This window comes from Platalea leucorodia (genome assembly GCF_965183815.1).
Source record: "Platalea leucorodia genome assembly, chromosome: 4".
In the NCBI taxonomy this organism is placed as follows: domain Eukaryota; kingdom Metazoa; phylum Chordata; class Aves; order Pelecaniformes; family Threskiornithidae; genus Platalea; species Platalea leucorodia.
In genome coordinates, this window is record NC_138826.1 from 69,202,841 (window position 1) to 69,274,929 (window position 72,089).

The following is a 72,089-nucleotide window of genomic DNA, read 5'->3' on the forward strand; positions in this document are numbered from 1 at the left end:
GGAAGCTCTTAATGGGCCCCTGTGGGACATCGCAGGGAAGTCCAGGAGTAAGGAAGAACATCAGGCACATAATTCATGACCTACCTCAGGCAGAAGGGGGCAAATAACAACAGCAGCAGCAACAACAACAAAAAAGCTCTTGTCTCTAGAGTGGATTAATAGGAGCTCCCACTGGAGCCCATTAAACAAAACAAAATGCTGAAAGCCTAGGAATATTGTACACTTCATCATTTTCTCAGGATCCCCAGGGAGAGGACAGGGAAAGTTGCAATGCTACTAAAGTGGAGGGAAGGAGCCTGGGAGAGGGCTGGCTTAGGAGGGGAGAGCACTGCGAGGCAAGAGGGGCTCATATCTCCTCAGTACGTGGATGAATGTCTCCTTTGTGTGCCTACAGGCGATATTTTTCCTTCTCTAGTCTGTACACAGATATCTTGTGCTCTCCTAAGATTTTGTAGGGCCTCAGTGGACTGTTTGCTTGTTTTGCCATTCTGCCATCTGGCCAGCCCGACACGACTGTCCCTGGCACAGGTTGAAATTTTGATGTATTGTCTAAATTTGGAAATGACATTATCCCCAGGTTTTGTAAGCAGAACGAATGAATCACTACAGTGCAATCTCTTTTACTCTCTCTTCATGGAGTTTGACCTGGATTTTAGCACTGATGAAGATGATGTGTTGACAGCACAGGTTGCAAGGATAGTATCTCCCAGTCTGCTCAGTTGATGTGTCTTGCTCCTGCCCAGTATCTTCTCCTGCTATCCAGACTTTTTTGTCTACTGCTCTCACTCCTCTGCCAACAAAGAGTTTATTCTCCTCTTGGGACTTCCTTTGTATGGCTCTGAGGACACATCTTCATGCCCTCCTGCCATTCTTGTTACCTACAGAGAAATTCGGTAATGCAAACCATCCCAGATCCCAGCTCATCCTGAAATAATACTTAAGGTCTCATCAGGCAAGAGGATATCTAGCCCAGCAGGGCCTGGATCAGGATCAGTTCACTCCCTACACTTTGTGGGATAAATAGGGTTTGGGGTATTCAACAGGAAAAAGCATGAATTCTCACTTTTCCCATTATTAATTTCTTTAAAACTGCAGGTCTAGGGCTGGGAAGTCTGAAGTTTAAAGAAGACAGGACAACTCTCTGCTTCTCTTGTGCTTTCTAGAATAAGTTACCTGAAAAAAAGGGCTTTAGTGACCAGACTTTAACTGATTTTAATTTACTGGCTTTCTTTACAGATATTGTATACTCTATAGAGTATACTCAGCTTCCTGAAGAGGGAAAGTGGAGAGGGAGGTGCTGATCTCTTCTCCCTGGTATCCAGTGATAGGACGCATGGGAATGTTCAAAGCTGAGCCAGGGGAGGTTTAGACTGGACATTAGGAAGCACTTCTTTACGAAGAGAGTGGTCAAACACTGGAACAGGCTTCCTAGAAAGGTGGTTGATGCTCCAAGCCTGTCAATGTTTGAGAGGCATTTGGACAATGCCATTAATAACATGCTTTAACTTGGTCAGCCCTGAACTGGTTGGGCAGTTGGACTAGATGATTGTTGTAGGTCCCTTCCAACTGAAATACTCTATTCTATTCTATTCATTTCGGTTTGGTTCGGTTCTATTTCTGTAATTCTTTCCCAATCTGCAAAGCTGCAGAAGCCCATATATGCAAAAGATCGAGGTTGTTCTTGGCTTGTAAATCATGGGGTTTACTGTGTCAAGTAACTGCAGGAGAATGTTTGCATGGAAATCAGGTGGATAAGAGTATCACTTCGCATTCTGTGACATCTTTTCACCATGGGGATGACTCGACTTAAAGTGGAAGACAAGGATGTAAGACAATTTTCACTTCCCCACCTGGGCTGTTGCAGCCCCAGTGTGCTGTCCCACAGGACACACTGTCCTCTCCTGCTTGGCTTTGAGAGGTAGAAATGGTTCAAGCAGTGATCACCTAATACTGGCTCTGTCAGCCTGAACATTGAATTAATTACTGGTAACTAAAGCACTGTTTCACAATACTGTTTGCAAAGCCTATTCAATGAACTGATGTTGACTGGTTAAAATCCATGCAGGATGTCAGAGCCAGTTGGGAACTTTATGACACAATAATGCTTTTTTCTTGTGGAAATCAAAGCAATTTTAGAGAAAGGTAAGGTTGGCAAACCTGTACACACTGAAATCTGTGACCATTCCAGACAGATAAAAGCCCTGTTACGCATGCAATATAGAATTTCTTTATTCCCACATAAATTATCTATGCAATAACTGCTTTCTAGGATACCTCACAGACTGGACTGCTGGATTTGAGAAAAACAGCTATGGAAATAGAGGAAAAGCCTTTGAAAAAAGTGAGTTTAACAATATAATATGATTAGGTAGTTAACTATGCCTCCTGTTAATCAGGACAGACAGCAGCCTTAGGAAAATCATGCATAATATAACTTTTCCTGAATGTTTTCTGGCAAACAGCTGATTTTCCAGTTGCATCTAGGAGACCAGGAAACTGGGTCAGCAGCAAACACATGCATTTGCTCTGTACAACCAGGTTGGTGTTGTCTGGATTCACTATTCATTTCAAATAAAAAAAAAAAGACTGTGAAATTCTTCAAATTCTTGAAACATGTTGTTCCAATAGTTTTTAAAAGGTTGGTTTTCCATGTTTGAGATGACTTGTTTATTTAAAAATAGTTAATTATGGTGAAAAAATAATTGAAAGTTCAACAGCAAGACATAACATTTTATTGTTATCAAAATGAAACGTTTTTATTGAGCTGAGGTTAATGAACTGGAAAAAAAATTTTTTTTTTTTTTTGAGTCCTAGAGAGTTTGACCTTTGTTCTGATTTGGTGTAGGAGCATCTCTTGAAATCTCAAAATACTCCCAGCATGTAGGAGGCTACTTCCCATGAAACTGTACCCAGGAGGTGAATGACTCTAGACCGTTCTTCTCAGGAATGAGACAACAGCTGGCAGCTCCACCCCATTAGTACAGCATAAATGTTTCCCATACAGCCAAGACACTGATGGTCAGGTCAACCTCACTGACTTCTGCCTACTGCTAGGCTCACTTTGTTTGTGTGCACTTTTTTTCATATAAGCACTTTGAAAAAAGCTGTCTACCAAAACCAAACAATCCAGTGACCACATGGCTAAGAACACAGGACAAAAAAGGTCAGTCTCACACTCCCAATCAGTGCATTGCACAGTCGATTTGAAGGGGTGGAGCAGGCACCATACTCTAGGCACCTAACTTTCAGATAATTAATCTAAGCTATTTCTTGAGGCTTTCTCTCATGAAAATACAGACAGACAAGTGCTTTTGGGGAGGTTAGGAATATCTCTCTCAGGCATTTACCTGAGGATAGCTTGAATTGCCCATTTGGAAGTGCCAGTCTCCTCCCCATTGGCAAATGAGACAGCTTGCCATGGCACTGTTAAAAAGATTATCTTCTGCTGGGCATCTCCATAATGGAAAATGCAGTGAAGGTCTAATTCTTTAATTGCAGTTACCACTACAAAACAACAGCAGTCCAGCATAGCGCTAGTGATTCATGGGAGGATTCAGTGCCTTCTCCGCATCTGGGTGATGAAGAACCATTCTGGGACATGGGAAGTTCATTTTCATGCATCACTACAGACATTTATTCACTACCAAACTACAACCAATTTGAAATAATGAGCTAGAGGTCAGGGACTTTCTGTTTTACTCTGTTATCGATTCCTGGAGCCTTTTTTTTTCCTGGAGAATTATTTTTATTTCTGTACATGTAGCCTCTGTAGCTGCCTTCAGTAGGCGGGGAGAGAATTGTTGTTCTTCCCATGTTTGCAAGGATGGGCTACATTAAGCACATTCCTTATTTATTTTTAACTTTCTGTCAGTCAAACAGCAGATGGATCAAAGCCAGTTTATAGCCATGCCGGACAGTTCTCCATGGCAATTGCTGCTCAGAGGCCTGAATTGCTATGAAAAGGACAACCTTTGATCTCTCCAGCCCTTCCCAGATACAACAGCTCCTGCTCCGTTCAAAGCAAAGAGCCAGGCTCCCCATCATGGATTAACTAAAGATTTTTGATAGAAAAACCTCTACAAAGGGATGAGGGGCCTGGCAGGGGAGAATAAGCATTATGAAATACAAGAACAGATTAAACAGAGGGTGAAGTTGCTAAAAAACACCTTCAAACTATGTAATCAGTGACCTGGACTCAAACTGTTTGTGTGCTTCCTCTCTTGCAGTCCTGCTGCTGCTGTTATTATTTTTGGCCTGGGAGAAATATCTTTCTGAGCCCATTTCACCTTGATGGATGATGATGCCATTTTAAATGTCAATTGATAATAATTGTGCCATAAAAAAAACATAATAAATGTTATCAGTTTAAACCTACAGTGTCCCTTTTATTAATATTTCTAATTTATGAGCTTGTTGAGAAATCTACAGAGACAACAGGGCTAATAAATCTGAGGTTAAAAGGACTCCAGAAGGCAGGCTGCATGGGCTTTCTGCTAGATCATTGCCAGCTGTTGAACTTTGAGAAGATCAGAGCAGCTCAGCTGCCACTGGGGAGATTGTCAGAGTCCAGTAAGGTATAAAGGATGGAAGACAACCTACAAGGACATGAGGCTCCAGAGGTGATGTGGGCAATTTGCAGCTGCACCATCACTGGCAACTGCCGGTGCACCTATGCACCAGTGCCCCTGACTTCTGAGCTCATAGACTTGCTCTGAACAGCTGACTGAGCAGAAGCCCTCAGAGATGAGGTATTGTGAGCTGCAGAATCCATGCTGTGCATAAACACTGGACAGCTCTGACTCCGACTCACATACAAAAGTGGGAGCTTAAAGGAGATGTTTCAGAGGCATCGGGGGGAATATCGTCCCATTATCATCTTTATTCAGAGGAAGATACCAGTGGGGCAGGAACGGTCATGCTTCCTGACTGACAGCATAAATACAATTCTTCTTCCTCTTTGAGACAGGCCATATAGGACAAAGAACTCCCAAGTATTGATCCCAAGTTGATTTCGAGTCCACATATCCAGGATTTTTCACTTTCTGAAAGCACACCATATTTTAAAAACCTCACAGGCTTTGTGGACCTCTAGATTTGCCTGGCATAGGCAGGATGAGTTGAGAAAATCAACACACCATTATTTTGTTCTAGACAGCTGCCTTCTGGTGTAAAGAGTTGCCTTCAGAGCTCAGCAAACCCAGGGGAAAATGTGTTTCCTGCCTCAAGGAATTTATAGACTAAATTAGACAGGTAGCACAATAATTGTAACAAATGAGAGTCATCTGCATTTCCAGGTCAAGCAGAAATGTAAAAATATCCCCAAAGTACCCTACAAAAGCCATCATACTAGAACTTGGCAGAAAAATAACTTCTTCATTCTTTGGTAGTTTAAAAGTAAATAATTTCTTGTTTTGAATATAAATAATTTGTAACATTTCAGCAACTCAATCATTTGAAAAAGGGGGTCAACTGAACTATTTTAATTTGCAAAATGTTCATTTGCATTTGAAGCTTCTATTTTTTGCCACTCATCTTTATTTTAACATAATACAAAGCAAAGAACTTCCAAACTAGCAGTCATTCCAAAGAAAGTATTTCATTTTTTAGTTAATGAAATAGTATTTATCATTATTTTTCCATTTTTGTATTAAAAAATACTAAAATGTTCAAGTCTTTTGGTATTATTTAAACATTTTGATATCAAATTGCATTTTTTTCTGAAGAAACTTTTGTACACAAAACATAGGATTTATGCATCATTACACTGCTGCTTTCTAATCCCCTTTCATGAGTTGTCACTTATGCATCCTATTTCCTACTTTAGTGCTTGTTGTGTTTTTCTGTATAGAAGAACAAAAATATATTTCTCAGTTGGCATCACCCTCAGTTTTAATAAAAAGAACAATACAATAAGACAGAACAAAAGTAAAGCCTTCACAAGGAAGCTTTCAAGTTATAAATTTGCATGCGCGCATCTCATTTAAACAAACACAGAAAATCAACTTGTCCCTGCAAGCAGCAGGGAGGTGTAAAGTCGCAGACTAAGACAGAATAGTTATACAAACATGCACGGTTTGATTTTGTGACACAGGACTACAGCATTGTCTCAGCAGGTGCCTACCCAGAGTAAGTCGAAGGCAGTGGAGACAGGCAGCATATGCTCTCTGAATATGGAGATACTCTGGTTTCACTTGGTATGTGTTGTCAGTGTGATCATTGAATAAAGGTATTTCACTGAGAGGAAAACTTGGAGTGTGCCTGTCTCAGCTCTCTTTTCTTCAGAAAATTTTTAACATGGAGGCACATGGATTTCTTTGGCAGCTGGTGTAAGCATTCATAGAGACATAACTGTCAGAAGGCTACGTTTCTTCCTTTCAAAACGGTGTGTATTTAACTCAGCAAAAACGGAGGTGGAGCAAAGAGGAGGGGTGGGAGGTGTATTTTTTGCCCTGAGAGTCTCTAGGCTCATTTACCCAGTCAGTGACCTCCAAAGATATAAGTCCTCTCATAAGCAGTGTTGGGACCTATCAGACTTTCCCATTAAATCCTCCTCCTCCCCCTGTAGCAAGAAATGAGCCCCTTAAACACAAAGAGGCTTTAATAACAAACCAAAGCCAAAGCTTTCCACAGCAAAGGGAAATGTGTCCTTTCTTGGGCTTCACTTGGAAACTGAAGCAGACAAATCCATGGGCTTCACTCCTGCACTTACGTAGAGCCTTTGGAAAAATGGACAGCAGGGGAGGCTTAAAAAACAGAAGCTCCTTGTCCCTAGAGCTGGTTGCCCTGTGCTGGAAAGCTTTCAGATAAAAGGTAGCACAGTAAACATTAGAGAGTCCAGACACTGTCATATGTGCTAAATTAATACACTGGAGGCTGAGTCAAGGACATTCAACTCATGACATCTGGGAAGTAAGATTTGAAGCCATTACTCTATAGGAAGCCAGTAAAGGCAAGAAGAGTGGTCCCTTTTCTAGTGCCTTAGGCAAGCTGAGTAGGAAAAGTAAAGCATTTGTAAAAGAATGCACGAGGGTTCTCCTTGCACTTTTTCACGGGTTTTGAATCAGGAATCACACAGAAAAAGGGGAACCCTGTTATTAAACAGGCAGTTTTCATCCAGGGTGTAGATTCAGAGTGTCTTTCTTTCCCTTCCCTCTGCATATAGATGATATGCTCACCTCTTCTCAGCCCATAAATTACCCACTGTCTCATTCTGCCTAAGCAGAAAAGGGGAAGACATCCCTCTTTGTGTGTCCAGCCGGAATTACAGGCACCAGCAGCAAAGCAGAAGAGGATGGCTTGGCCAGAGCAGCATCCCCCTGCATGCATCAATTGAAATGGCAAGGTGTGCTCTGCTTACAGAGAGAGCCAGAAGACTTTCTGCACCCACACAACAGCTGCCACTTCATCACACAACCAGGACGCCTTTCCCTTTACACAAAGGGGATCCTCCTTTAAACAAATGGCTCCATTGAGCCACTGGGCAGAGGGATGCAAAGGGAACAAGGAGAAGCACTTCCCACTCTGCCCCATGCATTTCATCAGTGTGAAAGACACTTGCTTGTCTACCCTGTCGCCTGGGGAGAAGCTTGATTAATAAAATCAAATAATTAAATATGCTTCATTACGACTCGCTGCACCATTTTTTACCTCTTTCATTCTTCTTTTTCCCGCCGCCCCCACCACTTTTCCAGTATCTCGGATCTGGAAAAAGCTGAAAGCCTTTCATCTTATCAGGTGTTGTTTATTGCCCCTGGTTACACAGTAATTTTGGTCTCCGGTCCATGAAGCGGTCATATGATGGGATATCAGCTCAAGAATTGTCAGTTCATTGGATAAATAAGGCAGGGCCTGCCAATACAATTACAAGAGCTGGATAAGGAAGGTGCAGAGGAGAACCAGCAGGAGAGGCAGACACAACCATAGAAATTTAAAAGGTGAGGGGCAATCTCAGAAGAAGGCAAGAAATGCCAGTGGGGGCAGGGAGAGGGAAGGAATGGGACTGTATCTAACCACACATTCCTCCCAAAATAAAAATTAATGAGAAGATAGAAGCGGCTCAGGAGAGGAATTGCTGGCATTCATCCGCATTATCCGGGAAATCTTCTCCCCCTGCGGTGGATGCCTGACTGGGAGGCGCAAGTGGCTGGTGGCGATTATCAAGCTAGCTTGCCTCATAGCTCAGGAGAGAAAGAAAATAATGTTTTATCTTTAGGAGTACAGGTCGGGGGTAGAGGGCACTAATTCCTATTCCTAAGCATGTTGCAAGGGGCATCTCTTTTTCTCTTGTGACTGATAAAATGGGATGATGTTGAAAAGCACTTGTTTAGAAAGTTCAAAGTAGAAGAAAAGAGAATCTGAACCAAAGCTGATGGCTGGGGGGGATGGCTGATGGGTAACCTGGGGATTGCTGGTGAGGGAGTTTTCCATATGTGACACCTCCTTGTATGTAAGAGAAGTTTACAGGTTGTCTCTCTTGCTAGTACATGGCACGAGGGACAAGTATTTGTCCTGCTGATTATTTTCTTAACTCTGTAATAATACAAATGCAGTGGGCTTGTCACAGATTTCAGCCTGAAAGCAGAAAAGGATAACTGCCCCACAAACAGGATTTACCAACAAGAAGCAACCCTTCCCAGGGCATTTTTTGCCCAGGTCTGCAAGGAGCACACCTCCTCCTGGGATGGCCACACGATTGTTCAGAGCTCCATAAATCTACACTGGCTGGGGGATGTTCGGCAGTGGGTGGGGTTGGTAAGACTTTTCACCTCCACTTCTAATGCTGTCTTCCCCAGACACAGGAGCGCAGGTCTTGGTCCCAAGCTGATCGGCAGAGAGGAGCACGCATGTGTGCTCACTCGTGGGTTGCCTTTGTTTCTCCTCCCAGCGCTCCTGCAGGTCAGCCGGGCACAAGTCGGGAGAGACGCGCACCTTCCCAGCTGCATGTTTCTCGGGGTGCACCAAGAGCCAGGAGAGCAGGAGAGGACTCTCTGCCCTCTGGCCACTTTGGCAGGAAGATGACAGACCCCCAGGTGTGTGCTGGCCAGGGGAAGCCCAGCCTGTCCTTTTCCATTGAGGAAATATTAAAGAAACCTTCTGCCAGCACCACCCAAAGCAGTGAAACCAGGAATAGAAGTAACTACGCTGAGAGAACTCCAGCCCTAAAAGCAGGGTCGCCACTGGCCTTTGGTAAGTACCAGTTATAACACTTAATGAAAATACTCCTTTCTTTTTAACCCCTAAAGCTATCCCATTTGATTATGTAGAATTTTTATTCTTTAGCTTTTGTAGGAATCTGGGATTTCCCTAATCAGGTACAAATCATTCATTATATAAACAGAAATAATCTTTAAAAAATAATTTGCTTTCAGCCTTGCAGTAGACTGGGCTCTGCTGCCAGCCTTTGGTGGGATTTTGTACATTATGAAGCTCCAGTGTCATTGAAGAAGTGGGTATGCAACCTGAACAGTTATTGTGGGTAGCTCTCTTCATTAACAGTGAGAAGTGCTTATTGTAAACAAATACAACATCCTGGTGTCTTTCCCTTTAAAAAAACAATACTCTAGTTATTAAAAAAAAAAAAATGCCTGTCATAAGGAAGGACAGGCGTTCAAACTCAGGAAGCTAGCCTAAAACTGCTGCAACTTAATGAAGTTGTTGGTGTCTCACTGGTACCAACAGCTGACTGTTGTCTGGAATTACAGCCAAATCTCATATCAGTACCATTTTCTGATAAATCCAACCACTCATCTTCAAGCAGAAGAAATGGTCTGTAAGGGTAATGGTAGCTAAGGAGTATTAGAACTCAATTGCTGGAACAAGAAAAGAGAAAGCATTTGTGTTTAATCATTTCTCCTTATCATCATGGACACTAGGTCCTGTCATGAACTAAATAAAACCAGCTAGTAGAAAACTAGCATGACTTCAATCTTAGCAAACCAGCAAATGCATTAGCCTTTTTGACTTCAGTTTTCTCAGTTTAGTTACTTTGGCCTTGAGTGAACTTTTACCCCCACAGAAATTGTCTCTTTTTTTCCTTTAACAAAGACCAATGGCGAACATTTTCTGCATTTAGTATTTCTTCTTCTTTTTTAATCTACATCTTCTGTGAAAAGGAGATGTTTTATGTATACAAACACATCCACTTAACTGAAAAATAACCTGTAGTTTTGACAGAAAATTTTCACTCACCTCTCGCTCAACTGCTTTCAATGAAGCTTAAAGCTACACTTCATTTTTTGTAACACAGAGAGATCCTTTCATAGATCAGGACCCCATTTCCCAGGACACTGGATGAACCACCCAGTAGTAAGGGAGAGAGTCTTTTTCCAAAAACCTGGCAGTCCAAGTAATCATTGCTTAATCGCATAGTTTCAGCTCTTTTTATGTCCAAACTGGATACTGACCTGGACTGGAAAGCAAACAAGACCTAAATCAGGAAGGAAACTACAGTGAAGTGAGCACCACACTCACTAGTGTAACGTTAGTTACCAGCTGGGCTCGAGCCCAGTCCCACTAACACTGCCTCTCAGCCATGCTTTGCAAAAGACTTGCACTTTCTTGTTTACCTTGAACACAGGGCAAGATCACTGTCTCTGTACAGAGCTTGTTTCCTGACCACGGGGCAGAGCCAGCCCACAACACATCTCACAGCCGTGGGAGCCCCAAGCATTGGGGCTGAGTATACAATCACTGCCATTTTGCCAGTACCCGCAGCTTTCCACAGAAACCTGTGTATGGGGGAGAGGGATAGCGTGCTGCTGAATTTTCACAGAACTGAAGGATAATTGAGGTTGGATGGGACCTCTCAAGGCCATCTGGAAGTCCAGCCTGCTGCTCCAAGAAAGGGCAGCTTCAAAGATAGATGAGGTTGCTGAAGGCCACGGCTAGTGTTGCTTGGCTGTTTCACCACTGGTACTGTGGAGGACTGCAGCATTTAGAGGTTTCCTAAAGCTGCTAGTGCAGATTGGACCTGAACAACAGCAGACGCAGGCCATGTTTGAAATACAGTCCTGAAACAAGCGAGAGCTTGGTAGTTTGTAGAGGTGGACAAGGACGTAGTTGATGCTGGTGCAAGCGTAATGGGGCTAGTGTGCTGAAGGAGCCCAGTTGCCAGGTTGCCAAAGGGGGGAAATGCTGGCATGGGCTCTTGTGGGAGTGAGCTTTTGTGAGCTGAAAGTCCTTTACAGAGGGCCCGTGGCAGTCACTTTGTGCTACTGGATCCAAAATGAGACTTTACAACACCACTGAAAATGAAGTCAGTGCTGTTCATAACATGGACCATAGAACTGCATTTTAACAACATGAGACTCTTCTCTGGGAACAAAGGAGTGTGGCACAGACAGGACCTTTTTATATTGTCTGTTTCACAATCAATATGTTGAAGCCCTGTTTCAGTGTACGTCTCGGCTCAGTGTGCCGCTCCAAGCACAAGGTCTGAAAAATCTGTATGCAAGATGTGGTGGGTTCCTAGGACTGCATTACTGCACTGCCAGTACTGTCTCATCCCAAATTGCTCCACCTGAGAGTACAGTCAGTTTTTCACCTTGAAAGCAATGCAGGAAGAACAGCCAGGCCTTGCCTCTGACTTCGCTTCATCACCTAGCCATAGACTGTAGCTGCAGCAAGAGAATATAGTCTCTTCTCTCCACTGCTAGAAAGCAAGGTTGGATTAATATACTTACGGCAATGTAAAATGTTAACTAATGAAAATAGCATATACACATGAAGATTCACTTAACTGTCACTGGAGTTGGGAAAACAGGAAAGATGTAGAGATATTCCAAAATGTTGTTGTATGTTGCTTTTGCAATTGATCAAGGATGTTTAAAAAAGAGAATGAAAATTAAGCTTTTTCACTGTTGATTTCTTACTAACACCAAAGAGATGCCTAAGCTTATTACCCTTTGCTTTCCCAGCAGAACTGCCGATTTTTGCAGATAAGGTTAATTTATTTCAGAAGTGCAATACCCTATGCTGCACATCTTGGGATAATTGCTGTATTTCATCAAAGTCATTCAACTTCATGCCATATAACACTGGCATTAAACAAGTTGTGTAAATAGTCAGTCATACGTAGTTTGGCTTGGTAATGGCCAAGGTCAGGGAACTTAAATGAGCTAGGGAACTTCTTGGAAAGTCCAGGACGGGACACAAATCCAGCTGCTTTCCTGGAACAGTTCAGCAGCAGCAAAGAAGGAAGTACTACAGGTCAGGGCTGAATTATATCTTACTATGGATTTTAAGAACATTTCCCACATCCCATATGGTATGTATCTGAGTCAAGCCATGATCCATATGAGAGCAAGAACTGGCACCACACGCATACTCATGGCTACCATAAGGTAAATACCCAGGCCAGAAATTATCATCCAGCTCATCTGCTGATCCAGGCAGTCTAGGTACCAAGATCACACTTGCCCTGAAGTCTAAATCTAGCCGTTAAGAGCTGAGGAGATGGTTAGGACCGGAGGACCAGAAGATGCAGAATGTCAGAAATGAGGGACATAGACAAAGCTTACCCTGGAGTCCTTTCCCAAGAAAACCCAGGGGTGCGGGACTGGATGACTTCTAGAAGTTGCTTCTAACCTAAATTATTCTATGATTCTTTGACAAAAAAGATGTTGTGGTGTACAGTGCCAGCCTTTCATGGAAAGATGGGGCAGGACTTGATCATGTATGAGAAGATCTCTGGGCGTGACTCCCAAGTTCACAGGTTTTTGTGAGTGTAATTCCAGTGGCACTTGGAAGAAGGAGTGTGCAGTCTTCTCAGGAGTGTCCGACTTCCCAGTTGCAGTATTAGCCATTTGTGAGCTTACTGCACAAACACAACTACTAGATTACCTGGAACGGCAGCTGTTGATCTGAAGTCTACTGAAATTTTTGAAAGACTCTTACCAAGTTGAAAAAGGAATAGTGAACAAGACATTTTAGTATTCAGTCTATGCTTTCCCTCTCTTCTTTTTGTAACAGTGCCTAGAAAGCATAACCATGGCCTTTGCAAGTGACACAAATAAATATCCAGCAAGTGCTGATCTCTTCCCTAGTGCCAACTCTTTCATTTTAAACAGAGAAGACTAGCAGGCCTATTTCAGAAGAAATCCTTCTTCTGAAATTCCTGGGAACTTGATTTCAATGTGCTTGAAAGTACATCTGAAATAATTGTTCATTACTCCCCCGGTTTCTGTCAGTGAGGTTCCACCAACAGCAGGTTCTTTATCAAGTCAAGGAGAGCTTAGGATGAGGATGTTACACCTAGGAAATTAATAGTAAAAGCAGTAACAGATACAGTAATTTTGTCATTCTGCCTGTGTTATGCCCCATTATGTCAAGGACATGCAAATTACTAGGAATACAACTGCTGCTTCACACACAAATGTCAATATGGTGATTGTTTACTTCACCCTTACCAACACTCCACCCAGATTTATTGCAAAAGAGGAAATAGCTGAAGGAATATAACTGAACAGATACCACCTGGCCAATATCGCCAATTCACCCCACCTATTACAAGGGAAAACAATCCACCTAAAAAAAAATAGAAAAAAAAGGTACAGAAGTAAGAGAAAAAAAGCACAATAAAAAGCTGCTTGCACTTCTCAGCGACAGACTCTTCCCTGTTCACAGCCTTAGTAAGACCCTAAAATCATAAGCCTTATGCTTACAGCAGGTCTGTCTCTCTCCAGTGATTACACAAAAAGGCTTAAAAGGAACTTAGGCCATCCGAAATAACCTCCTGCTTCCAAAAGGAAATCTTACTCTCTTGCCTAAATTTTCCATCTTTTCCTGGGCAATTGAAAGTCAAGCCAAAAAGACCATTTTGAGCCACAAGTCAAAGTCATTTTTGTGCATGACAGTAACAAATATCTCATGTTGTGCCAGGCTGAAATGTCATTGCCATCCCTGAAAAAAAAAAAAAAAGAAAACTGTGTTCTCTGGAGGAAATTTTACCCTGTGCCAATTCATAGGTATTTTTCAGAGCTCTCTGCTGGAGTCACATGAATATGCACCGAAAAACACCGGCTGGCCTAAAGAGCTACCACCTCAGTCTCCTTGCTTGTTCAGGACAGCAAGCACCAGAGAAGCTTGCAATGCAAACAGAGCTGGACCTTGGGGCTCCTAACTCTCAGATATGTGCTTTAAACTCAGTATCAACTACCTTCAATCTTATCCTCCAGAAACTTCCTTGATTTTTCCAGTGTCTCTTTAAGGTTCATGCCACTCTAATTTGCTTCTTTGATCTCAAACAACAGATCCTCCCACTCCTTTTCACCAGTTCACAGAGACATTGGTATTTTCCCATCTGCCTAGGACAGTATTCCATTCCCTCCCTGTTTTCTCTTCCTTAGCTTATCCATGCTCATACATAAGTCGTGCTCATCACTGGGGTATGTGGGCATCTCAAAGAAAAATTTTGAGGAGGAAAGTTGTGTATGAAGCATGAAGACATGTGAAAAGTCTTCTATAATTTAGAAAATGCCAGCGTCATTCTTAGAAAGCTTTAATCACTGCCCATAAGAGCACTTTGCTCAGGTACCCTTAAGTTCTTCATTACTGTAGGATATAAGCACCATCAATTCTGTAACATATTAATCTTCGCAGCATCCCATCTAGCAAGGGAGTGCAACTAGCCCTTAATTTAGGGATGGGGGATTGAGATAGAAATCTTGGGCTAAGAAGCTATGCCAACACTGATATCCTCTGAGTTCTTGAGCAAATCATTTAACCCCAGCCCCATGCTAGTGACCACTCCTAGGTCTATCCTTCCCCTTTATCCCACAAATATTGTTCAAAACCTCACCTGTTTTCTCATCAGAAAACTCAAACCTAGTTGATCCTAAAGGAATTAAATGAGTCCCATTTTGCATAATATGCCTCAAACACAAAGGTGGACCTCATATCACGTTTTTAAGGTCAGCACAGCTGGACACATGCAATTGTGTTTAGAAGTTTATCCAAAGATTGGTGATAATTTGAAAAGATAACATTTGAACAACCATCCTTTATTGACATGAGGCTTTGGCTAATTTCCAGAGCTCTTGTAACTGCATTTTCTTCATGTCAGTGTCAGCCCTCTGTAAAATTCCTATTGTGTGGGCTTTTACTGAGGGCAGAATTGGGCACTTTGTCTCCAGATGTTATAATTATCATTGCTCCGAGGCTGGTTACAAATAGAACTTGCTATTTGTTCACAAAATAAAACTCTGACAAGTCTAAAAAGTTAGAAGCTTTGCCAATGCTAGATACTGCACCAGAAGTAAAATATGTATTAAAAAAGGGAGTTTCTTCAAGTACAATCTCTTGGGGTTCTTCACACTTGCTGCTATTTAGATATGAGAGGGAAGAGGGGAACAGCCACAGGTGCTGCAAACCCCAGAGCCTAGATGTGGGTGACTGCTCAGGAGTACAGTCTGTTATTGCATTAAGATTTTAATGTTCTTTGGTGGTAATAGCAGACAAACCTGTGCTGTCACATTCAATTCAGGGTCATGCTAACCATGGAACCTAAATTCCCCAATGGGTCGATTATGCTTATGTGTTGCCTCTTACTCCACCTTTCTAAGCAAAGAAATCCAGACATGAAGGAAAACTAGATCAAATTCTAGGTTTGCCATTAAAACAGCACAGACCCAGTTATCTCATCTCTGAAGAGTCAAGCCTGAGCCTTGATTGCATCTACCAAACGCAGCATATAAAGCACTCAGAATTAGGGCTTGTGGTGAGGCTTTAATGTAGAAAAGAACGCGTAAGAGAATGGGAGTATTTGGTATACCTCTCTTGGGATGCTAACAGCCACAGACAGCCCACTGCCTTGAACTACGAGGCTTCCCAGCATGTTATATTTCAGTGCGTGGCTTTGCAAGGTTACCTTTATAAAGAAGAGTAAGGACTCATACTACATTAATGAGGGCAGAAAACTAATCTGAAAAATCTTTGCACTGGCCCTGCTACACACGGAGATGATGGTGTTAGTAATAAGGCAACACTATGGCAGAAGAAAGATCGTGGCTTCTGTGACCAATTTCATCACCACTCAGGGTCAGGTGTCCTAGCACATGTCACCACTGGTTACTGCTGACGTTACCTTCAGCTCCCACTGAGATTGTTTGTAACACCCGTGCTCAAATCTAAGATAACCTTATGGCTGCACTTCATAAAAATGGGCCAAGATACACTTCTCTTATGTTTGTCCTGTCAACAAGATCGCGCAGATGATTTCATGAAGATGACTTGGCTGTCAGTACCTTCCTAGATATCACCAGTGTCACCTGTCACAAAGGCAGATGGGAAATTTGACAGCCTGTGCAAAGGCTGCCTTTAGAATTATCCAATGCCTAAATCTGAGCAGCAGGCAGCCCAGATGTAGAAGAAACAACAAATGGACCTGAACTGGGGAAGACACTGACCTTTAGCCTATTCTCTGACCCATCTTCCTATAGGGTAGATGTACCTATAGGGACGTTTAAGAGAGGACCACATTTTTAAAGGCAATTGGTGTCCAGAAAATTCCATGATGATCTTGCTGACAGATTTTCAGAGCAGCTCCATGTTGAAGAATTTTCACTAGAAAGTGGGTATCTCTAGGTTTGCTTTATTAACAACTCAGAGTTGGGCCATCACCTCAGTGAGTGGCAACTAAGCGTTACAATTGTCACCTTATATATGTTTCTATAACAATTACATAATTATCAAAGTCCACCTAGGGTTTCCACTATGTTCTCAATTATTCATTCTTCTGGTCAGCAGAAAGTTCTTGATTTTCCATCGGTAAACTGGTTCTTTGCATTCCATTTCAGTTCTTGTTTATTGGCCACGTAGACCAGTTCAACCACTGGTCCGATGCAAGATCATAAAAGTCATTTATTTCCCTTCTATGTCTAGTTTCACAATGCTCTATTTAAAACCATCTTTAAATTCTAAGAATCTGACCTCTTAACTTATATTATGAATGCTTACCTTACCCTTATTCTCATCTAATGTCTACATCAGTTAAAATGTCTTAATCAGCTGTTCAATTATTCATCTTTTCTTACTACGTCTATCTTTATCTACTGATTAACTTGACTGGTGATTAATCCAGTCATGGGATAGGGCTATGCAGGGACAAAATGAGCATGGACTTAGATTAATATAAAACACCTGTAGTTATACAATTCATGTAATTTATCTTTTCTGAATTACCCTATACAATAACTATTCTTAAATGCACAATAATATTCAAAGCCTCAATTAAATTAGCCTTTGCTAACACTCCACATCTACTGTACTTCTGAGTTCTTCAGAAAAGGCAGCCACCAATTTGGATACTGACAGGGAAGCTGAGCTCCCTTGATCATTTTGTTGTGTATTCTTACTTCTATAGTCCTTTTTTTGAAAATCTCCCACAAAGACCATTGAAAGTTTTAAGGTGGAAGGAAGTGGAGAACAGGCTAGATTTTGAGGATCATGCCCCTGCAACGTGGGGGTCATCCTGGCATTGATGCATAGCACAGAAGGATTAAGGCCATTTTAAATATGATCAGGTTTGAATGGTAAAGTATCTAGACCACACCCATGCTTCTTTTTTTCACACAAACTGGAAGGTGCACTGAACAAGTTGCTTTATTGAAAGCTGTCTTGTGCTGCGTCCTTCACAGATTCCAGCAGCAGGAGTCAGTTAGACTGTGACTTACCTTCAGCCAAAATGCTTCTCCCTGCCACATGTGCTACACCCATGGCCAGGGCAAAGAAAGTGCAGGCAGCTCGCTGCAGACCTACTGACAGCCCAGTTTCCCTCCTGGGTGAGGACACAGGACGTGAACACCTGGAAGGCAAAAGAAAACATGAGGAAGAGGAAGATCAGCTATGCGATTTCCCAGCGGGCCATCCACTTCATGGTGAGTGCCTCTATATCCAAACTTTCTCCCAGAGTACCCAAAACAACTACTGTTATCTTACAATGATGTACATGGCAATACCTAACAACAGACATCACAAATATTTCTACTACTAAGCTCCTGGCTGAGTCACAGGGATGGTTCTTCAGTCTCACTCTCAAAAACATAGACAGCCACCCTTTGAGCTAAAGACCTATCTCAGGCCTGCCAACCCTACCAATTTTAGTGATAGGGACTGCTTTGGGTATTTATTGCCCTCCTACTTGGGTTGGCAATCTACAGAGTTACCATGTTCAGCAGCCTTGCTCCCCAGGTCATGCAACGCCCATTTCTTGGTAAATGGGCGTTGCACAATGCAAGGAGCAAGGCTGCTGAACGTGATGAATCAGCTTGATGTGTTCTGTACACCTTGGACCCACTGCATAGGTGATGAAGAGGTCATCAGCATGCACACAGGCAAACTGTCGATGTTCAATAGGTCTGGCATGCAGGATGTGTCAGGCACAATTTTCAAGCCTGGCCGTGTTGGTAGGTCTGCTAATTTCATTAGTTGTGAGCACTGGTAAACAGCAGTCTATTGCTTAGCCAAAGCAAAGGACAACACAAATATACTTTGCCAATATGTTGCACAGAGACTTTAAGCTAAGCAGGATGCATGGCACCTGAACATGACAAGTTCCTAACAGAGTGCAATTTATTAGTAGCATGAGACAAAAACTTCTTTAAGTTCTTTGAGTTTTAGGAAAGGTTAATACAGATGATTATACTACACTCCAGAAAACAGGTTCTCAGTAGCACCAGTAAGGTGTTTTCTGCATGGCTTGTTATTATTCACTTCTTTCTGAAAGAAAAAAATAAGCAATTTCAATTAAGTCCAGTGAAGACTCCTAATGGGTTCATGTGACTGCAGATGCAGGGTTACTCAGCTGGCTTCAGTGAGATCCACACATCTTCCTCGGCCCATACTCTGTAAGTTGGCAAAGGAAACATTTCTTTCTGTGAAATACATTTGAAAGAAAAGCCTTGTTCCTGCTGCTGCTGCTATGGTATACGTGAGTCTTGTGACAAGCTGCTGTCACCTCCTCCTCCTGCACGAGACAGCGTCTGTCTTGAGGAAGAGAGAAACCTTGTAACATAACCAGATATTTTAGCCTACCTCTGCCCCGTAAGCTGCAGGCAGCTGATGGCAGCTGGGCAATATCACGTTGCCTCCTTGCAGAAGAGCCAGGGCAGTATCTATCTGTTACTCAGAGCTGCCTGTGAGTGCTAAAAAGGAGTACATTTCATGTGAGAGGGAGTCCCCAGCCATGGGGTTCACACCAGAGCTGGGAGGTGGCTTTCCCAGGGAGGCAGAGGAGGGAGGCAGGTGTCCTCCCTTCCAGAGGAGGGAGGCAGGTGTCCCAACTCAGTACTTAGCCTCATTGACCAGTGGTCAGTACCAGCCTCATCAGCAAAGTGGGAGGGAAGCATGTAATTATCTGCACAAAACTGAGCAGAGCTGAGCAGGCATTTTCAGCAGCAACTTATATTTTAAAGGCATTTTAAACAAAATCCCTCTGTTCCCTGGTGGCAGTGGGGTTTTGAAACCAAGCAGAGGTTTAATGATCTGCCATTTTCTTGGCTACTGGTTCCCGCAGTTGCCGAGCCTTTGACAGAAACTGGCTGAAGGAGAGGGGAGGATCCTAAAACACTGGACTGGCATTTTCCCTGTGGTGCACAAACAATGATGTTTTGGATCCCATTCACGCACTGTGTCATTCTTAGCAGAAAGCTGGAGGCCTGGGTTTAAAATCTTTTCCAGCATCATAAGCTTCAGCCTCCTTCCTCCACTTTACGTTAGAGGGGAAGAGCTGGCATCTCTTTTTCTCCTGCCTCTGGCTGTGGCTGGTGTCACCTTTCCTAGATGACGTTGGCAGCAGAACCTGCAGGAGAGGTGGACTGGCTCCATCCATGGGAGCAGTCTGTAATCCTTACAGCTCGAGCTGATGGCAAATGAACTTCTGTTTGCATGCCTATTGACTCTGTGGTGCTTCAGATGCACTTTTGGCATGGTTGCTATAGGCCAGTTACGGATCCTCTAACAAGGCACCCGGGCAGTGCCAAATGCCCATAGCATATGCCATGGAGGTGTCCCCAGGACCTCCCTCACACCCACACTGAGGATGCCTACAAACGCCCAGGGAAGTGGCACCAACCTCAGCAGCAGGAGAGCTTTCTGATGTGAAAGATATCAGAAGTCTTGGCTGGGTGTTCCCTCACCCCTTTCTCACAGCCCACCTCTTTCTACATAAAACACCTGCATAATTTGTGAGGAAGGGCAGTAGGCTCTGACTAAGCATACACATCTGTATAGTTGTCAGGGAGCAGAAGAAATCAAGCGTGCTATACAATCACCTTGGAGGCAGGAGGGCTGGGATTTGCCTGGTGCTTTTTTGGATAGGAGGAGAAAGATGAGGAGGAGGCTATGACAATATGCCCTTCATGGGCAGGTGGTCTGAGATAGCAAGAGCACCCTGACTGTGACCTGGAGTGTGAATTTTGAGTGTATTTCCAGGAAACCCCGTAACACTGTAGTGTTCCTAAAAATTTGCTTTTCCCACAAAATGGCTTCTGCGACTAAGTGGTTTAGAAATGCAGTGGCATTTAAACTAAATAGATTTATGCCCTTATCACAAACCATTTTCAGGAAGCAATGCCTCTTGCACTTTGAACTTAGAGGCTGCATTGGAAGCAAAAAAAGAGAAAAGCCCCCATATGCTAGAGATATGCGGGTAGTGGCATTTAGTTTTGCTAAGCCCTCATTTGAATTTGGAAGCCTTCATTCTGAATGTTGGCTGCTTTCACCTGTGGCTTTCTGCACAAAAAGCTCAGCGGAACTTCTTCGGAAAAGCTGGTTCTTGGGAAGCAGCACTGATAAAACCCATTTTAGGAGACCATTCTGAGAGAGGCTTTACTTCGGAGCTGTGGGTACAGACTCTGCTTGGGCTAGCTCTCTGTGAAATGATTAATTGCTGCAATTTTGCTATGTGCAAACACCATCACTACCAGGGTCTTCAAAACTTAAGAACAAGCAGGGCAAACTCCTGTGGTTGTCGCTCAGCACCACAGCAACATGTCCCTGGAAACACCCAAGTTAAATCCTGAGCTCCCATTTTCTTTTTAATTCCTTCTCTCTGCTCTGTGTGATGTCCTTGAGACTTGACCAGTTCAGAACAGCTGAGCACTGGAGCCTGAGAAGATTACATGCCCCCATGCCTGCCTGACCTACGGCAGCTCCTGCTGGAGACTGCCATGTACAAGATCAGAGCCTAGTTCAGATCCTCATGGGCAATTCTTTTGCAACGTCTTTTACACGTGCTGGGTCTGATTGTATACATTTGTGTGTGTGTGCTGTAACTATTTACATCCAAAGGCAGTGGATGAGCATGCCCAGCATTGCACATGGGTAATGGTTCCAGTCCTCTGCTCCAGTGAGGGAGCACTCAGTGTCTTGGAGAAGCCAGATAGCAGCATCACCTTAAGACACTGGCAGATGCCCAGTCTTGTGGGATTACTTCTCTGGGCAATAATTCAGATACAAGGTAGATCAGGCTTCAATAAATGGAGCTGGCTCCTAATTCCACCAGAAACTGGGGGTTTCAGGCCATGGGAACAACTGGACAATGTTATTTCCTGCAGCTCATGTCTTCATTATTCATTGTAGAGGAGGCTGCCATAATGAGTCAACATCATCCAAATATTTCCATAGCAGAAATCCTCCGCACATTGCTGACTGGGAGCTCAAGGATCTTGTTATTAATCTAATAGTTTTATTATTATGGTAGCATCTTTGATCCCAAAGCATATTGACAAATTCCGGTGGCAATTACCATAAAGACAACAGGAAATATAGAGATGATCTCAGTCCAGGAGAACTTCCAGTATAAGTCATGTTCCCTCTGCATTGATGCCAGTTGCAGGCATCTTTAGCTTAGTGTTTATGTTTTCTCTGAAGCTATAAATTCATTTGTACTGTTCATTTATGGACAACGTGGTCAAATCCATGTACCCTGTGAAACAGCATGGTTTATCTCTCACAGAACAGTCTTTTCCCCAATATGCTGACTTATCTTAATGCATTTATAAAACACCCAAGAGACAATGAAGCACTGTATAATCACAATCACAGACAAATATCGGCTGCCCAGAATATGCCAACGGCCCTGCGAGAAAGGGCACAAGCATCCCATTGTCCTGCAGAACAAAAGGAAGCAATTCTAATTGAAAAGGAAAAGCAGGAGGAAAAAATAAATGCCTATATATATAATTTTGCTGCCATTAACTGTCTTACCAGTCTTCTGTTTGTCAGTGTGAATAGTCCCTGCAGCCCTGTGTCTCTGAAGTGCAGTATTCCTATATACATTTAGAAATGCAACAAACCATTGACCTTGTTTTGGTGGGTTTACCTGAGGCATTGTTGAAGACTGGTTCTTTGTTTTTCTCCCTCTTTGAAGACTGGCTGTTTATAATCACACCCTGGATATTAAATGAAAGGCATGAAACCTGAATCCTTTACTCTCACCCTTCAGACTATGTTCACATAGAAGTCTCACTGATATAAGTAAGCACTGAAGAAAGCAAAGCTGTCAGCAGTTGGGGGACTATCACAAATTCTGTTTGTGTTTTTTCTTCATGTTTTTGGGGGTCTGGGGTTTTTTTAGTTAAAGCAAATGTTAGCATTCAATGCTTACCTTGAACAGCCCCTTCATTCCTGGGAAATTTGGATCCAAAGGGTACATTACACAGGACCCAGAGGTTAATTTGTTCCTGCTAGTCAAATCTGTGTAATGTGACCACTTGCAAAGTTGATGGCACATCTTGATAAGTTTATTTCAAAGGTCTTACAAGTACTTATTGGCTTCTCCTAAATTGTCTGAGAACTTTTCATTACAACGTCGGGATTTGGTGCTTTTAATTACTGTTCTTTAAAATTGAGGGCAGGCCTTTTACCTACTGTAAGTGCTTTATGCAAGTGCTTTATGCTGAAATGGGAAACAGCAGAGACTACGCACTGAAATAATGATGGAATTATGCTTTCTTGGAGGGAGAGCAGACTGTGAGGCAGAGATGTAAACAAGCATGCCTGATGTCTAGAGGTTTGCAGGTACAAATAACCACAAAGAGCAGGAATAAAGTAGAAAACAGGCTGCCTGTGCAACCTGCAATAAGCTCAGCTTTCTGCATGGACAAATGGCTCCTTTCTGACAAAGGTGGTTGACCAGTGAGTGTGGGGAGAGCTGTGGGGAACCTGTTTTCCTCGGTGCAAACCATTATTGGATTAGGCTGGTCACTCCTCTCTCATTTTTAAGGTGAAGTTTGGCAACAGCTAAACATTCAGAGAAAGTATGTTTCATGCCTGAGATTTAGCTGAATGGGGAAACTACACATAAATCTACCCCAAATCCACTTTGACCTGAAGGAGTTCATGAAGGTGCAGGTCATTTAGTCTGGGTACAGAACTGATGCCAGGTGTTGGAAACTAACATACGCCCATATCAGTTAGGGTCCTTCAAACCATGGCCTGCATGCTCCCTCCAGATATTTGGCTGACCACTGGCTGTGCCAGAGGTACACACAACACCATCTCAGGGCAGCAGCATTTGTAAACACCGTCATCTCTTTGCTGTCAGATGGAAAGAGTGAAATTCACCAGGGGCTCATGCTGATGATGAGCACCATCCTCTGCAACGAACTGTCCACATGAATGGTTTCATACGTACTGTCTACTCCTTGCCAACACCTCTGACAAGCAGACTAAGAAACTCCCCTGGCCGCTGCCATGCAGCTTGCTTAAACAGATTTCTGGCCTGGTATTTTTAGCATTCCTGCTCACACTGCCTGAAGTCTGTACCTCTCTGCATTTCAGCCTTGCTGTCAGGTGATTAGGCACTGTACTCTGCACCAGGGTGGACGCAACTCTCCATCAAGGACTTTTGGACTGAAGGGAAGGAAGTCAAGCCTTTAAAACTTCAGGTCATGCTGCTCTGCCTTAACTTCTGCAATGCCTGAATGGCCAGCAGCTGGATACTAAATGTTGCATTTCGCTAGCAGGAGGCTCTATCCAGAGCACATTGTACATATCCAATTAGGATTAGTCTCTCTGGCTATGCCAGCCCTTCTTAACAAAGGCTGGAAAACCACTTTAATAAAGATTAGCCATACTGCCATACTCCCACCTAAATACAGAAGCGCAAGCTCTTTTGAAAACTGTGAGCCACCTCTTTAACTAAGAGAGGGACTGCCATGGGCACATGTCTGTACACAGACAAGCATGTTTTGTCCTGATGCCATCAGCGCTCTATAATAATTCCTTGACAGAGTTGCAATTGTTTTTGCTGTGGTCTTGGCTGCCACGAGCAGAATGTCACCACAAAAGAGTAACATTCAGAAAAGCCACGGGAGGGAACCAGCTGGGAGACCCACGTATCTATAACTGGTTGAATTAAAAAGAAGAGGGAGATTAACTTCTTTTAAAGAGGCTAAAAGGGAAAACCAGAACTTAGCCAGATATAATGAGGTTCTTTTTCAACGTTCCTGAGTTTCTTTCTGAGAAACAAATGATACAGTCAACTTTGTTACATAGAGAAAAATATACTTCTGAGGATATGTAGCTAAAGCCACTTGCTTGTTTATGATGTGACTGCTTTCTCTCTTCTTGTCAAAGAAGCAAAATCTTTGGATCTGGTTATTGCATAGCGTGAGAGGGTGTCTGTCCAGAAACGACAAAGAGGATTGCAGCAAGATAAACTGGTCCCACCAGTTTTCATCTACCTAGATTATATACTCCAAAGCAAAGATATGCCAGCACTGACTTCCAGGCCTTCTCCTGGGTTTTTAGTTCCTTATCCCTCCAGCGTATGCACCCTTCTAGTAAGACCAAGTAGGCTTGATACAGTCTTGGCCTGCTAATGGGCTAAGTGCAAATGGGAGATGCAATTGCAGAGATCTCCCTGAGGCAGCATTTAGCTAGCTGGTTCACGTATTCAGGGCAGCTGAGAGACAGCAGTGCGAGATGTAACATAGGCTATTTGCCTAGTATAGACTACAGTCCAGAATGAACTTGCCCAAGTATGGCATTGCTGCAGCTGCATATCTTTTACTTAGCAAACTCCGGTACAAGCAGTAGTCTTTGGTATTGATTTGCTCATACCTCTAATATCTTGTAACTGTGTTATACTGGACAGTGGAAATAAGCCATAATACGCGAAGCTAAAACTGTGTAAAAAAGCAATTGCAAATCAGACTCCTTGAGCTTAAATTCCCTTACTTTTTAGGAAAGGAATGATGGGGGGGCTTCAGACCATGTGGATATTTGGAGGTCAGAGATCACATAATAAAATAAGTTAGGAGGGACCTCTGGAAACCATCTTGTCCAACCCCAACTCTAAGCAGGGCCAGTTTAAATCAGGTTGCTTAGGCCTTTGTCCAGTCAAGTTTAGAATATCTCCAAGGATGGACACTTCTCAGCCTCTCCAGGCCCACATCAGACTACCGTTCATGGTGAACACATTTTTTCCTGTTATGTAATCAGAATTTTCCTTGCTGCAACTTGTACCCATTGATCTCATCCTTTCACTGCGCACCTTTGAGAAGAAGCTGTATTTCTACAAAGTTCAAATGTTTCAACTTGCTCCAAGTTTGACCTAGTAATAAAGCCAGATCTGCAGAGGACAAATGGAGCCTGTTACTGAATTTAAAGGAGCAATACTGCTTTATCAGCGTGGAGAATCTGGCCCTTCCAATGTCAACAGTAAGGCAATGTATAGACAGCTGTATCTCTAAGCATCTGCAAATGCTGACATATTTTACTGCCTGGTATTTTCAGGCTTGGTTTCAGCAGTCAGCTAACCTGCAAACGACTTTCACAGAGCATAAAAGCACACTTGAATATCCCCAGCTTTTACATAGAAAATAGCTCAGGAAACTCAGACAGAGTCTTATTTCCCCAGAGACTCTAGAGCCACGTTTGTAAAGCCAATGTTACACTTCCAACACTTTCTAGTCTTATATCTTCCACCCACATTCTTTATTAGACTGTAATCCTGAACGCTGTTGTTTGCTATGGGATCTCTAAGCTAAGGTCCCAAGGCAAAGGGAAGTATCAAAGCTACAGTCAGAGGAAGTTTCGTCTTGCAAGGGAAAATGTTACCATACAGTCTTAGATTTTTTGTACTTTTTCATAGTTGTTTTTTTTTAAAAAAAAAAAATAGAATGACTGATTAGTTATAGAAAAAAAAATGTATTCTTCTAGATTTCCTACTGGCAAAAGCCTTGATTAGTTCACAGGAGTCTATTTTGTTAGCAATTTAATTTCATTTCCAGTTGAAATCAAAGCCTGTCCTTCAGTCTCTACTGGCCCATAGCTGACCTCATGTTATTGTATTTTGTTTAATCTGATGAGTTTCAGCTTTGAAAAATCTGGTTTCAGTAGGATTGACACTTCTGAGCACTGTGTAGATCCTTCCCTTACATAAGAGTCTTGTCTGTAAAACAGTTCACCTTTCAAGAAGGAAAAAAGTGGAGGATCTAAGAGTGAACTGATATGGAGTTTCTTTTGTCCATCACCAAGTTATATCTGAGTCATTTTTATACCAAAGAAGCTGATGTGAGACACCAGAAACTCACAAGCCTGTTCTCTCTGAAGCCATGCTCTCTAATCCTAGACACTTCTTAGCTGCCAGTGGGACAGAGTACAGTAAGATTATCTGGCAGATCCATTCCCCATCCCATCTCCAGCACAATTTAAAATACTGTGTGGTTCAAGGCAATGGGTCCGGCTCTCATAAGATGTCCCTGCTCAGATAAAAGTTTATTCCCAAACTTACACCAGCTGTGCACAGCCTTTGTCTTCTCATTCTCATATATTCTTTGTAGGATAAAGTTTGCAGCTCCTTCTAGACTCATGATCTTGACTACTCAGTTTGTTCCACACCTTGGCCCTGTAGAGGTGGTATTGCATGGTTTGTAACAGCTGATTTCTTGAGTCTATCTAGGCTGACTAATCCAATGGACTTTGCACCAAACATCCTGCCAGCACCCACAACTAAGCAAGCTGGTAGCCAAGGATAGATATCCGTATTATGGTCCCTGTCTCTGGTGTGTATGAACATACTCTCTATGGAGAAGTCCTGCAGCTAGCATGGCCTGATAATGTAAACCATTTCTTTCTAATCCAGGTGGTATTCTCTGGTTTGGGCACTAAAAGTCTTGGCCTTAGCTTTGATTCCACATTATGAAGAGGAGGTGATGGCTGTCATCATCTGTGCTTACAGGCAAGAACTAATGATTGCTGTTTGCATGATGCCCGCTGCAATGACATCTGATGCAGTTGGTCTTTGGCATTCACTTCAATCCCATCATAGTCGACTTCAGTCATCCCATTTCTATAGAGTCTAATTACTGTATGAGACAGAAGGGTTTATACTGGGCTAAATCATTATTTGCTGTATTCTGATGGGATACTAAAATATACTTTTTTTATCAGATGTGACATCTTAGATTTTAAAATGCAGAAAATGTCTTTCTTGCTTTGCATAGTCATGAAATTATATTTCAGTTCATTAATCTAATACATTAAAAAAAAAATGGGGCTTTTTTTGCTAATTCAGAAATCTTCCTGGAGGTAGGCAGGTTTGTTCTATTTCTCCTGAAGGCTTTCTGATTGCTAGAAGTTACATAGGCTGCCTGGGCATACAAAACCTGGCAGGACAAGAACCCTGCCAGCATCCCAGATGTTTATGTACAGTTGGGACCACAGGAACAAGGATGTGGTCACAGTTCGAGCTTGGATCTCTTGCTCCACTCAGGAAATGCTGGAGGTAGACTGCAGCTTCTCCCAGGTTTGTGGAGCCAGTCTTCTACCCTGGATAGACACAGGAGCTCAACTCAGTGTTCAGGGAGACATACCGAACATCTCAGGGCCTCAAATTTTTTTGACCATGACAAGGTCAGAACAAATTTCACTTGTCGGGATCTGCCATATGAATTGCCCTGTGCTAGAGAAATATAAATACCATACGTTGTAATGATACAAATATACCAGAGAGATTCATTACTGTATGACAGAACATGATGTGCTTGACAGACTGTCACCTCGGTATTCAATCTTACCTGTCTCCCAGGAGGATACGGAGGCCAGTCCCGCAGAGAGGTGTGAAGTGAAAATCTTCCAGACAAGAGACACCGTTGTGAAGTTAGCTCTATCATATCTACAGGGGACATAGTGTCCCGAGATTCATATTCTCAGCACTGATATTTCCCTTTAATCCATATAGCAATAAATCCCCCTTACAGCCATCTTTTGGGAAGGTTCAAGTAGATGCAACTTTGTAATTAGGGCTTCTTAGGAGAGAGTGCCCATTGCTATCTTCAGCATAAACGCACAAAAATATTTCTCATTTCACATCTCTGCCCCAGTAGTGCCAGCAAGATTCAATGTAAATAGCATTTTTCCCTTGGGGCTGAAGCCAGAGCTGCAGTCTAATGAGTAGTACTTTGATAGGCTGGTGAAAAGTCTAATGATATGGATTTAACTGTGTTGGACATCAGCTTTATTAGGCTGTTACTGAGATATGGGAGTATCGACAGTGTTTATGATAAATGACACTCCTCAGTTATTCTTGCATGACTGGTTTCCTTTCAAAGTACCCAAAAGATTTAGAAAAGATGAAATATTCACAATGGAATACATTCACTTACTGGTCCCCAGATATTGTCTCCTAGACACCTTCCTACCAAGTCAGTGGACAGAATTTTTTATTACTTATTTTCTGTGTCTACAAAGTCACAATGAAGTTTTGATTACAAAATGAAAAATGTCATTTTCTGGTTGGCACAGAGCCCAATTTATACTGGCCAAGGCGTTTAGTTACCTTTTGCACTGCTTTAGCCCCCAAAAGGAAATGTTTATGCTAATGGTTGAACAAAAGGGGAAAAAAAGTACAAAGTCTCTTTGAGGGACTAAGCTAACCTTCTCTGGTTAACTGTTCCCATTAGGAAATGCATGCATCTAGATACATAGTATGAATTGGTAGTTGTCATCAGAGAATGGAAGATGAAAAGCAGTTATTCAAAAACATCATTTTCTCGAGCAACGTTGGCAATGTCATTGCCAATTACTTCAGGTCATTGAGTAGCAAGCTCATCATAGTCACTAGTGATATTAGAATTTTTATGCTCCTATCAGGCTGCAGTTTTCCAAGCTCAGCAGAACAAACCCTGAGACTCACAACACTTGGGCCATGGCTTTTTGTGCTGGTCATTCAATGTCAGCTGGAAGATACTCCATTTGTGTATCAGAGAGGATTCCAGCCTTGGGACAAGGCTGAACTCCATGTTCTGCAGATCAGCTGCCTTAGATCTCACTTCTGCTGCTCTTTCCCCCTCCTTTTTGCAAGACATCATCCCTTCAGCATCATTTCAGAGCAACCTAAACCTTATTCTAACTTACACCAAGCAGCTTAGAGAGTTCATGATCTAAATAAAATACCATGGTGTAGGAGGGCATTTTCAAAACAGTGTAGGAGTGCTGAGGGAAATCTTTAGAGTGGTCACACCACAGCAGGTGAAGGCATGAAGCAGTCTAAGCGTCCCCTTAGGAATTCACAGCACCCAAAGTTCCCCATATGCTGCTCCATGGGTTTTAAGGCCTTGTAGTTCTTAAGGTTAAGCTTATTTAGAAAGTCCCCACGCCACAACTGTGCAGTCAGGAGAATATCATGACTTTTCTTTGCAAGGTAACATTTTTAATGCCACTGTCACACTGCAGTGAAACTGCTGGCTATCCCTAAATACTGCCGAAGGAATGGTATGGGAAGAGAGAAGCAGTCAGTCAGTCTGGAATGGCTGACTTCCTTCCACAGCGTTCATGCATTTTGGGTACTCTTTGATCTTGCTGGCATACAGGAGGAGGAAATTCATCAAAATTGATAGAGTGACAATGGAATAAAATAATACCTCAGAGCTTGAAGAAAGCCTAGTAAGATCAGTATGACAGGAAAAGACAGGGATGAAAAATTTATGAGCTGAAATAAGTTAATAAGGGATTATAAATTAGCAACAGATGTGTGCATGTGACAGGCGCAAAAAAGGGTCAAAGGTTGGTCCAATACTAAAGGACTTTGATGACAAACCCATTGCAGGGCTAGCTTGGTTAAAATTCATAGGGTTTTGTAGCTGTTGACATGCAATGGATCAATGGAATTAGCACTTCAAACAGGCACTTTTGACTCACTCCTTGAATGATAACGGAGTTCATTCACATTCACTGCTGGGTCAGGAGACAATCACCTATGGTAAGTAGATCTCTAGAAGGTGCTATCCTAGTTGCATAGAAATTTACAGAAATTGCTGGATCTCTGAATCTTCTTTTGGACCTGTGAGCCTTTTCCTATAAAATGAGATACACCTTTCCTTGTTTGCACAGTTGAGAGGAAAGGGAAACGGAGAATCCGAACAACATTCACAGCTGAGCAGCTCCAGGAACTGGAGAAGATTTTCCAAGTGACTCACTACCCAGATGTCCATGTTCGCAATCAACTGGCAGCAAAGATAAACCTCCCAGAAGCCAGAGTTCAGGTACATTGTGTCTCCAAAAGCCTATGCTCACTGCACCAATTCTTTATTCAGAGTACGTTCTTAATAGTTTATGCCTGGGTGACAGCACTAATGAAATAAATACGTGACCTTTCTGTTACCTTACAGAAGAGGCCAGTGTCACTGTTCTCATTTTACAAATGCTGAAAAAAGTATTTGTCACCCAGCTGGGACTAACCAAATGGGATTAATCAAAGGGTTAACAGAAGCTCTAAGCATACTAAATGCATAGCAAATAGGAGTTACAGATGGTTATGAGCAACCTGTTGGACTCTCTAGAGACAGAGCGTCCATTTATGAAAATATTTATTAATCATTTATCAACCTTTTATAGACTAATGTATATCCAGTACAAACTGTCATCCATATCCATCTTCTACAGGGTCTCAAAAAAAGTGAAAATAACTGCCCAAATGAAAATGCTTTCTTACTGTTCTGTATTTTGATATCACAGGCTATAAATGCCCTGGCTGTAATTTCAGTGCACGGAAACTAATCTAGTTCCCCCCAGCTGTAATGTAGTCTTGCTGACTGAGCTTAAAATTGACCCCAAATGTTTACTGCATATGAAGTCTGCTACATTAAAATATACATAACACCATGTATTGGAATTTGGTGTTGTTTACCAGGCACTGTTGTGATGATTTTTGCACAAGGCAGTTTCTGTACTTGCCATAATGCTAGAGTCATCAGTGTACTTCTACACACATATCTCACTCTAACAATCAAAGTTCAACACAGAGCAGTTTATTGACTATGACATGCCTGGGACTATCGACTAACCATGATGATATTACTTCATAGTTAGGTGACAGGAAGAATTGGAACAGCATAACTGTAATATGCCCATTAGTGATATCAGTGCACCCACAACGCATTTCCAATGGTATAAAGCACAAGCTGGGCTACTAGTCAGTGTTCCCAACAGAACAGCAAATCACATGAAAGAACAGGACAATCTTCTGTTTAAAAAATTATTTATAATCTGTAGGGGGAAAAATAAAAAAGAGTTATCATGGGAAACATCAACCTGAGACGTACACGAAGAAAGTAAAAAGCCCCTTGTGTACAAATTGCAGATGGCAAATTCCCAATTTAGATAGTGTTACACATGACACAGTAAATTCTGTGTTTGATCTCATCTTGGCTGATAAAGGGAAAAGGGACGACAGAACTAAAAATTAGCAGTAGCTTAGGTACAAGTTACAAGTTGTTATAATTTTGATTGATTGCTTTTGTCACATATAAACAAAATAGAGTGCAGAGAATTCATATATGCTCTTGGTACTTTGAAATAATAGTTTTGACAAAGCTAAAAGCAGTATAAGTCAAATAATAACCTCAGAGAGATAATTTAACTGGGAAAGAAAAAGTGAGCAACTGTTGGCTAACCAAGTGAAACATTTCATAACCATGAAAAAGCTTGTGTCCTCCAATCAAGAAACAAAGGTATGATTGCTGTGAAACAGTTTAAGTGGATAGATGGAATTATATCCCTGCATATGTGCATGCCTACCTGCAACACAAAATGAAGGATGCTGAATGAGTATACATTAGAAACAAGAAATTATAAAAAATGAATAAGCAAAGCAGAAGGATACAGGCCAAAATTTTGGTCAGAAACATTAAGGGTCATCAGAAACTCAATAAAAGTCCATTAAGAACAAACAAAAAAATAAGTGAAAAATTATATTGATCTGTTACTTTATAGAAACAGTGGGACTGTCAAGGATAATGCAGAAATGGCAAAGATGTTCAGTCATAATTTCTGCTCTAACCTTGGAAATAAGTCAGGTAAGGTGGTAGTATCACACGATGATGATGAAACACTTTCCATAAGGACAATGTTGAACAGCAGCTGCTACAGACAGATATTTTTAAATCCAGACATCTAGGTGACTTACCTCCAGTAGTACTTAAAATGCTGCTTGAGAAGCACTTTGGGTCATCAGTGCTGATTTTTAATCTGGCCTGGGGCACAACAGACATTCCAGGGGCCTTGAAGAAATCTAATGTTGTGCCAGTATTTAAAGGGTAAACAGGACAACCAGATAATGACTGACCTGTCAGCCAAACCTTGATTTTTGGCAAAACAGTAATAAAGCTGATGTGAGTCCCTGTTAATGAAGAATTAAAGAAATGGTAATATATTTAATGCTTTTTATTATGAGATTATTGGTGACAGTTTTAGACTGAAAGAGAGTAGATTTAGATTGGATATAAGGAAGAAATTCTTTACAATGAGGGTGGCAAGACATTGGAACAGGTTGCCCAGAGAAGTTGCAGATATGCCATCACTGGAAGTGTTCAAAGTCAGGTTGGACAGGGCTTTGAACAATCTGATCTAGTGAAAGATGTCCCTGCCCACAGCAGGGGTGTTGGACTAGATCATCTTTAAAAGGTGCCTTCCAACCCAAACCAGTCTGTGGTTCTATGGTTCTATGATTCTATGATTCTATGATTCTATGTATTTGGTTGATAAAGGTAATAACATTGATGGCATGTCACTGTAAAGACCTTGCCTTGGTCCTACACTCTGCTTGGATTAGGAAAACAGAGCAGATCAAATGGCATGTGCTAGTAGACGAAAAGCTAGGTCTGCAACAGGTGTCCAAACGCAAATGAAGACATTTCAAAGGTGGTCTTTCATAGGAAGCATTTACTGGCACAAATGAGAATTTGAACTACATAATCAGTAAAATCTTTAATGGTAGTGCTATGAAATGGTAAGAAGATTAGGGGACTGGAAAATAATGAAAAGGTTGATTCCTTAGTACTGCAAGCTCTGGATCACTGGTCATGTGTCTGCAAGATAACAACAAAGGGACAATTGTACAAAGCAACAAATGGAGGCCATTCCTACAACATGGGGCATGCCACTCTCCTCCTGCATTCGGTTTTAGTCCTTGTTTCCTTGGCCAACCTGTTGACCACTGAGAGGGCAAATGAGTCTTTTGTGAAATCTCAGGCAGGATTAAGGAAGCACTTGTCCCTGGCTTTAGCACTGGTGTGACTTTTGTGAACACACATGGGAATACTGTGCTCTGTCTCAGTGCCATATCTCAGGAACATTGGAAAAATTGTTAGTAGCATGCAGAGAATAAATGATATCAATAGCTTGATGTCTGTGGTAGACAGAGCATGGAGGAATAGGTTTAAATCCCAGTAAAAGAAATTCAGGGTGGGCATTGAGAATCATTTTATGGGTAAGGCTGTTGGAGAGCTGGTTGGGCAAAAAAGAGCAGTTCAGTCTGTGAACACAGCTTTGCCTTTATTTAAAAAAAAAAAAAAATCCCTGAAGGGAGGACTTTATCCCATGTGCAGATTTTGTAGGGAGCACTTCAGAGGTTGAATTTTGGCTTCAGTCCCCCCTCTGCCCTCAATCACTTTGTCGGTGTTAAAGAGGAGTCGTTTTTATGGTGCTGTTTCATCATATAACTCCTGCATGGTAGAAAGGGAATGGAGCAGTTCATACAGACTAAGCAGTTCTCAAACACACGCAAATCCAGATAACAGGACTGTCCTTTCAGTAACCTCAGATACTGCTAACTATCAGCAATACAACAGAGGGCTCCTGACATTCCCATTACTTCCTGGGCAAGAGATGCAGAAATAACTGAGCTGCTCATTATTGGGTTTAAAATACACACATATTTACATCCAGCAGCATCTGGTTTTGGTCACTAATACCTTGTGTTCATGTGAATCACTTGCCTAGAAAGAAATGTTTACATTCAAGCAGCAAGTTCCTAAGCCAGCTAGAAACTACAATGAAAGGGGGATTCAACTTTTCACAGCAATGCAACAAGATGCACTACTGTGGCTGCACAATAAATACTTGTGTGCCTCAGTCAGAAGCCAGGCAGGTCAAATCAGCTGCCAGATGAAAGAAATTCCCTTGAGAAAATTAGTTGTCAGTTTTCCAGTGCAAAAGACATGGCGGATAACATACTCAGACTGCTGAGTGATTTAGAAGGTGGTATCCCCTTGGGTCTTTTTCTTAGGTCCCTTACGTGAATTTCAAAATGTTACCAGCTAAATATAGGAAGAACTCTTACTACATCTCCACTGGTGACACATTTTTATTGCAGCCCAGCAAAACATCTAGGTGGGTCTTTTCCCAGTCTATTCACCTGAGAACAGGGTGAAAGAGCCCTGTCATGCAACAAATAGCACCTCCTAGAGAAAACAGAATGCTGTGTGCCTTGACTGCTGCAAAGCTTTGACTGTGAAAGGATCTGCTTTTCCAGGAGAGCCCTGGAAGACCTGCTGCACCCTGTGACGCTGTCTTGCCTTGAATAGGGAGATCCTAGCCTTTCTGTCAGCTGTGAGAGAAAAGAGGCTGTCATGATAGTCCAGAGATCCCACATGCTATGCAAAGTGTGAAAAGTGCTCTGTCGTACCCAATGTTTTCCTGTAAGTTCAGTTCCTGGTTCTGCTGAGCGGGAGGTCAATGTTTTCTGATGCTTATTTAGAGAGTAGGGAAAGTAGTTGGATGTGAGCAGTTCCTTCTGCACCTCCTGTTCACTTGTGTGCCTTTTCTTTCTTGCCCGTATCCAGATCTGGTTCCAGAACCAGCGAGCAAAGTGGAGGAAACACGAGAAATCTGGCAACTTTGGTGGCCTTCAGCATCTGACAGAAGTTGATTTCATTCCTTCTCCCAAGTCAGATACCACAGTGAGTATCAGAGGCTATGCATAAAGCCACTGAGGGAGAGACAGCTCTCCTTCCCCAGGTCATCTCTTTGCATAGGACTATCCCAAATAAGGAGGACTGGAAAACCAAAAACGGCAATATGATGAAGAGAAATCCCAGCAAATATGGTCAAATAACATATTTCTTCATGAAATGAAACCTGTTTTGTAAATATGCCATGAGGTGCCTCTTGCAGGATGATCCTTCTGCATTTTACTTCTAAATCACTTCCCTGTAAATCATGCTTTGGATCAAAATATCTTTACCATCAGAAATTTCCTGAACAGGAAGAAATATGACATTTGCAGCCACAAAGCCATGTTTCTTTATAGACAGTATCTCTTTACAACATCCAGCCTTGTTAGGCTGACCAGCGCTTTTTGCTGTTGACCCATGTCCTTAGTAAGTCCAGGACAGTTAATATTGTCTAGGCTGGCACTCAGGCTCTTTCCCTGTCGAGAGTTTTTCCATGGCTAGAACAAAGGGTATTTTGCCTTGCTCACTGGGTTTTAGGGACTCTATTCTTCTAAACTTTTCTTAATTACTAAGCACCAGGGAGATGAATAAGGTTGATCATAAATTGTATCTAACTAAAAGTCTGTATTGACTCACCTGAGACTGCATTTTTATTCTTGAAAGGCTCCTAGCTTGATGCCAAGAAAGCTCGCTGCTACCATCCCTGCCATGGGATACTGCTCACCACTGCAAGGGCAGCTGACAACTGCCTGGCTGCCCAGCACACTCTCCTTCATCCCCCACCGTTTGGACCTGCTGCCCTTCCCAAAACCATATTTGCTCTTCAACGTCCTCTCCCCTTACAGCATGCCACTACCCCACAAGTTGGAAAGGAGCAGTATCTGCGCCAGCTCCACATAGAGGAGGATACAGGGGAGTGGGGGACTTTGGAGGCATGCTTTTCTTGCCCATGACCATTTTGAGGGTGTGCGGTTCCTCTCCTTGAAAAAGCTTGCCAGGATGATGGGCGGCCTGTGACACAACGTCAGCTTGCTGCAGAAGTGCCACCACGAGTCACCATAGCCTAGCAAATGTGGGCATGAGCCACCATGGACCAGGAAGGAGCTCCCCGTCGACCTGAGGAGCAGCATACTCTGAAGAAACCCAACTGCTCAAATGACAGCCTGTCCCTGGTGCACCAAGCAGCCCTGCAAAAGGACTGGGATTTTACTCAGCCCTGAGACAACACTGAATAACCCTATTGCCCTGATGGCTTGGGGTAGGCAAGATGCCTGCTATGAGGTGTGTGTGGCCCCAAGGTCCAGCCAAAAGGGCTTTCCTCCGCAGGTTTAGGTCGCTTTCCTCATACATTCTGGTCCTCATGTGCTGGAGTGGCAAAGAACATATTTAGGTCAAAAATCAAACTTCCAAGGTACATTTTTTTTTCCAAGTTGTCAATGAGGGAGGGGGATGGGTTTGATTTGCTGTCTGTGTTTTTGACTTGAATAAAGGGGCACAAACACAATTTGAGCTTAAATATGACAGTCTGAGAGGAGTAGCAGTGCTGAGCTCTGGATTTTGTACCATGAGTCTCTGGGGGCAAGAGAATTCTTCAGCTGGTTAATTAAAATGGTTATGAGGAAGCCTCTCATTTTTTGACCTGAATTAAGGAAGCTCTAAAACTGCATCAGAAACAATAACGAAAAGAGACAGCCTAACTGAGTTTAATCTGCTAGACATAATAGGTTGGTATGACCCCACAGTTTGGTTTAATTGTAGATCAATAATGAGATCAGCCTGCCCACTTACAGAATGTCTGTATGCTTTATTATTTACATAATATTAATCTCCTTCCAACATATGGCGTTTTTTTTCCCCTGCTTATTCAGGGTCCAATCCTGTTTCCACTCATGTCTCCACTTTCATGGGAAGCACTTTTTGAAAGCACTGTTTAAAGGGTTGCACCATCCTCCGTCTTGCAGCCACAGCACATATTGCACACTGACAGGGAAAGCTACTGAGCAAAGCCATTAAAAATGCTCGCAGACACATCACTTGTAAGGGTAGCCATTCATGACACAGTCTAAAAGCAAAGCAAATCATGACCCAAAGGTTTGGTGGGGATGCTGTCCTGTCCACATGGGAGTGCAGCTAGGTTAATGACTCTAAATAGTTTGCTTACTTAAGAAATCCCTCTGGCCAGACTGTAGCTGCCAGGTCTTCAGCCTTCCTCTAGCCACTAGTTGTCAGTTACATAGTGGATCACAGTGAATCAATAGCTTTCTTGTCTGATTGGTACCAGCTTTCTGTGTACTTCAGGTACCTGTAAGTGTGCAGAAAAAAGGTAAATCCCACCCTATATGGGTTTCATTTCTTTGGGCCACAACTATTCAGCAGAAGTCAGATATACTGTGTCCTTCCACCTACAGGTCTTACACAAGACCTTTTTCCCATGCTTGGATCTTTACTCTATATCTTCTTCATCCCTGGCATCTTACCTGTCATCTGAAGGACAGTCCAATCAGATACAGGACTACACTTCAGCTCCAACAAAGGGGTTTAAGCACCTAACCGATTAAAATAAACAGGAATTACTTATGGTGTTTACCTCATGCAACTTTAGGTGACTGCATTGCAGCCACACATACCTGAATTAAGCACCCTGGGCTCACTTTAAAGAAGAAAAAGTGATCACACTAAGGTTTCTAGGTTAGGTGAAGTCCACACGTTAGTGCAGTTTCCAGGGTGTGAATTGTCCCTGTGCAATGATTAGCTTGAATATAGACACTGGCATTGTAATCATCTAAAGCTACAGGAGCATCACTCTTTGCACAAGCAGACCAGGATTGCAAGCCAGCACCTGCGCTGGGACAGCTTATCCTGGGGGAATATTTGTGTAGCATAGAGGAAGTTCTGGGATGATCATAATGTGACAATTTTTCTTAGTGAGGATATGGAGTGTTTGAATTTCACAAGTCTTTTAATAGAAATCAAGCAGCTTTCCAGGGTTATTGTCTACTTTCTGTCCACTCCACATGTCTGTCTGGTAACCTCATGGCCAGGGTTCTTACACGTCATGATGCCTGCCCAGAATCTGGAAGCTCTGCTTCATGCTTCTGAGGTCCTCTAGAAGCCCTGTTTTTGAGCAGAGAGGTGAGAAGCAGAGCTGCTGAGCAAACTTCAACTTCATCTTGAAAAATCAAATCCTTAGAATTCCTTTTTTGCTAGCAGGTTCAGTACTTGGAGGGTTTGTTTTGATGTAGAACAATTTTGCTTGGGCTTTCTTGTTTATTTATGAAGTTTCAGAATTTCCCACTGAACAGCAAATCTAGGTTTCAGGATATGTGTAGCATCTCCATCCATATGCAGCCAGTCAAATCCCAGAGAAACTTAATACTATTACTTTGTTTTTCACCGATTTCATAATTTTATTCTGATGTGCAACCAGAACAAATTAGCATGGAGTGGAGCAGTTTCTGGTAATGGCATCTTAGAATCATAGAATCATAGAGTGGTTTGGGTTGGAAGGGACCTTAAAAATCATCTAGTTCCAACACTCCCCTGCAATGGGAAGGAACACCTTCCACTACACCAGGTTGCTCAAAGCCCCATCCAACCTGGCCTTGAACACTTCCAGGGATGGGGCATCCACAACTTCCCTGGGCAACCTGTTCCAGTGCCTCACCACCTTCATAGTGAAGAATTTCTTCCTTATATCTAATCTAAATCTAATCTCTTTCAGTTTAAAGCCATTACCCCTTGTCCTATCACTACATGCCCTTGTAAAAAGTCCTTCTCCACCTTTTTTGTAGGCCCCCTTCAGGTCCTGGAAGGCTGCTATAAGGTCTCCCTGGAGCCTTCTCTTCTCCAGGCTGAACAACCCCAACTGTCTCAGCCTGCCTTCATAGGAGAGGTTCTCCAGCCTTCTGATCATTTTTGTGGCCCTCCTCTGGACTCGTTCCAACATGTCCATGTCCTTCTTATGTTGGAGGCCCCAGAGCTGAACACCGTACTCCAGGTGGGGTCTCACGAGAGCAGAGCAGAGGGGGAGAATCACCTCCCTCATGCTTCTTTTGATGCAGCCCAGAATACAGTTGGCTTTCTGGGCTGCAAGCACACATTGCTGGGTCCTGTTGAGCTTCTCATCAACCAACACCCTCAAGTCCTTCTCCTCAGGGCTACTCTCAATCCATTCTCTACCCAGCCTGTATTTGTGCTTGGGATTGCCCCGACCCATGTGCAGGACCTTGCACTTGGCCTTGTTGAACTTCATGAGATTCACACAGGCCCACCTCTCAAGCCTGTCAAGGTCCCTCTGGATGGCATCCCTTCCCTCCAGCGTGTCAACCACACCACACAGCTTGGTGTCATCGGCAAACTTGCTGAGGGTGCACTCAGTCCCACTGTCCATGTCACCAACAAAGATGTTAAACAGCGCTAGTCCCAATATCGATCCCTGAGGAACACCACTCATCACTGTTCTCCACTTGGATATCAAGCTGTTGACCGCAACACTTTGAGTGCGACCATCCAGCCAATTCCTTATCCACCGAGTGGTCCATCCATCAAATTTATGTCTCTTCAATTTAGAGACAAGGATGTCGTGTGGGACACTGTCAAATGCTTTGCCCAAGTCCAAGTAGATGATGTCAGTTGCTCTTCCCTTATCCACCAACGCTGTAACCCCATCATAGAAGGCCACCAAATTTGTCAGGCACGATTTGCCCTTAGTGAAGTCATGTTGGCTGTCACAAATCACCTCCTTAATTTTCCACATGCCTTAGCATAGTTTCCAGGAGGATCTGCTCCATGATCTTGCTGGGCACAGAGGTGAGACTGACTGGCCTATAGCTCCCTGGGTCTTCCTTTTTTCCCTTTTTAAAAATCAAGGTTATGTTTTCCCCTTTCCAGCCAGTGGGAACTTCACTGGACTGCCACGACTTCTCAAATATAGAATCATAGAATAGAATCATAGAATCGTTAAGGTTGGAAAAGACCCTTAAGATCATCGAGTCCAACCGTTAACCTATCATTACCAAGTCCACCACTAAACCATGTCCTCGAGCACCATGTCTACCCGTCTTCTAAATACCTCCAGGGATGGAGACTCAACCACTTCCCTGGGCAGCCTGTTCCAATGCCTGACTACCCTTTCGGTGAAGAAGTTTTTTCTAATATCCAACCTAAACTTCCCCTGGCGCAGCTTGAGGCTATTTCCTCTCGTCCTATCACTTGTTACTAGGGAGAAGAGACCAACCCCCACCTCGCTACAACCTCCTTTCAGGTAGTTGTAGAGAGCAATATGATAGATAGTGGCTTAGCAACTTCATCTGCCAGTTCCCTCAGGACCCGCAGATGCATCTCATCGGGTCCCATGGACTTGTGTACCTGGAGGTTCCTTAGATGATCTCGAACCTGATCTTCTACAGTGGGTGGTTCTTCATTCTCCCAGTCCCTGTCTTTGCCTTCTGCGACTTGGGCAGCATGGCTTGAGCACTTGCCGGTGAAGACTGAGGCAAAAGAGTCATTGAGTACCTCAGCCTTCTCCATATCCCGGGTAACCAGGTCTCCCGTTTCCTTCTGGAGAGGGCCCACATTTTCCCTAGTCTTCCTTTTACCACTGACGTACCTATAGAAGCTTTTCTTGTTGCCCTTGATGTCGCTGGCCAGACTTAATTCTATCAGGGCTTTAGCTTTCCTAACTTGATCCCTGGCTGCTCTGACAATTTCTCCGTATTCCTCCTAGGCTACCTGTCCTTGCTTCCACTCTCTGTAGGCTTCCTTTGTGAGTCTGAGTTTGTCCAGGGTCTCCTTGTTCATCCATGCAGGCCTCCTGGCATTTTTGCCTGACTTCCTCTTTGTTGGGATGCATCACTCCCGAGCTTGGAGGAGGTGATCCTTGAATATTAACCAGCTTTCTTGGCCCCTCTTCCCTCCAGGGCTTTATCCCATGGTAGTCTACCAAGCAGATCCCTGAAGAGGCCAAAGTCTGCTCTCCTGAAATCCAGGGTAGTGAGCTTGCTGTGCGCCCTCCTCAGTGCCTTAAGGATCTTGAACTCCACCATTTCATGGTCACTGCAGCCAAGGCTGCCCTTGAGCTTCACATTCCCCACCAGCCCCATCTTGTTGGTGAGAACAAGGTCCAGCATAGCACCTCTCCTCATTGGCTCCTCTATCACTTGGAGAAGGAAATTATAGTCAACACATTCCAGAAACTTATTGCTTATGGATTGCTTATGCCCTGCTGTGTTGTCTCTCCAACACAGTTGGTGTTAAACCCCAACACCTCCTACTCTTCCAGTTTTCATCCCATCTCACCTAATAGTGGCATCTTTCCCTTTCTCTGCACCCCCTAACTATCTTCAGAGCAAGAAGTAAGAAAGTCCACTTGTTTCATGGGTGTGATGGTCCCCAGGATGCTATTTTTGCATTGTTTTATACTCTGATGTTTCCAGAAAATGCCAGGTTGGGACACCCTAAACTCCACAGTCCTTCAGATATATAGGATTTCCTTGGGCATAAATGTATCTTAAACCTGCCAAAGGGTTGCTAGAGGAGTCATTCAAGGAAGCTGACCACACCCTAGCAAGACCTGCATATAGAAATGCAGTCGTAGTTTCATCCGATCTTCAGAGTAATAGTCTGTGGTATTCCCTGAGCAGGCAGCTGGGAAAAAAAGGAATCGGATTCCTCACCGCCAGTGTATGGCTCCGGCTGTCCTGTCTTGGACTGAACCAGTCCATCTGATCTCCCAGGACATGTGCTACACCTGTCCCAGCCAGAAACACCCTGGCCATTTCTCAGCAGACTCATTCCATTTCTCAAACAAAAATGTGTGGTTGTCATCTCTGTCCAAAGGGCCTGGCAGAGAGCTCAGGCTCAAATCCGGTCATGATAACATTTTGTTCCCTCAGCAGATCTGAATCACTTCTCCAAGGCAGTGGCAATGAGATGTGAAAGCGTGGAGCTACACACTACCCATCGATGGACATCCTGGAAGGCTGTTGCCACAGTCTGATGGATCAGGTCACATCAGCCTAATAGCATCTCGGAAACGAGTGATGGGAGAGCCCTGTCTTGTCCTAGCCCCTGACAAAAATGAAGGGCCATTATTTATGGCAGATGCTTAGAGGTTTTGCCTCACCTGATTTCAAGTGACTCAAACAACAGCGCTTGCAGACCCCTTGGGGGAGACCCCTCTGCAGTCTCACAGCTCTCCATGACACTCCACTTACATTTTCCATATGACAGTTTCATCCTTTAATCCCCCATAAACCCCCTTGTAACAATTCCTCCCCCCAGCTTATGGCCCTGATTTCCATTTTCACACTGACTTCTCTCAGTGATCCAGGCCACCAGTTTCAGTGAAATTAGTCTTCTTCGGGATGAGGAAGACACGATCCTGCCGATAGTGTTTGCACACCACAGACATCTCTGAGCCCTCAGACTGCCCTGGCTTGTTCTTTAGCTCACCTAGCTATCTGGTGTCCTTAATCTTTCCTTGTAAATCCCTCTGGGACAGAGATATTGAGGGCAAAATTCTCAATTGGATTAAAAACAATTAGATGGATGACCAAGGTCCGAGAACTGACATAAATTAGCACTAATCAAGAGGGCAGAGACTGGGACGAAGTCCAAAGGGGGTGGTAAATATGCATTGGTGAGAAGGGGATGGGGAGCACAGCAAGTTGGCAGGGTTGGGACCAGCTTTGCCCACATATCAGCTACGTGGGAGAAGGAGCCCTGTGCTGCTGAAGGGGAAGAGGGCTTGACTCTACAGGAGGAAATATGGGCTTAACAAGGACCCCACATAAAAAATGGATGATGAAGCTACTTGACTCTCATCTAGAAAATTTAATGTGGAAAACTTGCTGCATATCAGACTGAAATGTACACCAGTGGGCAGAGCAAGAAGATACATGTGCAATGATTGCTCTTCTGATCAAAAGCTCATTTTGGGGATATTTTTTACTCTTAACTGGAGTTTCCAGATTGGATGGCTCTTAACCATACCACAGTAAGAGAGCCCAGGGGCCTCTAGAAAGCTTTTCCGTTATTGTTGCTGCTGTTTTTTTGTGGGGGTGGCTAGAAAAGAGAGCTGGGGTTTGGAGGGGGTTGTTTACTTTTAAAGGTTTCTTTTTTTTTTTTTCCCCTGTGATTACCATGTGCTCTGATCACAGTCAGAAAGAGAGCATGCAGAGAGGGTGCTGCCTGCTCTGCAATTCCAAACAGGTACACACTAGACCTTGGGTCAAAAAACCCTGTGATTTAAAGCAGCCAAACATCTGGTTCTTCATGCTTGTTGACCAAGCTCTCTGTCCTTTCCCTGTTCTATGCTCTGACCTGACTTTGCTAAGCGACTGCAAAGTTTCCTTCCTCTGTTACCTCACATCTCCCCTTAGCCTGGACTACAGGTCTCACCTAAGTGCCTGCTTTTATTTTCTTGCTCTCCTCCTTTTTGTCCCTTGGTAGTTTGGTGTATTTTTGTGTTATGAGAAAATGCTGTCACTTCTAGCTCAGGGACTAAATGAGCCCACATCTGTGCATGTCAGGGAGATCAACCAAAAAGACTGGGTGGAAATAAGGGCTTAATTCAAAATATAATGGTCAGTGAAATAATTCAGGTGGGCTTTTATCCAACCAGGAGAGCTTGGCTCTTCCAAGAAGGCCTCTTGTGGCACTTCCTCCTTGCTTGTGTCCTCATGCAAATCTGCTCTGTTCCTGGGCCAATTTTTACCCCACTTCCATGACATGTTCTTGCTTTTGCTGAAATCCATCATTTAGTGTCTGTCTAAAGATATCTGCACAAACTAATTTTATTTTCAAGTGGCTAGCAATAAAAACTCACCCCCTGACCTCCTGAAGACTGCCAGGATGGAGAGGGCAGGAAGGGAAAATGCCTTTCATTCTAGCTCTTCAGAGCTGGGGCTTCTGAAAGGACTCCAGAGTTTGATCAAAAATGAACATGGTGTCAAAGCTATAAGGTGAGTTTAGAGTCAATGCTTTAAAAGGAAAACCCAACAGATTTTTTTTAATCAGCTCAAAGAAAAAAAATCTGTGTCTCAAAGTAGCAAATGATTCATTATTCTGACAGCCATTTTCATAGGCCTTTCAAGGACAGGATGTCCCCTCATGGGGAAGCTTGCATTGGTGCTGCGACCCTTCCTGGGACCGGCATAGCAAGCAGTACCTGTTGGCCACCTGACCGATCTGCAGCCTGTTAAAGAATTAAAGAGTACCAGCCAGCAACCGCATGCCAGGAATTCATAGCAGCTGCCTCTTTTTCTGCATTTCAAAACTCACAGTCACATTCTTTGTCATTGCATTCCTCATCTTTGTCACACAGCTGATGTTGAGGTTATGGGACAGAAATTCACTGAATCCTTCATCATCTTCGATTAAATATAGATGCTGCTATTTACAGCCTTACAGACCCCAGCCTTTGTCAGCTTTTAATGGTTTTGAATGCTTCCAATAGCAGAAAAGAGCCATTTCGTCTGCTCCTCAATAATAGGAAAAGCCAATTTAACACTTTTCTTTCTTTCTCTGCAGGAGGCACGTTCCTGACTCTGAGATGGTTCCCTTTGCTTTGTTTGTGTCTGCTGAAGCTAGGAAAACGTTTAGGGCTCTCAGCAATATCAACCTTGCCTGTCACTAATTTCCCACTCTCTGAAACCTTGCTATTCCCCCTCTCCTTCCTTTTGTCTCCCCCACACATGAACAGAGCACATGCTACTGCTGCTTTTGCTTTATTCCCTCGGGTAATCTCTTTTTGCTGCTCTGAACTTAGGGCTGTCCCATAAAATGCTGCCAGGATTTCCCAGGCAGGAATAGGTGCTCACTCTTTTAGGGGCACCAGGCAGTGGTGCCAAGCACCTCCTCACTGCCATGAAATGGTTGCTGGTGTAAGGAGCTACTCAGGAGAGGCTTTCTCCTTTGTTTGCCTGGAGGACAAGGGTTCAGGGTCTACCATATGGTTCCCAGGGTTATCCTTCTTATAGTTAAGGAAAAGCAGGTCCCCACCAAGGGGTCTTAAATCTCAGCCTGTGTCGCAGGTGTTTGAGCAATCTTTTATTGACGGCATTTTACAGCACTCTTCAGTGCAATTCCCTGGCTCTCAGACACTTTGAATTTTACCAGATTTTAACTTTTGAAATTGAACGTTTTTGTGTGTTATCTGTCTGCCTCAGGCTGATGTCTTAAATCTAAGCAATTCAGTCCTTGAGGCTGGGGAAAACGTGCTCTTTTGCCCATGATGACAAAATTCTGGTACCTTTTTGAGAACAGCACTTGGAGTGGGAGCTTGAAATCTGGCATGGAGGTGGCCTTTTCTATCATGTGCTCTTTGCCATCATTGTCACCAACTACTATCGTCTGGCCAAAGTATCAGTCTTTGAAAAGTATTGGTTTGCACAGGTTTATTCTGTGTCCTTCACATTATAGCAATTACATTCCCTGTGGGGTCGATGCTCCCTAGCAATGCTTATTCTGACGGCTCAGCATGACCTCCTCCACGAGCTCAGTTCTTGGCTTGCTGTGAACAACACGTGACCCAGACTCTCATGATAGCCACCAGAGCCTTTTTCCCCTGGTTTCTGAATGTCCCACCACCTCAATCGCAGGATCAGGATGGTGGAGCAACCTTCTCAAGACTAATAGTGGGAACACATTCACCAGGGAAGGTGGGATGGCAGGGAGGGGTTGTGGCTGGAGAGGGAAAATAGGACAAGGACTGGCATAGGCAATAGAGGCTGGCTGGGCAAGGAGACTCTGCTAGGGAGCCAGGGAGTTGCAACCAGAGGTGATGCCAGTGGGTTCACGGAGCCAGGATGGGTGGGTAGCAGTGGACTGCACAGGGACAAAAAGCTGATCTGAGGTGGGGTGAGGGGCAGGTTTGACCCTACCTGTTCCTATGGGATGCTTAGCTAGTGGCTTGAACTGCAGGTTTCACTCATGTAAGGCTCCTTTTCCACATACCTGGCTTGGCTGGATCGCACTACAGCGCTATTTGGCACTGCTTGACTGCAAAAATAAGATCCCCAAAATCTGACAGTGGCGTGGCAAGCTCAAGAGTGCTCCCAGCCTTTGCCAGCCTGTGCCCTAGTTCCTGTCTGCAATATAGGGATTGCACACCTTTGCAAGACATGAGTCTATGGGGCTCAGACGCTGCCAAGATGGAGCACTGCAGAGAGCCTGGTGGGCTGGGAATACTTCTAAAACCAGAGCAGGCAGCAGCTAAGGCCTGAAAGCTCACAATTAATAATAAAGAGAATAAAACAAGTCCTACCTAAGGCCTGTTTTTCAGTAAGTCCTTCCATCCTGTGCATTCAATGAAGTCTGATCCTGCAGGGAAAAAAGCATTGTGCAATCGTTTAATTAAGGACTCTGTCACAATGCAAGCACAAAAGGGGGCAGAGCTGAGGATTCACTCCACCCTCTTGGGGTTTCCTACCCTTTTCAGCACCCGATTTATCTATCTTGATAGCTTTTTCTTTATTCAGCTTTTGCCTGGGGTGGTGTGTGGAGCATCACTGGAGAGGGGTGAATGGTGAGGAGGGTAAGAATCCTTTGTGCCACGCAGAGCAGAGAGCTATAAACTCTCGTTGACTGATGCAAAAAACTTGACCAGGCTACGAGGTATTTTATTATCTAATTATATCATAGTAAAAGGCAGCAATAGAATAACATATAGATAGCTATATCTGATGAGTGTATGTGTGTTTTCAAATGTGGGTGTATTATGTATGTGTGCATTTCTTGAATGAAACTGCTTAGAGTCTTCTGGGTCAAAAGATAAATTCCACTCATAAAACTGCTTATTTTATAGAAACTGGGAATGAAAGAACACAAAAAGAGACACACTGGATCAATCCCAAATGAACACCCAGCCCAGTACCAGAGAGTGCTCAGATGATCAGCACTGGATGTTTTTGGCATGTGTTTCAGCATTCCACATTGTGTTGTGTGCATCAGGTTATCCCTGTGCATTCATCCAGCTCAAGCAAACAACCTGATATGCTGTCATTTCTCAATGGCAGCCTCTCTGTCCTTGGCATCATCTTGTGATGTCAAGCTGTGAGAGCTGTGTCAAGTGAGACAGTTGTTGTGTCTCCCCAGCCACCAGAAACCCTCCATGACCAAGAATATCCTTTTCCTCCTCTGTGCAAAAAAACCACTCAGTCACAGCCTCCTCCCTATGCCTATTTCAGAACAAAAAACCAGAGTATCTCCTCATCCTACACAAGCACCTGCCTCCCTGGGTAGTCACAGTCCACCCACTTTTCACCCAGACTCTTTTGAGGACTGACTGAAGTCTGAGGTGGATGCAAGGTGTCTTATGCCAAAAGCAGATCCACTTTCAACCCCCAAATATGCAAAATGGTACCCAGATGTCATGAGCCTTTGCTGACTCTTGAAACTCACAAACTACCCATAAAACGAGTAATTTCCTATGATCAGTCACAAAACAAGTAGGGTGCTCTGTGGCAAACACTGCCTTCTGATTTATACCTTGTAAAAATCCACTGCTCAGCTTTTTGTAACTGGGTGCTAGTGATGGCTCCGGGAAGGATGGTGAGTCTAGCTGTGGGCGTCTGGCTCAGTCCCTGTTGTTATCAACAGGAAAACAGGAAAACATCCATCGTCTTTGGCAGAACCAGACACTGGTGTATGCTGGGAAAAAAACCCAAACCTCTAACATCTACTCACTGAACAAAACTACAGCTGGAGGCCCATTGATGTTACACTGGGAGTTACTCAAGTACAGACCACAATTAGCACAGCATTCCAGGACTTAATATTATTCCAGGTAATTTATTGCTCTCCAATATTAAAGTTGCTGTCCTCAGCAAGTGATGGCGTCTCCTATTTTCTGTGTTTAGCTGAGCTACCTTAGAAATGCTGCTTTAATAAAGTTAAATTTTTACTCATGTTACAATGAACGACAGTGCTGAAGGAGCTATGAAAATTAGTTCCTCCTTGTGTGAGCTGACGCAGGCAGGATGCAAGAACAACCACAAAACCACAGATGAAATGCAAAGAGTAAATTCATTTTCATTACCTCGCAAACCAGGGGATCCCCGAAGCAGCACCAGGGCAGAGGCACACAAGCAGGAATGCAGGCATCGTGGAGCTCAGTCCTTGCTAGAGGATCACTGAACCTGCGGTTTTTGCCTGTATATCAGGGATTCACGCAGGAACAGTTTACCACTGTGGTTTGATCTTTCCACAACAGGGCAGGAAGCTCAAGCATGTTTGATAGGGTGCCTCTGAGTCTATCACAGGCCTATGTTGCTTGAACACAGATGTTCTATTTGTCAAGCACAGAAGACTAAACAACGATTAGTATGATATACGTATTTTTCTACACGCCAGCTGCAAGTCACTTGAGCGTGTTTACAATACTCACCAATCTTCCGTTTTTTTCCCATATTCCACCCCCTTGCTCAAGAGACCACTTCTGCTGGGGCTGGCAAAGCTACAACTGTCCATTTGGGCCTGCAGGGTGTAGCACGGAGTAATTTTCAGAGGCACGCAATAAGCGTATCTAGAAAAAGGAATAAACATATCTCTACAATAATGCTTTGAATCAGGTGTCCCATTCATCCTGTCAGGTAATTAAACTACTCAGCCAGCCAGGCACCACCAGCAGATCATTTCATTTGATGATTTTGTTGCATCCTGGAGATGTTGCATGTTGTCCTCTACACTGGCTGATTCATCAGTTAAGTTGAAGCAACACATGCCTTCGAAATTGAAGCAGCATTTATGGGGTCAAAGGAGGAAATAGTCCACTACCAATTGATTTTGTAATGTTCATTTGTGTACAACCATTACCTACTCAGAAAAAACAGCAATGAGAAACATATTAATATCAAAATCACTTAGCATAGTATAATTCTGTAATACAGCTACTGGGGTTGGCACGCCAATGAAACATGTTATCAAAAGATCTGCAGCTGTTAATCTTCTCTTAATACAAAGGACAGATGAGTTAGTTACAGTAGATGCTAACCAAATCCAAGTATTTACATGTTGATCCTGCAGAAATGTATTCAGGGCATGTGCTTGTATTATAAGACTACAAAGCACAACAAGCCAACCTGTGATAGGGGAGGAAAACAGGAGTGTCCTCTCCTTCCAGTAATACATACACTGTTTCTCCAGCTCCTTCAGCTAATATTACTCCGGGTTTGATAACCTGATGTGGGATAATTGCCCACACAGATTGGAGAGCTATGGCTTGCGCTTTTTCAGATTGAACTTCAATTCGATGTTGGGTTTGTGACACCAATAACACCATTCCAATGCTATCTCCTCTAGATAAGGCACAGGTATTCATCGCAGATACCTGAAATACAAGAACTCGAGAATCTGATACCAAGAAAGGATGTAAAATAAAAGGAGAAGTTGGGGTACAGAACCATATGTCATTCTCAGGAGTTATTATATGAATCTTCACGTCTAGACTAATAGGTTGCAGCCCTGCCCTGCCCCTCCCCTTGCAGCAGTGCCCTCGGGACGGCGGTGGCCATTGCTGCACTGGCAGTGTGCCCAGGTGGCCAAGAAGGCCAATAGCATTCTGGCTTGTATCAGGAATAGTGTGGCCAGCAGGACCAGGGAAGTGATCGTCCCCCTCTACTTGGCACTGGTGAGGCCGCACCTCAAATACTGTGTTCAGTTTTGGGTCCCTCACTACAAGAAAGACATTGAGGTGCTGGAGTGCGTCCAAAGAAGGGCAATGAAGCTGGTGAAGGGTCTAGAGCACAAGTCTTACGAGGAGCAGCTGAGGGAGCTGGGGTTGTTTAGCCTGGAGAAGAGGAGGCTGAGGGGAGACCTTATCTCTCTCTACAACTACCTGAAAGGAGGCTGTAGAGAGATGGGGGTCAGTTTCTTCTCCCAAGTAACAAGCAATAGGACAAGAGGAAACGGCCTCAAGTTGTGCCAGGGGAAGTTTACATTGGATATAAGGAAAAATTTCTTCACTGAAAGGGTTGTCGAGCATTGGAACAGGCTGCCCAGGGAAGTGGTTAAGTCCCCATCCCTGAAGGTATTCAAAAGATATGTAGACGTGGCGCTTAGGGACATGGCTTAGTGGTGGACTTGGCAGTGTTAGGTTTACGGTTGGACTTGATGATTTTAAAGGTTTTTTTCCAACCTTAATGATTCTGTGATTCCATGACACGGCCGCACCCCTGGACAGCATGGAGGAGGGCTGGGAGGAATGCACAGCCCTGGGGTCTGGCTGGAAGCAACAGGAGGCTTTCCAAAAATCTGGGGCCACCTGCGGACACACAGACACATACTACAAGAGCCCCACGGGGGTGAAGTTTTGCAGCAAGACTCAGCCGAGCCGGTTCCTGGGACCCAGGCTGTGACTTCAGCAACTTCAATTTCAAGCATGGGCTGGAGCACTCTGGTCCCCCAAGGCCAGGAGGGCCCCAAATGGTGGCTGCCCGCCAAGCCCCCTGCACCGCCCCGCCCCGTCCCAGAGGAGCAGGATCTGGCCACCCGGCTGGAGGAGAGGGTGGGCGCAGAGTTGGCGGTGGGGCCAGGGGTGGCCGGCTTTTTGGCACAGGCACTAACTTTTGCCAGCAAAACATTTCTGATGTTGTAATCCCATTTATTTCTGATTGTGGGACACCAGCTTGTACGAGATCATTCCACATTTGTTTCCTTGTCACCCATGCTGTAACTTTTTGGTTTTGCTGGCTTTCCTTTATTCACACCCAAACAGATGGTCCCAAAACTACAGCCCCCATTTCCCTTAAGGTATTTGCTAGGGCACCTACATTACCCATAGCATCTGTCACTGCTGGTATAGTCAAGGGTTTTAGTGAGGCAGGCGCTCCTCTCAAAAACTGCATTTTGATACTTCTCATTACTGCTGCCCTGTGCGGATTGGATCCCACAACCAACGTATGAGCCATTGCTGTTATCAGAATGTTCCCAGGCACAGCAGAGTAAGATGATAAGCAGTACAGCAGTACTGCAAGCAGCGAAAGCAAAAAGCATCCACTAACGAGCACTAGATTCTAATATACAATAAGGCAAGCAAGCCCCATGGCATGCACAGAAGCCTGCCAATTAATAGCTAAACAGCAATAACAGCTATAAATTCAATCTAGCACATTCCAATCAAATTTGTTGTTATCTCGAACCCTTCATGCCCCACGTTGGGTGCCAAAAAGGACTGTTGCAGTTTAACCCCAGCCGGCAACTAAGCACCACAGAGCCACTCGCTCACTGCCCCACCATTTATTAGCAATACACGCTATCAACCATTCTACACTATCTTGCAGCCCATGGCACCACTCTGCTTGAGTAGTAATTACTTCTTGCACGATCGCCTTTGCATCTTGTAAAGTCCCGACATCCTTTTCCAATACTCTCATTTTACTCCGTAATGCAACAACTTCACGGTCAAGAGCTCTAGGACCGGTAACTAATAACCATCCCAATCTCCCAGCTAACTTGTGAGAAGAATCCAATGCCGCTTTCCGTGGCAATCCGTGCATAGCCGTTTCAGTTCTCTGGGCGGTAACCACTGCCCCATCACGTATTTCAGGCCATGCTTCCAGCGAAGCCCATATAGCCAGGAAAGTGGCCACAGGGGTCCAGTGCTCAGTACTGGGCTATCCTGGAATATGGGGAATCACAGTCCTGGCCTCCCCAGTCCCTGACTTTTTTGCCAGCCGTGGCATGGCTGTTCCTGGACCCTGCCGACTATGCCAAATGTGTGAGCTGACACAGGCAGGATGCAAGAACAACCACAAAACCACAGATGAAATGCAAAGAGTAAATTCATTTTCATTACCTCGCAAACCAGGGGATCCCCGAAGCAGGACCCAGGCAGAGGCACACAAGCAGGAACGCAGACACCGTGGAGCTCAGTCCTTGCTAGAGGATCACTGAACCTGCGTTTTTTGCCTGTATATCAGGGATTCACGCAGGAGCAGTTTACCACTGTGGTTTGATCTTTCCACAGCAGGGCAGGAAGCTCAAGCATGTTTGATAGGGTGCCTCTGAGTCTATCACAGGCCTATGTTGCTTGAACACAGATGTTCTATTTGTCAAGCACAGAAGACTAAACAACGATTAGTATGATATACGTATTTTTCTACATGCCAGCTGCAAGTCATTTGAGCATGTTTACAATTCTCCTTGCTAATCTTCCGTTTTTTTCCCACACTCCTCTTCTGGGCAACCAAGTCTTCTCAGCTCTTGTAGGATCTGTTGCAGCACACAGCACTAGCCCAGGAAATGTTTTATCGCACTGTTATGCAATAACTGTTCTTACTCAGTATAAAAGTATTTACTAGAAACAAAATTAATCTTGTGCCTTCATTTTCCATGGGGAGGATGCTGATCAGGGAGACAAACCCCAGTCCTGCTTCTCCCAGCAGACTACCCTAACCATTAGGTCCTGGTTGGGCTCTGTGATGTTTGCTCTCCTTCTGGCCCCGCAGCCTTTGCATTCCTGCCTGCACTGTGACGCAGCCTGAAAAGGGCTCTTCCTTTACCCTCTTCCCCCATACCAGAGCTGTGCATCCCATCTTCCTCCAGGCAGACAAAACTTAGGGCGCACATCCTGGTGAATAAAAGCTGTAATCAATAGGTCTGAGGTCCAGCCGTGGCTTTTTGCCTGGGGATTGCAGCAATGGCAAAGATCACACCCTCAGTGTTGGTGGTGGCAGATACCCTCAGCGATGCTGGCTGCTCCCACCTCTGAGATGAATTACGTACCATGTTTAAGTGGCAGGGGCTTTTGGACTTCAAGCATGCCTAAATCTCTCCATAGAGTCTATAGCGAGACTACTTAGTTCAGGCAGCCCAGATGTGGCCACAAAACTATGGCTCTGCAATGCCTGTATCAGGCATGGACTGGATACTGTCCTCAGTGTAATATATATATCTTAACAATACTTACCTTCTTAAAAGGCTGTCTTCGCCATCCAGCATGGTAAATAAGGGATGCAGCACTATACCTTTTCATTCAGGCTCACAGAACACCTGCTCCTGAATCACACATAAAGAAAGAGGACAAAAAAATCACTTAAAAAAAATTAAAAATTAGATGAGGATAGCTTAATTAAAAGACAAACACAAATGAAATCAAAACAATCAATGGTAGTTCAACTCTAATTGAATTTTATCCTCAGCAGAGCTGCTGTTGTTTTTCCCTTCCTCCCAAAATGAGAAGCTCTGGAGAGGAAATTTCCCTCATTAAATTTCACATTCATTTGAATTAGTCTGGGAATCTTTTTAATAAAAAAAAAAAAAACAAAAAACAACCAAAAAACCTTGAAAGAAATCTCTTTAATTCCAGCCAAGGCCCTATAAACCAACCACCCTGTGCCAGACTGTTCAGTGAGGGAACTGGAGGGTGTCAGCACTAATCATCTGCCCCTGTTTTCTGAGGGTAAATTCAGCATGTGTCTCAGAGCCGGGGAGAAGAGGCTCTGGAGTCCTCCAAGGAATTGGATTGTAATTCTGATATGATGGCATCAGCTAATTAGCAGCTCTAACAAACCTCACCTCCAGCCCCTCTCTGGATTTTTCTCCAATTATGGCTAAGAGTGAAGCCTGCAAGAAGGGGAGGTAAGGTGTGGGGGAGTTGTCCATAGTTATTGAAGGTTACACAGCTGCAAAGAATAAAAATGACTGCAGTATTTAATGACACTCCTGTTTAATTCTGACAAACAGGAGCATTAACATCCTGCAAACAGGGACAAATTAACGTGGAGGATACTAAGCAGAGACAAGCCCCAAAGCCCCTTCTCTGTCCCTTTGCACAGAGCTAAATTATACCATTATTGACATAAGGGACTTGGCAGCCTTTGAACATGATTACTGCTTTACATATGTGTGTGACTATAAATATATAATTTCCTTGAGGTTCTGCTTTATTAAAATTCTTAACTACAGAGGTTTTCTTCCTGCACTCTTTTCTCATACCTATCATGCAAAGCAGCAAATACTGTTTACCACAAAAAGAATAATTGCTTACATGCCAAAGGCAGAAAACACTTTAATTGCTACTGTCCTCAAAAGAGTTTTCTGCTATGCTCAGAAAGTTTGGGTTTGTTTTTTATCCCTTGGTGGCACTGGAAAACTCTCCCACTGAAACCAGCGTAGTCCATTTTTCATTGAAATCATAGCACTTTCCAACTGCCATAAAATGACGCTATTTTACAAATGCCATAAAATCACACAGAATTTTACAAATACCATAAACGTGGCCATGCAAAGAGTGAAAAATATTCAAAGTGTGGTTCCATCTCTCCCAAGTATCGGTGACACCCCTGTCATGGTACAAAGCTTTGGAACAGTTACATCGCTGCACATAGCAATGTAAAGTGCAGACGATGACACCAACAAATGCTCAGTGCTGACACTTAAAAGAGCAACTGTAAAAAATAGCAGTCCACGATAAAAAGCACAGCATCAGCCATTGACTTTATGCAAAATATTATTTACTGTATAAACATACTGGGCTGCAAAATATAGCTAATAAAATAAGTGATTTGCCTGCCTGCTGCTTCCTGAATCACTCACAGTCTCCAGTAGGCACAGTTCCCTAGGGGTGATGGAAAGTATTTTCTAGCAGTAGACAAGAAACTCTTGATGAATTTTTTTTCTCTTTTGCTGGCAATGAAGAGCCACCCTTGAAAATCTGATTTTAACTCACTAAACTCATTACAAATTCCCAGTGTAAAAAAATTAAAAGCAAGAGCACAGGTGCTAAATAAATCAAATAGATTACATCTCCCAGGGATAGGGCCTGTTCCTCCAGCTCCGAAATAGCCAAATGGCATGCCGACATTTTTACACAGCATGGAGCACAGGCACCAGTCGTGCTAAATGTCACCTCTCAGTATGCTGGTGTGACAGTGGGGGTATGCTTAGTTTTGGCCAATGCAGAGCAATAACCTGGTGAGACACCAGCCAGGTTCAGCCTGCAAGCCACTTAGGCACACTCACCCAGGAGCTGCACCTGAGCAAAGGTATCCTCCGCTTGGCTCAGGTCGCCCACAGATGGCTCCCTGGACACTGCCTGTGCGTGCCTGTGTCACACATACATCCTTTCTTACTCCCCTCTTGCCTGTACTTGAACAAAATAAAATCTCTCCCTGCACAGGCCATCAATTTTGAGATCTATGTGCCAATAAAGATCGACTTGAAAAAACTCTGAGAAGGTCAGACAGGCCTCATAGTTTCTCTGTTGACAGTGATGGGTTTCGCTGCCTAAATACAACACAAGCAGAAAACCTTCTGGTGGTGTCCAGACCACACTAACTTCTGAACAGAAACCAAAGTCCTTTTCCTTGGCTGATCCCCAAAGGATCTTGTTTCTCAGCCCCCAGGCTGGACCTGCATCCTGCTCACAGGTGAAGATTCAGAAGAAATCATCTAGATAAGCTTAGTAAAAAGAAAGTTTCTCCAGGAATGCCAGCAGCCACCGTGCCCAAGAGATAAGTAGCTGGTATATACATATTACAGGGTTACAAGTTACTCTGCATGTACTCTGAGAAGCAACTGGCTGTACTCTGGCCAATTAACTTCTTCTTAACGGGTTTGTATTCATTTTCATGGGACATCATCCCCTTTTTCAAGGAAGCCTTTCATCAGAGAGCCAAGCTCCAGGCTGGGAGAGGGAGTGGTGGGCATGTTCGGAAGAGTTTCCCCCCACCAGCTCTTTCCTACAGAAAGGCAGTCCACATTCACCAAGAAAGTCAACCACCTACACGAACTTGGAAGCATTTTACACAATTTGGATGCTGGGTTCCCTTCCCAGTGATCTCACTCTGGCACCACCATGTGAGCAAGGATCCTTGAAAATGGGGGACAGCATTTGCCAAGCACCTGGGCTCCCCAGAGTTGTACGGCACATCGGTCGCGGACTACCACCAACCCCTCTGTGCCTTCTTACACAGCACTGCTTCAGCTCAGCTTTTCTCCACAGCTGCCTCACCTAGGAAAATAATCAAAGTACCTGAAACCCACCAGGGCGCTTTCAGGGTTTCCTACAAAGCCTCCTGGAATTGCCCTGCCGTAAATTGACCTCTGACATTTCAGCCAGAGTCTCCTGGGAGCACTGAGGAGTTCACACAGAACAAGAGGAAAACAAAGCAAGTTTATGGCTTTGAGAAATCTAAGCAAAACCAGAGCATTGTCCTTTCTGGATGGTCTTTCTCAGCTAGACTCCATTTTGTCCACTTGGGGCTTTCTTTGTTGGTTGTTTTTTATTTTTTTTCTCGCCTTGTTTCAAAACGCTGACACATTGACAGATGTTTCCCATATATTTCCATCCTATGGTGTATTAAATCTTGCTGCTGAAGCAGCTACAAGTCCTTTCAAGGGATTATTTCTTTCATTGTTACACCTGGGTCATCTGGAAATCTGAGGGGAGAAAGCAACATTCTCCGCTGGCTCTGTGATTAAAATGATTTATCTTGCCACATCTCGCAGCATCACAATGAGCAGAATGCCACCACCCTGTGTGAATGCTAGCTCCCGCACAAGACTCCGCTAATGGCTTCTTTTCCCCAAGCAGGAATGGCTTCAAAACCCCAGAGTTTTCTTCTGAGGCTAGAAAAATACCTGATGCTCAAAGCCAAACTCAGATGGAAGCAACACATTAGGTAGGAACTATATTAAAAACTCAAAGCAACCTTGTTCTCCCTTATTAGTTGGGTAGTGTAAAGGTAGTGCCTGGGCTGATGACAGCAGGAATGTGTTCATTAACCGAAGGCATCACAGCTGCCTTCATATTGCTGAGCTCTGCAACTGCATGCAGTTCTCCCACGCAGAATCAATGCTGCTTCGGTAATATGGTTTAATCTAAGCATTGCCCCATTTATCCTATTATAGACTAAAGTTTTATGTTACTTTTTACATCACTTTCTTTTCCCTTTGTGACAAAATTCAACTAAAAAACCCAGTAACTTTAACACTTGCTCTAAGCAATGGTTGCATTGCCCACCACAGTGGCAATGCTCATATGCCAGTCAAAAATGCCATGGAGAAATAAAACAAAACCATGGTCTTCTGAGTGTTGGAATTTTCCTTTGCAAAATAAATATTTTACCACGTGTTGCCTCACATCTTGAGTTTCCTGCCATCTGAAAGGCCATTCAGTCTGGTATTTGCCCCTCAGTGGAAGCAGAAATTGTATGCAATACATCTGTGTCTCCTCACGTACCAAGAAACACATGCCAAACATAACCTGGCCCAGAGTGATCCTACCTCTCAACAGATGCTGCTCCTAAATATCTCAGCTGGTGAGGCAGAACACTTACAAGGGACTGGCAGTTATTGGTGAAGTTTGGTGCAAAGCCACACACCCTGAGCACTGCCAGAAACAGCATTATGGGTGATACACACCCCACCAGTCCTTGCTTTTACATTCCCTGAGCAGCACCACTTACAAGCTGTGACCTTACCTTAGAGTCTGGCTTCACTCCTGCAATTTTTTACCATTTCCCTATAGTGAAAAGGGTGGATACACAGGTTAGTGCATGGAGCTGGACAGCTAGTTGCCCCACTGCCTCCCCAGGAGGTGTCTGCTCCTGTAGCTGACAGCACTACCCTGCTCTGCCCATTAGGTGAGAAAATGGGGAACGAAGAGTTCATTTCATCCAATTGCTCGTTGCACAGGCTTTACTACCTGGGACAAGCTCAGGAGGATCCCAGCTCCCTTTCAGCCCAGCTGGCAGAGCAGGTGCTAATTAGAAAGTGCAATTTAGCAATGAACTGCACGTGCCACACACTCTGCATGGAGCTGCACTTAAAGCTCCTTGGCAGTGTCCGGGTATCAGGAAATAAAGGTTGCAAAATACAAATAATGTGGCTTTCCACAGAGGCTGGGGAGCATGGCCAAGCCAGAGGGAATGCCTGGCATCCATGCCCTGCTCCTGAAGGTAAGCACCTCCCAAACTTGCTGAGCAGCACCAAAAAGCTCAAGAAGGACAGTTAGCTCCACAGACTGGAAACAGGTATCTGACTGACCAGGCAGGCCAGCAGCCTTTGCAGTTTTTTTGTTTTTATCAGCCACCTGCTACATGACCCCAGTCCTGCACTGTACACAGGGAATGGGAGCAGAGAGACCTTCCTGCTATCAGTACAAGACAATCGAGTCATTTAGCAGCAATTAGGCTCCCAACCAGCTTAGCTCATTTACAATTATATGATGGCTCCTAACAGCTCCAGAGTTCCAAGACGTTATTTGAGGGAAGTTGTAAACCACTAGGGGTGTTGGCGGGGCTGAAATGGAGCATAGAGCTAAATAAGGAAAAATAAGGTGGCCCATAAAAAGGTTTAACCCTCAAGCGCCTCAATGGGAACCACTGCTATACCATTTCAGGGATAAGTGAGAAACATGACCACACTTATCATCCCCCTTCCAGACCAAAGAATACAGCATGAGCAGCTGACCAACTTTTCTAACTTCTGCTTCTGTGTCTATACAATAAGAAAAGTTTTCTTGTCTTCCTTAATGAAGAAAGGGGTAATTTTTTCAGTTCCCTAAGAAGCAGCACTGTGTAGTGCATTCTTAGCATTTGCTATAAGTGTGATGCCATTTGCATTCATCTACCTGGTATTTTTAAAATACCGGGGCACCAGGACCCCTGGAAGTGCTGTGGCTGCACTCTAACCTCACATATTAGAAACAACTTCAGGCTCTCTCAACAGGTCTTGCAAAGGCATGGGCTCCATTTTAGTTGCTCTAAACCACCCCATACAGAGTCTTTCCTGATTGCAGGGGCAGCTAATTTTTGTAGGCTAAACTGACCCATCGCAAATTGCTTCCTTGGGCTTCCACCACAAAGAGAATTGCAGACAAGGAGATTAGATATCTGCTCTCCCACTCATAATGCTTTCTTGTTTTCTCCTTGCCAGTGTGTTGTCCTTCTGTATCTGACATCTTCCAGGCTAGGAATTAAAGCCCCCACAAGCCCTTACAACAACATTGCTAGCCCTGGTGCGCACTGCCAATCTCCACCTGCAGGTTCTGACGTCCATGGTGATAAGTGCTGCTGCTGAGCTTGTAAGGTCTGATCTCCTGGGCTGTCAACAGCTTGCTCACTGGCTCGTGATGACCTGGGGGACAACGAGGATGTGGATAAAATGCTGCAACCAATTGTTAATCTGCTTGACTTGGTGCTAAATTTGTTCTATAAACATTTGCCCTGAGTGCATGAGCCATTGTGCATGTGGTGCTTCTTCTTGGCTGTTTATGAAGCTGCAGGAGCTGTTTTGTCCAGTTGCCTCATGCAGTAGTGCTTAGAGAGTGGAGCTGTTCCCCTGGGGAAATGAGGCTACCTGGAGATCCCCGCGGGGTGCAAATTGTGGATGGCTTTGCTTGTAGTCTTCTTCTTCCAGGGTACAGTCTCAGGACATCTGACTGCACTGAGAAACCTTATAGCCAGCTGGAAGGTTTTACTGAAGGAGGATAAAGGCATATATGAGAAAAAGAGGGCAAAACCACAGGTAGGTAATTAATGTCAGGAAGCAAGTAGTTACAGGGTTAATTAGATGCCTGATGAATGCAGGGCCAGGCTCTCTGTTGCTCTGCAAGGGCACAGTTCTGTCAGCACCAGCACGGTTCAGTCTGCCTGCACCCTGAAAACTGTGCTTGGGATCTTTTCCCAGGAAACTGTCCTCTCTAGATTTACCCTGCTGCACCAGACGCCTAACCCATCAACCTCCCATCCCAGGCAGGCAGCGATTCTTGGTCTGTGTGCTGCTCAGCTGATGATCCTCTCCAAACAAGGAGTGGAAGTGCTGCAGCCAGAAGTTCTGGCATGTAATGGGGGACAGCACACAGAGGGAGGGACCAAGGCCCTCCAGGCAGCAGAAATGCTGACTTTCCCTGCCTTCCAAAGAACTGGCCTTGCAAGCTTACTCTGTGTCTAGCACCATTTCTCTGCATGCAAGAATGCATAAACTCTCAGAAGAGGTCTCTGTTGGGTGCAGCGTGGGGGAAATCCACAGAGATGCCCTTTTTCTCCAGCCAGTGACCCTGTGCTTACTTTCTGTGACCTGTCCTTGAGGAAAGGGCTGGGCAGAGGAAAAACAACAGGAGTTAGGACTAAAGGAAGAAAGAAACAGCACAGAGTGTAAGAAAGAAAGAGGAAAGGCAGAGGGAGGGAAGCAGGCAAAAGAAAGTAAAACTGACAATGTGTTAACTGCCTCTGGGACTAAAGCCTTCTCTGATGTTTTTCCAAACAAACCCAGAAAGTACAGCCTGGCCACGTGAGGAAACCCCTTGCCTGCTCCCAGCCTCCCCCAAGCAGAACAGGGATGCTGTCCTCACTTTCGCCAGTCAAAGGTTTCAACACCTTTCTGAGCCGCTGCATGGCCATGGCGTCCTCTAAACACCCCCAGCAGCCCATCAGAAAGCTGCTCTGGGCAGCTCATTCCCCACCGCCGTCTTAGTGCAGAGGATGAGACGGGAAATGATAATGCATTTGTATGCGCAGAAGGACTAATTGGATGTTTGCTGGGGGATTAGCTGTTTGGCTGCCTGCTTCAGCACAGCAGCTGTCCTGGGGTGTGGAAATATCACAACAAAATGGCAGCCTGTTTCAGTAACAGCATAGGCCGTTTAGATAAGTTTTATGCACACTATTATGACAGGGAACCTCTTGAATTCTCAGGAAAAACATGAGTGTTTGATTGGTGTTGAGGAAGTGGCAATATTTCTTCAGATATGCCAGTAACTGGGGCTTGTTTGGGAGCACAGCCTTGATTCTCTGCAAGTAGTTTAGATTGCCAAGGTTAACTAAGTTAAAAAGTGTCAAGGACCAAGAAATGCTAAAGTTCTTGTGTTGCACATATTGTAGCTATCTCCTTTCTGCTAGCCCGCTGAGGAATGCTCACTGAAGAAATTAGTTTTTATTGAAAGTACACTTTGTTTATTAGTACCTCTCAAACCTTCTAATAATTTCTTTTTTAAAAAATAATTACGAAATGAAGCATAGGGCAAAGTTATCTTCTTATCCAGTGAGCAACCTTATAACTTATTATCTGCCTCCATCATTAGGGCAAAGTTCAGTTGGGGTGTTAAGTAATGCAGCAGCAGAAGCAGAGCTAACAACGGCTGTGGGGTTCCTATGTGGTTCCTGTCTCAGGGCTTTGGGCTGGCACCACATGGCAAGAGGGACCTGGAGTTTAGAGTCAGCTCCCTGACATGCTTCATGCAATTTCTGAGGCCTAGATTTTAGTTGCTTTCATTCTTAAACCAATAAGCAACACAGGCACAAGAAGACAGGCTCAATCTCTTGAAGACAGAGCAGGTATTTTATGCTTTGGCATGGTGAAGACATTTAGCAAAGTTGTTGCCCAACTTAGAATGGCTACATGTAGTAAGCAGTAGTTGCTAGAAATGGCAGAAAGTGCAATATAAGCAATATACACTAAGCATTTTAATGATAACGTTATCCAAGTCTACTTTGAGGGCTCTAGGTGCCAATAAAAGTAGTGCCTAGGCCTGCTTGCACCACCCGTTTCCCTCCAGGTGATGCCAGTGGTCTCCATCTGTGATGTACTGTGTACTTATGTTTGAAGTGAAAGTTGATTCCCTCTTCATGGGGCTGGAGGGGCACCATACAGAAATTTGGATTCTTGTCTATGCAGTGACCTTTTCAGTCAGTCCTCACTACTACCCCTCTGAATAACCTGACCTGTAGAAAGTGAGCTTAAAAAGTAATAAAACTAAACAAGCCATGAACTCAAAAATACAAGTGGAGCAGCTGAGAACAGTTCTGGGCTTTCGTTACTGGTACCGTGTCAATAAGGGATTTGCTGTTTGTCATAGGAAACTGCCAGGAAACGTATTTAGATGCTGAACTTCTGAACTTCTCCTTTCACCTGTATTTGAACCCTGCTAAATTATTTTACAACTATTATTGCTTTATAACCCATGACTGTAAATTCTTCCATTAGATTTTATTACTTAAGGATAAAAATGTGTGCCTGGGGTTTGTATTTATATTTGGTAATATGTGTATGCGCTCACACACGAAGTGACTGATAGATAAGATAGACGGGACGAACGGCAGTTTGTATCTGAGAACTGCGGCGTCCCTTGCTGGGAGCCCACATCAGGGCTGCAGCGGGGAGATCTGAGACACCCAACCCCTAGTCACATCCCCAAAAGGGCCTCGGAGACCAGGAATGCTTCATGCTGGTAAAGGAAGGAAATACCAGTTTTGCCAGCCTCAAGCAATAACAAGGTTATGAATCTGGCCCTATAAAATCTCTGGAATGTTTAAAACTATCATTTAAAACATGAGTCTCTTTTGGTTTTGTTCTCTTTTCTGAGGCTGTAGAGCTAACAATTTTAAGCTTTCTTCCATCATCTGAAGGGCTAGGCTCTCTTTTCATTTTTAACAAACCCTGAGATTATGCTATAATAGCAGGACTCAAAGGGCTAGGGCTTTATGAGGAAAAAAAAGAAAGAACCATTGTAAAACAACTGTGATAAATCGATATCATCAGGTCCTCAATGCATCTTTCTTCTATATACACTGACTGTCTCTCATACGACGAACTTTAGAGGGACAAAGCTGTTTCCTTCCTTTGGTTTCTTTATTCCAGCTCAATTTTTGTGGGTTGTTTCCAATTAAAAATATCAAGACAAGGTGAAGCTTTCTAGCAGGCTCTGGCTAGGGAGTCCTCAGAGTGCTGAAGTCCGAGCGGGAATTTTCTTTCCCCCCCTCCATCACTTGGCAGGGAGTCAAAACCTTGCAGGGTACAGATGGGAGCCCGGGACAGGAGAAGCGAAGGCAGCCACCTGGAGCAAACTGCGGTGTTGCAGCCACAGACAAACAAGCAGGGTGTGCAGGGAAAGCACAAGAGACCGGCAGCCTGAGAGGCGGACAGCCAGACGCACAACAGGTTTAGCCTTCGCTCATCTGACAGTGATTTTGCCACTGCTGGGACAGTGCTAGCTTTGCCTCAGGACAGCTTGACATCTTTCAAAGGCCTCTGCTTTGCCTCCTTAAAAGGACACCTGCAGGGGCTCTAGCCAAAAATACCCACTTCCACTGACTGAGGACCAATTCTCCTCCAAAGGTCTCAAAGAGCTCACTTGGGAGGGAGGTCCAAAGCACAGAGAAGCTCAACTTCAGCCTGAGAAATAGGTAGCTGTGAAAGGAGAGGGAGGAGGGTTTCTGCTCTTCCCAGAATAGTTCTCTCATTTCTGCCAACACTTCTTTAAGATAAAATCAGGTTGAACAAAAGAAAAGGGTTTTCATACAAGGCTTAAAAGAGAAGAGCGACTCGAAGAGAGTAGGGAAACTCTACTTCCCGCTGGACAAAATACACTTAAGAAAGAACAGGAGTCTGGATGGACACTGAAAGTTTGGAGAATGCTTCAGGGTATTTCAAATTCACCAGTACGGCTCCTGTTTCAGATGATACAGAACTTGTATCTCACAGTTTGCTCCCTGTTTCTCCACCTCATCTGTCTCCATTACTCAATTGTTCCCAGTAAAACTGTAAAGGTTTTGCTCTGCAAAATGAAGAATTGGTTTGTAAGATCCCAAAAGACAAGAAATGTGCATTGATGGCATTTTTTAAATGGCATTATCACTCTGCTTTAACAAAGTTTAAGGCAGTTAACTCCCTAAGAGCCTCAGGTGGCTGATTTCCTGATTACTCAGCCAGAGGGAATGTCATTGCAACTGCAGCAATTAATTAATTAACTCACACCAATTGATTGGAAGAGTCACTCCATTATAAAGCCCTTGCTTCAGTCTCTTGTCACTTTTCTGACACTGCTGGGAGTTTTTTAAGGATTTCCTGAGGTTTTGTTTCAGCCCAAAGGCAGACTCCTTTTAACAGTTACAGTCAAAGCAATATGTCAGCTTTTTCCTTGCCCGAGGATGAAAAAGGCCTGGGCACACATATCAGGCGAGCACCAAGTATGCTGACATAATGTGACTAAGTACTTAGAAATCAGGAAAAGCCAACTGTAGGGCTGCGTGCCCATCTGGGATTGATGGTACTGGCCTGTGATTTCTCACCATCAGATAGAAGTGCAGGGAGCAAAGTGATGGCATCACTGTCAGATTCAGTTCTGCTCCTGGAGGCATTGCCTCCTGCAGCCACTGATTCTGTCTGCGACAGCAGGGTGGAGAGACAAAGCTCCCCATCCACTGCTGGAGAGGTTTGGAAAGTGTGGGGAGGCAAGCTGGTCAGATGTGCCCGTCGGGGCAGTGAGGGCATTAGTTTTCCCTCGAGGGTTGGCAGAAGGATGGGGCCTTTGTCTCCAACCTCCTCGGTCCTCTCCATTGAGCTCTGATAGTGCTTACTTTCTCTGGGAAGTTATCTGAGACACACAGGCACTCATCTCCTGCCAAGAAATAGCTGTGTCAGGACTGCGTGCCATAATTTCTCTCTTTGTTCCTTTCCCACGCTGATGGCGGATTTCAACTTTTTGGGCTCTTCTCCAGCTGCTGTCAGATTTCTTTGTTTTTTAAACAGATTTTTTTTGTTTTTTCCCCTGCAGAAAAGGATAGCACAGGGAGCATAGGCAGCAGGGGTCTCCATTCCTGATGCAAGCACTGTCCCAGGGACATCGCCACATTGCCAGGCTGAGATGTCTCCAGGCTGGGCAAAGGCTATCGGTGACAAAAATGCAGTGCACTTTCACTGGCTTTGGGTTTGGGGTTTTTTTTGCAAGCGTGCAACTGAAAATGTTTCCCTCTAAATATTCTGCAGGCAGGCATACTTTGTACGTGGGTGGCATGACTGGAGAACCCATGCAGTCCTGCAGCACCCGCTCCTCCTCCTCTGGCAGCTGGAGCCTGCCTCAGGGTCAGGCAGCACTGCAGGCAACCTGCACAATCACTGCTCACCATTTCCACTTCTCCCCCTCACAACCTCACGCTTCGCTTCCACCCGTACACCCTCCTGCTGATGGTGAAAGACACGGAGAAGGTTCATCATGCTGTTGTTGAGGCCATATCCTCCTGTGGTCACCAGGTCCTCCACAGTCACCCAGGCGATCCCGCAGGCTGTGCCAGCGTTGCGCCTGGGGCCGAGGCAGAGCAGGACATGGCTGGGATGCTGAGGACTGCCCGGTCTCCACAGACTGTGCATCCCACACCAGGCAGCCCTAACCGTGCTGATTATCACCCTCTAAGCCTGCTCTCTGCTTTCGTTTCTCTAGCCGTGAAATGCTGATGGTACATAGTGTATTACTGCGAGGCTGGCCAATGGGGCTTTGGCTGTCTATCAAACAAACACCGAGGATTTTCCTACAAGTCTCGCTACAGCTCACAGTCCAGAGGTGATCACATTCAGACTGGACAAGGCTTGCCCAGTACTCCATGAGGTCCTGTCTGGTTAGTGTTTCTCCTCCCAATGCTAGCTGTTCATCTCCATCCCTTCCCTACCATCCCTGGTGACTTTGGCAGGGAAGGCAGGGGGCCTACCCTTCTGGGTGGGAATCTTCCTTAAACACTCTGGAAAGCCAAACTGAGAAGGGTCACTAAAGCTCCTGGAAATCATGGTCCTGCTGTTTCAGGAAAATGACAAAAACCATCCTCCCTAAGGCGAGGGAGGGTCCCCAGGTGGCCTAGACACAAAAGCAGCAATTCTGCACAAGTTCTCTTCTTGGCACAGCTGGGTGTTCCTGGTATGTCTCTGGGGAAGCCACCAAGGTCACATTCAGATTTGGGGGCAGGTACCCTTCCTTAGAGCCATGTCCAGTCAGGAGCCATACCAGAGCACACTGGGGCTCCTCTCCAGTCCAGGGCTCTCCACCATTGGGAACCAACTGCAGTGGGGAGGCTGTGTATACATTTAGGGTCTCACCCCAAACTAAAGCCAGGAGCTGGGAACCACTTCTGAGTTCCAAAGCACAGACAGCCTCAACCGACCCCTGCTGCAGTTTTCTGTCCATAAACTGGGGACCTTGCTTCCTCCCTCTGTGCTGGACCAAAAAGACATGCATTAGTATGAAGGACTGAGCCAGTCACAAGAGGGTTACCTCAAGTAGATGCCTAATGATGTCAGCCCCAGACTTTGCACAGAGTATTTGTGATCAGTCCTATATGATGCTACAGCTGTGGCAGTAATGATTCACAGCAGGGTTCAATCCAGGCTGCTTCCTTCCCATCCTGTGAAACTGTTAAGCTACTTGCAGCTTAAGTCTTTCCTTGTAGACAGCACTAGGGACTAATTAGTCTTTTTAAATGTAATATGTTAGTGAGTGCTGAGCTCTTACTCATGACTGAATCAGTCCTTAGAGATGCATGGAAGGCTCTCCCATGAGAGCAGCATCAGGCACTACCTGAGTTTGCACTGACTATAGTCAGTGGTGGTCCATGCTCCATGGGCCAGTTCAAGCTTCCCTGATTCCCTCCTTCCTCACTTGCCTGCATGGTCACTAAGTCTCCAGATTGGCCAGTCTGCATATTCGTGCCTGTTCCTAGTAAAAACACCAAGCCTGTGTGAAGGTGACCTGCAGTACAATAACAGCACATGAACAATAGTCATGCAGAGGCAGTGACATGAATGACTTGAAATAACATCAGCCTGAGAATCTCCGTCCCTGGCAGTGACCTATTGTGTGTCCTTGGACATATGTGTCTCTACTTCCCTTGACATGGTTTGTCACTTTTAACCTCATGTTCATGCTTTGCCCTTTTTAACCTCAAGCTCTATAGAGTGAGGGCTATCACCAGCTTCAGGCTTGTAAAGCTCTTAATGCAACTTAGTCTTGTCCAAAGCCTCCAAGCACTCTAATCTAAATAATAATAATAATAATAATAATAATAATAATAATAATAATAATAATAATAATAATAATAATAATCTATTCACAGAGCTGTATAAACATTAATAATTTTTCTGTCCTTTACAGAAGAGTGGTTGTCAGAGGAGGGTTACACTGCCCACTTTGAGGTAGCGTTATATTTCAGGATGCTATCACCATACTTAATTGATCATTTCTTCAGCACTAAAAAAAAAGAGTCCCTCCTCTTTTAATCTAACCCACTGTATTTGCTATACTTGCAAATCCTGTTTGCTGCATTGTCAAAAGCTATATTTAATTTTTATCTTTCTATATCATAATAGTACTTAAGAACATCCATTACAGAGCAGGACTCCTGTGCTGTTGCATGAGCACAGAAAAAAAAGCAGTCTTTGCCCCAGAGAGAGATATAAATGGTTATAAAAACCATGATAATTCATTCTTCTAACACTTTTGTGAAGTAAGCAAATATGATTATCAACCTCATTTTACAGATGGGGAAGTCTGTCACAGAAAGGTTAAGTGATTTATCTAATACCATGCAACATGTCAGTGACAAGAAAAGACTAGAACTCTTGATCCCAGAACCAGACGCAGTTCTCTAGTCTAAAAGGCAGGTCTTTAGCAGTAAAACCAGAAATGGGGACCAGAGTTTCTGAAACAACTGTTTAAAAAATGCCCATCTATTTTTGAGAGAGAAAACTATAAAAGAAGAATTTCCCAAGATTATTTTAATCTTTTGTCAATACTTCAAGTCCCTGAGCTGAGAAATCCTGGATTTCCAAAAACTGTTCTCAAACAAATAAACCTGTGTCCCCCAGTGTGCTGCTTCTCTTTCATTCTTCAGTTTCCCTCGTTTCAAAATATCACATCTAAAAATATTTACTTAAAGTAGCAAATGTTAAACCCCCCCCCAGATATTTGTTTCTCATTTTTCCTGGTAAGACCCAAGCAGCTGCATGTGCAGAAACTAAGCAGCGTTTCTGAGATGTGTCCCCAGATGGGGCTGGCCGGAGCTGGTCCCAAGGGCAAGCCTGCCCCATGCATGCACCTGGCCCCTTTGCTGTTCCTGCTGGGGTGTCCTGCATGGAGGGAGGAGACCCTTTCCCACTGCTGCCACAGGTTGCCTGGGAGAGGGACAAGCTAGCGCTTAGCTCTGCACCACCACCCCTTTGGTGGGACACCTTGAGGGTCCTGTTTGAGATTTAGGACCTGTGTGCAGTCGGCTCCAGACCAGCATGCCCACACCTGTTCAGGCAGCCATGTCCTCTGCAGCATGGTGCTGAGCTATGCTGCAGCCACTGTCCCTGCAGACAGGCTGTGTGTCCTCAGCCCTAGGTGTGCCACCACCACTTGGGAGGGTTATTTGTGCCTCCTTTTTCTTTGCAGCTGGCTGTCATCCTACATTCAGCTGGCAGCACGGCTGCAGATGCTCTCCTCCAGCTTCAGGCCACAAAGAAATGTTTGTCTGTTTTCTGAAACATGATTAACATTTAACTTGCCCAAAGTAGCTTCCCACTCCAGCTGGCAGATGTGAAACCTCAGGTGTGGCCATGGCAAGGCCTCCTGGCAGAACGAGGGCACATGCTAGCCCTGAGGTGCCAGCATGCCTTTCCTGCACGCTCACAGCTCCCATTCCAGCTGGAAAAGTTTCTCTGGGAAATGGAGTCCAGAAAAGTCTCCTTTGCCACGTCCCCCAAAGGGCATCATCGTTTATGCCCTCTTTACCTTTTCACCTCTGCTTGCCCTGTTTGTAATGTGGAGTTTATGATGTAATTATATCTCACACAGCTGAAATTGTCCCCTTATCACCAGACTGATTACACTTAACAAGGCATAAACTCCCTCTCTCGTTCTCTGCCAGGAGTCCAATTTTAAGCTCTAATTGTTTTATAGGCCTTTTGCACTCAGGAGGAAAAAAAAAAAAGAAAAATTGGTTGCCATTTACATATGTTGTGTAAGGCACATTTCTCACCCTCCCATCCACACAAATGCCTCTCGGGGACTGCCCAAATGACCAACAACCCAGCAGCTTATATGCCTCAGTGCTTTCCTAATGATTGCTAGAAGCCCCAGCTTTTCTCAATCTCAAGTACAAACTATTTCTTAAAGGTGAGCAGCAAAGGCTCTTTTCCAGGGCAAGGGTTTCTGCTCAGGGTCACCAGCAGCTGCCCAATGGCACACAGGGCTGGTGGCAAGCCAGAGAGCACCGAGCTCTGCTCAGACCTCCGTGTGCAAGGACTCAGCAAGGGCACTTTGTCTCGAGCTAAGGGAAGGCATGCAGTGAGTTACTGTGGCTCAGCTAGGACAACCTGAATGATTTCTGGATCTCTAGAAGAGTGGCCATGGGATTTCACAGCAGCTAGGTCATGCACCAGGCAGCCCCGACATCTTCTCAGCACATCTTCCCTTTAATGTGTTTTCCTGCTTCCCATTTTCCTCCCCGAAAAAGGAGGACACAAAGCTATAGGCACAGGCACAAGGCACACTTATTACCATCTTCCTTTGTGGTAACTAAATTTAAAAGAATAAATGAAGTCTGCCCAGCCCTTTGGTAACACCTTGATTAAAGGTGATGACAAATAACGGAAGAGTGCCATTGCCATGCAGCCTAGCCTTCCAGAGTTGTTAAAATATGCTGACTTTTTTTACTTGCTTATTCAGTTTTGGGCTTGTTTAATTATGGCTTATATGTATTCCAGCAGCACCTATGAGCCAGTTGAGAAGTGAGTTGTTCTCTTGGCAGGTGCTGTACAAATCCAAAGTAGCAGATAATTCATGCTGCACGTGGTTCACCCAGAGTCTCCGTAGGTACCACTTATGCTAGCAGATCCCAGCAGAGCAGGCAGGTGAAGGGCAGGGCTAATCAGGAGGAACACACACACTGAGGCAGGGAGCAAGCTAGTTGCAGCAAATGTCAGATCGGCATCACAGTATTATTTTTACTGTACCTTTCTGAGTAATAAGTCCCAGCAGATTTGTTGTTTTCAGGAGGAGATTCACTAAAAGAAAGGGGCAATGTGAAAAGATGGGACCTGAGGAAGGCAGGGAAGCAGGTAGAGGAAGGAGGAGCCCACAGAGGCAAGTTTCCCAGCATTTAGGGGCCAAAATCACAGCCTATCAAGCTGCCCATGCTCTTTTTTGGTAGTAATATTCTGCTCTCAGCCTGCATCCACCTGTGGCAGATGGTGTGCAGGTTTCTAGGAAAAGTTCTTGGTCTTTTTGTGCATGTACAGCACTTTGCACAGTAACAGTCTTGCTACCTGAGCAGAGATACTGCTGTAATACAAGCGAATGGGAGGTGACCCAATACTGAGAAAAAGAGCTTGTATAAGGACTAGGTGGACCATCGGAATAAGGAGCAGAGAGACCTCTGTAGGGAGGACACTAGTGGCATTTTCAGAGTACAGAAGTCCATGCTGACAGGTTTTCTCTGTGTTGTCTGGCTCTCCTCCAGGTCCTTTGGCTGCTAGAGCTGGCTTATTCTGCAATATCTTTTTTTTTTTTTTTTCTTCTTCATTCCCCAAGCTCACTTGGCCCTAGGGATGTTTAGTGCCCTATTTGCAGTCCAGGCAAATGGACTTTCATAAAATCCAAGCCAGATGCCCAGCTGGTGAACAAATCACATAGCTCAATTGATTTCTGTGGCACTATGACAATTTATAGCAGCTGAGGCTCTGGTCCTATAAACTGCAGTGAGCTTGGAGGGGAACCTGGAAGGGCTGCATACACCACAGGTTAAGGGTGTATATTGGTGCGTGGGGAATTGGGAAAGGTTTTTGAGATAAATGCTGTGAAGCGAAGCTGAGGAGCACAAGCAAAGCAAGGTGGGCTGCCAAGCGAGGAATACAGAGGAGCACTCTGGGTTAGGAGCGATGGGAAATAATTAAATACATCAGGGCATGCTGGCTTGCTTTCCTGACACACTTGCTAAAATTATGATGATGGAGAAAGGAAATGCACCAGATGCAGTTCTGCCCACCTGGTAAGGAGGGCATTTTGTAGAGCAACTTGTGAATTCTTACAGTGGCAAAACAAATTCACAGGCGCATAGATGTGGACATGATAGAGTATGAATGCTGGCTGCAGGCCATGCCTGGTGGTACATGCCCAGTAAGGGGGGCATCAGGAGGGGTGTTGCAGCAAGCCTGGTATTGTTCCATTGTTTATTCTCGTTTCATTAATATCTTCATTAAAGATCTGGAATGGTTTGGAGGAATGAGCAGAGAGGATGAGAGAGCCTGCTTTCAAAGGCAGCCAAGGAGGAGAAATAACAAACTGGGAGCTGGAGAAATTGAGACAACAGGAAGAAATTACCCAAATGAAACATTAAGCTTGGCAAAAAAAATGTATCTGGGGAGATCAGGGAGGGAGGAGGAAAATAACCCAAACCACAGGTGCTTAATGGGAAAGAGAGAACTGCAACACTGGAACACTAAGAGTTATAATAGCAGGCAAATTGCATGACTTTGGCAAGGCAATGAAACACCCTTGTCCGTGCACAGAAGCACTGTATACGTGATGCAGCAGCAAGCCCTGCTCTTCTTTCTCTACAGATGCCACACCTAAACTACTGTTTTCTGTTCTGGGCACTTCAATACCCAAAAGCTATTCTATGATTCTATTGACAGAGCAATATACATTGATTACCAGAATAGAGACATCTAATTACAAGGAAAGGTGGAAAGAGCAAAGTTTGTATCAGTTCACTAAGCAATGACTAAAAATAATAGGATAATTGCTGACAAGTGGGCAGATATAAAAGAGGGACAGCAAAATTACTAGAAGGAAGAGAAGCATAACAAGGGATAAATAAATAAATTAATTTATAAAGTCTCAGAAAACTTTACCAGGCAATGATAGCGTGTTACTTTGTGTAATAGGTTTCCCCAAGGGAAGGCAGTGCATCTTTGTGACCTGGGATATTGAAAGGTACCATAAATCACTAAAAGCGTTTTGGAGGGAGCAGAGAATAGGGAAACTGACAGTTGCTTTTGCTAAGTTTTCCTGATGTTTTGCAGGTATTTCTCTAGGCTTGTGAGTTTTTTGCTTGATACAGACCATCCACACTTTCTTTAAATGCTTCTCAGAAGGAGGCATGAGCTTGTTCTTTTTAGCCATGCTGCAAATGGCTCCTTCCAAACCCCAAAGCTAGACCCACC

The 72,089-nt window shown here is 44.2% G+C and overlaps 1 protein-coding gene across 1 annotated transcript; it reads left to right on the forward strand.

Moving 5' to 3' along the window:
- Positions 1–9,014: 9,014 nt before the first annotated feature.
- Positions 9,015–36,077, forward strand: ISX (intestine specific homeobox; the record flags this gene model as incomplete). The annotated part of the gene is made up of 5 exons (XM_082310770.1): positions 9,015–9,186; positions 17,634–17,873; positions 30,337–30,488; positions 35,067–35,183; positions 35,841–36,077. The coding sequence occupies 5 exons, from the start codon at positions 9,015–9,017 to the stop codon at positions 36,075–36,077; spliced, it is 918 nt and encodes a 305-aa protein (XP_082166896.1).
- Between the last annotated feature and the right edge of the window lie 36,012 nt (positions 36,078–72,089).